This window comes from Trachypithecus francoisi, unplaced genomic scaffold (assembly GCF_009764315.1).
Source record: "Trachypithecus francoisi isolate TF-2019V2 unplaced genomic scaffold, Tfra_2.0 Lachesis_group10, whole genome shotgun sequence".
In the NCBI taxonomy this organism is placed as follows: domain Eukaryota; kingdom Metazoa; phylum Chordata; class Mammalia; order Primates; family Cercopithecidae; genus Trachypithecus; species Trachypithecus francoisi.
In genome coordinates, this window is record NW_022681455.1 from 91264264 (window position 1) to 91325276 (window position 61013).

The 61013-nt window shown below is 45.3% G+C and overlaps 1 long non-coding RNA gene across 1 annotated transcript; it reads left to right on the forward strand.

Moving 5' to 3' along the window:
• Positions 1–35134: 35134 nt before the first annotated feature.
• Positions 35135–52779, forward strand: LOC117088753. Its single transcript, XR_004439299.1, has 3 exons — positions 35135–35272; positions 40164–40220; positions 52540–52779. It is a non-coding gene; the product is annotated as an uncharacterized LOC117088753 (long non-coding RNA).
• Positions 52780–61013: the final 8234 nt, after the last annotated feature.

The following is a 61013-nucleotide window of genomic DNA, read 5'->3' on the forward strand; positions in this document are numbered from 1 at the left end:
ATCACATGTGTTCCAGAGAGTATCAGCTCCTCACCAAAGACGGATGGGTGGGGAATTAGAAATCAAAAATTCAGTGTGAAAATACAGAAATCTAGCTGCAGAGCCAATTTTCTATCACACTTAGCAACTCCATTTGATGTGATAGTTTGCTAATAAAACGTGAGCATTACAGTAACATAATATTTTAAGTATCCATTAACTAATACATAAATATAATGGAACCTTATGGAAATATACTTAAGCTGTCACCAACACCCCTAATGTAATATGCATGATTTCCAGGGCTATTTATAGCTCCTTGTGCTTACTCTCTCACCAGGGACTTCATTGGCTCAATCAAAGGGGGATCTTGTTTTCTTTCCCCTGCCTCTGTCTTGATAACTCAACCCTTGGGCCCCTGTTTCTGTGGTTCTGCGGGATGGGGGTGGGGGGGCGGTGGCCCGCCAACACCCATTTGCTCCACAGTGCCCAGTGGATTCTGCTGTAGGCTAGGGCTGGTGCTGGGCCCTGGGATGGCATAGAGAAAATGCACAGTCTGCAGGCATGGAGCCAGTGACCTAGCAGACACATAACACGTGGGTGACACGAGTTGTCAAGGGGGAACTGCAAGAATTTGTAAGTGGGCAAAGTGGGGAGGCCTCCTGGAGGAAGTGACACTCCAGCTAAGAAATGGAGGATGAGTAGGAGTTGGCTGGGCAAAGCAGGTAAGAGGAGGGAATGGAGGAGCATGGTGAGGGGTCAACACATGCTAAGACACAGGTGTTAAGAGCAGTGAACAGTCTTGGGAACTGAATACTGTTCAGATGCTGATGCAGAGATGATGAGGGGTAGAGAGTGGCAAGACAAGAGGTGGGACCATCACACCTGTAATCCTGCACTTCGGGAGGCTGAGGCAGATCACTTGAAGTCAGGAGTTTGAAACCAGCCTAACCAACATGGTGAAACCCTGTCTCTACTAAAAACACAAAAATTAGCTGAGGGTGGTGGCAGACGCCTGTAATCCCAGCTACTTGGGAGACTGAGGCAGGAGAATTGCTTGAACCTGGGAGGCTGAGGTTGCAGTGAGCCGAGATTGCACCACTGCACTCCAGCCTGGGTGACAGAGTGAGACTCTGTCTCAAAAAACAGAAGAAGAAAAAGAAAAGATGTGGAAGAAGAAACAGAAAAGAAAAAAAAAGTCTTCCTTGACACTGAAGTAGGGGCACGCTGTAAAGGTGATCCAGGCCACGCCTTCAGGAGAGCTTCAGTGAGCACCATCCCTGCTCCTGCAGACACCGTCCCCAGCAACCCCTGATGCTGTTTGTAGCAGACTTGGACTTTGGAGCTAATATCTAGCAAATCATCACTTGCAAAGCAATAGCAGGAATCGATGCTGGGCATCACACTCCACCTGAAGTCGAGTAATGCCTCTTCCATCTATTCTATGAATTGGGGTCTTATAGCCCTCTTAGTTTGGGTTTCTCCAAAAGCAAAGCCCAAGACAAGGAATTGAGAGCAAGTGGTTAATTTAGGAAGTGCAGGAACAAGGCTGCGAGTCAGTAACGTATGCAGTGTGCATTATTTACCTCCTGTGTTATACAGGAGCTTAGTGCCCTGAGAACTCCAGAAAACAAGGCAGAGCATCATCTTAGAGTTATCCCACCAAGACTCCAGGGAGCTGGGGAAATGTACACCACATCCCATCAGTCATTGACAGAGGGTGACTGCCACAGGGTAGCAAGGCCCCAGACCCTCCAGGCTGCCATGCACACAGCCAGAGCAGCCTTCCCAATGTTCGGAAAAGCTTTCAAGTGGAATGATCTAGGTACTCGCAGTTGGGAGTTGATCAAGGCAAGAAGAAAGGGGAAGGCCCACAGGGTATGGTCGGAACACCAACGCAATCACCTGCAGCAGCTAAAGATCAATCTTTTCAAGTGACTACGCACTCTCATTGGATTCTTGAAGGGCAATTGGAAGGAAGCAAGGGAGAAATAATTGCTAACACCCATTAGACAGGTGAGACAATTATGGGTTCAAGAAGAACCTGACTTCCTTTTGCCTGGAGTGTCTTCGTTTTTTCCTTTTGGCTTAGGTGCTACTTCTTAGGTTCACAGATCACCTCCTCCACACGACCTTTTCCTTTGTGGACAGGAAATACACCTTAGACTAGAATCCTGCATTATTATCAGCTGCCAAGATTTGTGGAGATGCTTGTTACTGCAGCATAATCAGGCATATCCTGACTGATGCAGATATATGAAAAGTAGGCTGATTTAGAAATAAAAACAATTAAGTAAACAATAGCAGAGGACATACAGATATAGCAAAGATTAGGACAGTAGTCTGCAAATCACTGACATTCGAAGATTAGATAGTGCCTTTGTGCTAATAGGTTGGTACATACATAAGGAAGGAGTTATTCAGAACATGAAGGGTCAACTTGGCTGCCTGATTACTATCCACAGGTGAGACACAGAGGAGGACTGAGGCAATCTTTTCAGCCCCTGGGACACACAATCTGGGCTTGTGGGGCCCTGCTGAAGCTGATTAGAGTGAATGTGATCCATCAGGACTTCTGACTGCCCTGTAGCCAGGCTGGGGCCCAGAGCATGAACCACCCAATCGCTGTTGGGGTAAAAGATGCACAGCTCTCCCACTGTGACTCTGGAACCAGCATCATTCAACTCCTGGCATGCAGAATGGTTCCCAGCCTGGACTCTGAGGTCAAATAGAATAGTCCTCCCTCATAATAGCTGTGTGACCTTAGGCAAGTCCTTGAACCTCACTGAGCCTCAGTTTTAACCTCTGTAAAAGGGGATAATAGTAACGCCCATATCCCAGGGTTTGGAGAGGCTTAAATGAGATAAGCATGTTTAGTGTTGAACATGTGTCATTTGACATCTAATCTAAGACTATCAATTGCAGGACATACCATTGTTTTATGTACCACTAAGAAAGAAAAATATCTGTTAAGCTCTGGTGCAATATCTTAACAATAATGTGAGACAGCAAAGGGTCAAACCAGTCTCTTTTTGCTTTGAAATGTGTTTAATGCATTTCTATGTATTTGGCAATTTCTCCTGCCTTCAGTTTATTCTTGGTGAGTGATAGACAATTCTTTAGAGTGTATCTCAGTAACATAAAAAACTTAAGTTGGCTGGGTGTGGTGGCTCGTGCCTGTAATCCAGCACTTTAGGAGGCCAAGGCAGGCGGATCATGAGGTCAGGAGATCGAGACCATCCTGGCTAACATGGTGAAACCCCGTCTCTACTAAAAATACAAAAAATTAGCTGGGTGTAGTGGTGGGCACCTGTAGTCTGAGCTACTTGGGAAGCTGAGGCAGGAGAACGGTGAGAACCTGGGAGGCAGAGCTTGCAGTGAGCCGAGATCATGCCACGGCACTCCAGTCTGGGTGACTGAGCGAGACTCAGTCTCAAACAACAACAACAATAAAAAAAAAAACCACAAAAAAGCAAAACAAAACAAAACAACCCCACAACTTTATCTCCTTGGGATATCTTCCTGTCTTATGTGCCATAATGCACTTTGTTGTAGCTTTGCAAAAAAATAATAATAATAATAACACACTGTGGTCATTTCTTCAACAATGAACGTCTGCCTCCTGAATTCTGCACACATGGCTTGGTGTCCTTAACTGTGCCTTTCTGTGTGCACAGTCACTTGTCATTTCATCGCTGAATCATAGACCGATGGTTGTGAAGACACATAAAATGGGAATTACATTTAGTGTGGGGACGACAACACCGCAGGGAAAGCCAGTGAGGTGACAACAGTGGGAACAGCAATAACCAAGCTTGCCCAAGCAGTGACAGCTGCATCGTGACAGTCACTTGGCTGATAGTTGAAGACATCATCATTTGTAAGGAGGACCCAATTTCAGAATGTTAAAATGGAAACAAACAAACAAAAATCATCTGAGAATGGATAAAATATAGTGGTAAATGCTCACATCACAGCAGCTACTCATCTTATTTTGGGGATTAAAATTAATACTGTTTTTACCACACCTACGTGAGTGCCTATTGCATAATCACTGACTTCACTAACGTGGTCACTAACTTCACCACCTGGGGGCTAGGAAATAGGACCTGCATAAAGGTGGGTGGAGGTAGGACTTGGGGTCACTGGGGAGAAGTTGTTTCCAGCCAGGGAAAAGGCCACCAGCCTCCTTTTTCATTGGCTCCCACAGCCAGAGAAGCAGCAGACTGAACTCCTTTCTAAGCAGTGTGGATGGAGCACCTACTGTATATAAGGCACCATGTATGGGAAGGCGGGCAGGGAGGCCATGGGACTGCACATGATATGGATCCTTTCCTCCAGGGACTCTCGGGCAAAAGGGGGAGACACACACATGAACAACAGTGTCCCCTGCACCGGAGACAGTGGCTAGAGCTAACATAACCAGCAACTCAGGCAAGTGTCTTGGGAGCCCTGGGGGCCCAGGCTGGGGCCCAGAGCATGGACCACCCACTTGCCGTTGGCTTTACCACTGTGATTCTGGGACCAGCATCATTCAGCTCCTGTTGTCTGCATGCAGAGTGGTTCCTAGCCTGGGCGTTGGGGTCAGATAGACTGGGCCTCCCACTTACTAGCTGTGTGGACTTAGGCAAGTCACTTAGCCTATCTGAGCCTCATTTTTAACGTCTGTAAAAGAGCATAATGGTGATGCCCACATCCCTGGGATGTAATTCCACTTGGGAAAGCTTCTTGGAGGAGGGTAAAGGTGTCAAGGGACAGGGACAGCTGAAGTGGACAATGATGAAGGAAAGGTGTTGCTGAACAGTGGCAGCAGGTGGAGCTGGGTGGCAGCAGGTGGAGCTGGGTGGCAGCAGGTAGAGCTGGGTGGCAGCAGGTATAGAGTGGAGACCACTAGCGACCTTCATTAACTTCACCACCTGGGGAAATGCCAACGTAATAGTCTAGACCCAGGCTGTGACGTAGCCTGAGCTCTGGCTCCTTTCCCAGGTGCATATATACATAGGGGCACAATGTGTGTGCTCACAGGCTCCTGCACCTGCTCAATCAGGCAGTCACATATGCACACCATGCCCACATCCATGACATGCAGGAATGTGTGTCCATGTACACAGAGGGGCACTCATGTGCTCACATACATATTTCTGCTGTGTTCTCTTGAGCAATCATGCATGCACGCCATGTGCACATTTATACACATGAATGCACATCCAGATACATCCACATAGACACACGTGCATGTACACACAGAGGCACACCCAGGTGTGCTTACACACCGTTTCCAACAGCTGCTCTTTGGGGCAACCACACACATACTCATATCCACACACATGCATGCACGTACAGGTACATAAACAGGTATGCGTGTCCATAGAGGGGTACACATGGGTACACCCCTACAAGTGCACACACACAGGTACTCTTGGTAAATCTGTTGCAAAAATAGGAACAGTACATCCTCTTCCTGCATCCATGTCTTTGGTAATTTCCCCCAGCCCTGCTGACTCTGGGCTTACCTATGTGACTTGATTTGGGCAGTGGGACAATAGCAACTGTAATGCAATCAGAGATTGAAGTGTTTATACATGAAGACTTGCTCTTGCTGTGCTTAGAACCTTAAAACTGTCATATAAATAAGCCCTGGCTAGCTAGCTGGAGGGTGAGACCATGTGGCCAAGTCAGTTTCTGATGTTGCATCAACTGCCACCACCAGATAGATGAATGATGTCACAGTAGAGACCTCTTACCCTCTCCAGCTGAGCCACCAGCTGCCACAGACACACGAACAGAGTTTACCTAAGCTGGTCTGGCCTGGAAGAACCTCCCAGCCAACCTACAGAATTATGAGAAACTATAAATGTTTGTTGCTAAGCTTCAGGATGACTCATTACACAGCACAAGCTAACTGATACAGTCACTCACAGGAACATACAGCTGCACACCATGCACACGCTCAAGCATTTACTGTACTTATTTGTATACACAAGCACAGAAAGAAAGGTAAACTCAAACACACTCCAGTGATCACACATGGGCACACACACGTATGTGTAAACAACACACACACAAGTACATCCACAATATATCCCAGAGACATGCTTAGATGCAACACATGCATGCGTATAGCTAAACACTCATGTTTGCTCACTTAGACTAATACTGTCCCAGGACTCTGACCACTCTCTATGGACAAGTAAGCAGCCATTAACCAAACCTTCTATCCACTTCCTGGAATCCATTTGGCAGAGGGAAGGCAGTGGTTCTGAGAACAAGTGCCATCCAGCCCAGCCAGGACCCACAGACACACTGAGGCCCACTGTTGAGCAAGGACTCAGAGCGTTCTTGGGTCTTCGGGTGGCAAGGCCTCCTGACAGATTGACTGCAAACCTTAGAATCCTTCTTAGTGTCCATCTGAGCCCTCTGATTTGTTTTCCTCTCATTTCTGGATGCTAAGCCTTGGGCATGGGGCGCATGGTAGTACCAGAAGTACTAGAAGTATTAGAAGGTCATTTCCTCCACTCCACACTGCTCCCTCCTGCAACTCAGAGTCCTGGCATCCTGGAGTCCAGAGGGCCAGGCAGGCTCTGCTCCCTTGAGGAATGGGTGTTGGCCAAGTCCCCATCATGGCGGCAGGAGCACCAGGGGCCTGGGTGGGTAGGAGGTGACCCAGGCCTCTTGCTTCTCCTAGTGACCTTGCTTCTGTGTGTCTCCTGATCAACACTCACCTGGTTAGAAACAGGGATCAAAGGGAAGCTGGTGCTCACAGCTAAAGACTGAGAACCTCTCCTCCTTGGGAATGCCCGTGTGCCCTGCTCCTTTGAATTTGCTATTATACTTCCTTGCACTGTTTGTAATTCAACTTTCCACGTGTTTTCTGTCTCTTCTATCTGTCTGGGGCCATCCATTTGTCCCTCTCTTGCCTTCTGCCATCCTCCTAGTCTGGACTACACCAAATGCTTGCCTGGGTGACCACAATTACCTCCTAATTGTGGACTTGCACCAGTCACAGCCCCTCAGATCCATTCTCCATGCTGTTGATGGGCTGTTTCTAAAATGCAGAACTGACCCACAGGTCAAAGGCCCATGAGTGGCTCAAAGATGAAGTCAAGCTGGTGAACGACCCATGAGGCCCCAGGTGATTTGGGCCCCAAGCATCTCCCCATCCTGCTCTCTTGCCACCTGCCTCTCACACCCTCTCTTAATCAGCATTGCTTGATGACATGAGTCGCATCAATGTACTGCATCCTCATTCACCTCCAGGCCTCTGTGCCTTCTGTCCTTGTGGCCTGGAATGCCTCCAATTCCCCACACAGCACTCCAATCATCCTTCTGCATGGCTAGCTGTCATGACTCAGCTTAGTAGCCACTGTCTCTGCAAACCTTCCCTGAATTCCAAGGTGCATCCACAGCCTCTACGTAGGGCCAATTACCTGTTCAGTTATTTGCACCCCACCCATGTACATACCCATGCATGCCTTATAACGGGAGCTCCTTCAGGGAAGGGCCTGTACCTTGATCACCATTTTGTTCCAATCACATCTCTAGCACATAGTGGGCCAGAAGTAAATGTTTGCAGAATGAATAATTACATGAATGAAGCAAGCTCAGTGGGGAGAAGTGGGGACTGTGTCTGTGCTTAACCCAGCATGGTGTTGATGTTTGCAGATAACATTGCAGTCTTGTCCCTCTAATAGAGGGATAGTGCAAGTGAGGAGGGAGCTTCGGGGCTCCAGGGTCCTCATCCTCCGAGCTGCATCTCCTTCTTGGCCAAGATCTTTTCATGCTATGGGCAAATCTACTCACTTTGCTGAGATGAGAGTTTTCCTGGGGCCTGCCTGGTTCATCCTCCAAACTTACCCTTGGGTCAGTCACACTTCAGGGAACACCTGCGTCTCTCTCATTATTCACATTTTGCTTGTTCGAGGCAGCAGGTGCTGAGTGATTGGCTGGTGTTGATCATGGGCACGTTGTGGCTTCCTGTTAGATAATCCATGGAGTGCGGGTGGAGGGTCCCAGCAAGACCCAGATACAGGCTGCACGGGTGTTGAGAGGCCCCAGGCTGAAGCAGCTAAGACTCTAGCATATGGATTTCAGGACAGAAATGAGTAGGATCTTCTGAAAGGATATGCTCTATTATCTATTTATCCTAGTCAACTAATATTTGTTGCACTTGGTTATGTTTGAATAAGGAAGTGTCCAGTGTCCAAGGGGATGTAGGATGACTGAGATGACCCACAGCCCCTACCCATAGCATTTCCCTGGCTAGCTAGTAAGGTATATTTAAATCTTACACCAATATGCAAATATCCACAAGATAAAAAAGGGTGTGAAAAGTGTCAGGCAGACAGTATCAAGTTCTGAGTTGAGATTATTGTTTTGTAGCCAGAAAGACAGGAAGGAAATCCCTGAAAGGGAAGGGTTTGAGCAATGTGGAATTTGGCTAAATGGAGACTGAGGTTAGGAGCATCTCAGAGGCAATAGTTAGAGGAGATGATACTGCAAACTATCACTCATCAGGAACAGCAATGTGAGAGCTGCTGTGCCAGCACCTTCCCTGGCATCTGTGAGCCCCACAGCAAGCCCGCTAGGTGAGTATGTCTACTTCCATTTTACAGATGAGGAGACTCTGATAGTTCAGAAAGTAAGGGACCTGGCTGGGGCAGCTTGTCTTGGAGCTAGGCTGCAAAGCCAGGGCTTTCGGGCTCCAAAGCTTGATGTTCTAGTAACTTTCTTCTGTGTGATGAACCACCTTAAAATTAGCGGCTTGAACAATAATAATTATTTATTATTATCTCATGGTCTCAGGCCTTTCTCTCTCTCTCTCCATCTGGTCTTTGCGGCATGGTGGTTTTGGTGTCACTGGACCTCTCTTATGGCAGCTCTGGGTCTCAAAGGTGTATGTCCCAAGAGAGAATGTCAGGCGAAAGTGGTATTGCCTTTTATGGCCTAGCCTTGAAAGTGATCTAATGGAATCAGTCACAAAAGTAATCCCCTCTCCGCAGGCTCAAAGGGAGGATCCTTAAGCCTTCATATCTTAAGTGGGAGTGGCAAGGTTCTAGAAGGAGTATACAAGACAGGAAATACTGTTGTTACTATTTTTCATTTGCCACATCTGGGTTCCATTGTACTCAGAGGCCAAGACCTAGAAGCAGGGAAATAAAATTGGTATCTGATCTCGGAAATGAAGCCAAAGTTCAGCTTAGCAGAAGCAGCAAGTTTTCCCCTAAGGAAGTGAAGGAAAGTTCCATGGTGGCTACTTCAAGGATCCAGGCAATGGCCACAAGGTCCCGAACTAGGGAGAAGAGAAAAGAAGGAAGCAATATAGCAAGGAGATACTGAGTTAGTGCCAGGCAGGAGTGTGGGGACGACTCAAGGCACAGCGAAGCTCAAGTCTAAGATTTGAGCCTGGGTAATTCTGGGTCATAGTGGTGCCAAGAACCAGGATGGAGACATCAGAGGAAGGGCTGATTTGGGAGCATGGTGACGGTTACTCTGGTGCCTTGCTGAATGAGAGGTACAGGAAGTCCCATTGGGAAGCTGCCTGGAGGTGAGTAGAACTGCAGGTCTAGACCTTGGACAGTGACAGTGGACTGGGCTGAAAATGCTGACTTCAGGGATTGGAAGCCACTAGAGGTATTGAGGCCACCAAGATGGAGACAGCAACGCACCAAGGAAAACACCAGAACCCTGGCAGTACCGGCATTTGAAGGGTTATCTTGAGAGAGTGGAACAAGAGAAACCAATTCAAAGGAAAGACCATAGAAGACCTTTCTGACTCCAGGACTCAAGGAAAACCCTAAGTGGGAGGATGGGGATAAAGAGTCACTCAGCCCAAGACTCATCTCCTCCGAGTCTATGAAGGGCCTTGCAGACCTTTCCTCAGTTCCAGTTGACGGTCACTTCTGCTGATACAAATTCTATCCCTGGTTGCACTGGAAATCCCCATGGAGACAGGGACCTGTGACATCAGTGGTGGTCTTGACATGTATAGTGCAGGGTATGCCAAGAATGTTGGTTGAGTGAATGTATAAAATAGGTGAAAACATATAAACATGTCTGAAAGCAGGTGGAAAATGGAGCTGCCCTGAGGGCTGAGGGCCTGGAACCTCTGGTTGGCTGCCTTTCTCTTGTTCTTTCCATCAAACTCTGGAAAGAAAGTTCCAAAGCCACTCATCTTCCCCAACGTTTTCATGATACAGCAGAGGCCTAGAGAGAGACGTGGCTTTCCAAGGGTGATGCAAAGGGTCAATGTCAGAAATGGGTCTGGACCTGGGAGTGAGTGCCCAGGAGTTCTGCTCCATGCCCACCAGTGCCCAGAGTTCTCACTAAGGAACAGGAGAAGAAGGAAGGAGGAACATGGGCCTAGAGGGCCTTCCTCATGTAGACTCACTTGCCCCTGGAAAGTGGCTCTGGCCATGGCGGCTGGATGCCTGGGGAAGACATGCTACGGAAGGCCGGCACAAGCCTGGAGGCCCGCCGAGCGCCAGGCTGGCCGAGTCCCCTCCCTTGGCAGCGGCGGCGCCTCTGGGACCTTGCGGTGGGCTGAGCTCCTTGCAGACCCGGGGTCCAAGGGAGGAGGGGAAGGCAAGGAGACATTGCTGTGGTTTTGCGGCCAAGGAGGAAACGTACTTAGGATATTTAGGGGATGGACAGGGAACCGGCTCCACTTCCCTGCAGCCTCTGCCTGCCAGCGCTCACCCACTGGAACATGCCATTTGAGAAATGTCTTCATTTTCTCTCAGTCATTGGCCAGGTTCCCGCCACACTCGTTGGGAGCGGGAAGAGGGGGGCAGGAGAGGGAAGGTAGGGGTCATAGACCGGAGCAAAGGATTGGAAAACTGGCTCCCAAGAGCTCTCTGCACAAAGAAAACACCATGGGTCCTGCCAAATCTGCCCGCTGCATGGTCTGACACCCACACGTGGCCCCTGAGCTCCCTCCCGCCATCCCACAGGAAGTCCCATTTCTCCCTGGCCCATGGCCCGATGGGGGCACACCTCGAACCGAGGCCCAACCTGCAGAGCGGGCTCCATCCACCCAGCCATTTTAGGGAGGGTGGCAACATTCTGCACAAGAGCCGAGTTCAGCTGGGCACCTCCCCTGCCAACAGTAAGCCTCTCAAGTCGCTCTTTATTTTCATAGACCACGGCTTAAAGGCCCCAGCCACTGTGAGTCCTGGTTTCCCTGCTTATTTGTAATTTTTAAACAACTTGATTTATTGCTTGGAAGCCTCTGAATGTATTCATAGACACAGAATTACAGAAATATCAGAGCTAGGGAAGAAAATGCCACAGCTGCCTTTGTCCAACTGCTTAATTTTACAGATGGAGAAACTGAGGCTCAAGGGGGCATTCACTGGGAGATTTAGACATCTAGAAATAAAATGCAGATTAATATAAAAAACTTTTGCTATTGGTGGGAGATGGTTGGCTGTGGGCGACAGAAATAGGCTTTAGAAACAAGTGGACTTTTGTTCAATTCCTGGCTTTGTCACTTTAGCTGCATTTTTTTGGAAAAGCTGTTTAACCTCTCTGCACCTCAGCCTTCTCATCTGTAAAATGGAAAACAGTATGTCCATCCCTGTATGAGGATAATGGATACAAAATGCCACCCACAGCACCTGGTGAGTAGCCACTCGACCAATATACCTCTTGTCTTTAGAATTCAGGTAGATATCTATACATATTCCCCTGTTATTGATTTTTAATAAATTAAAGAACTGGACATTTCAAAAGAGAAAGGCCAACTCCATGTATCTTTGTCATCAGGAATATGACTCAGCTTTATGGAAACTGTTGGGGCCAGCTCTGGGTGGGGACAGTACCTTCCTCCAGAGACAGCCACAGACCAGCAGCAAGGAAGGTTTATGTCAGCATGCCCGCCTTGCTACCATACCCGAGACGTCACCCGATCAGGGCGGATTCAGTGCTGGACCGCTCTGCCCAGGCATCGGAAAGTAGAGACCTGGCTCTGAGTGTGGAACAGGAGATTTACCTTAAAGATACCCCAGTTTGGGCCCGATAGAGATCAGCTGGCATTTCGTGGGGCTGAAAGAGTGGCAACTGAATACTCTGCCCTGCCTGACCCGGCCCCTGTACCAACGCCATAGATCGATTTCTATTTTTTCCTTTCTTCTGTAAACAGTGGCGCAGGGCAGGTCTGCCCGGATGGCTGGCCCACAGGCCCGCCCCAGAATCCCTGATTGTCTATGGCAGATAGTGCGGGCTTGAATTCGCACCCATCCCAATGTTCATTCACATCGAGCTTTTTTGGCACTTCAGTAATGAAGAAAGGGAGAGGAGAAAGGAGAAGGGGTGGAGGAGGCGGGGGAAGAGCCATCGATACGACACATCCCGGCTCGGATTCTGGGCAAACAGCTGCTTTGTGTTTAGAATTTGGGGCTTGACTGGGTTTCAAGGCAAACCACAGCACTGAAGCCAGTCTTTCTTCTTTCTGCCAACAGGCGCCCACAAACGCCTAAATTTAGAAGCTGGCAATTGCACTCATTTAGGATTTTAGGAGAAACTCAGGTAATACAAACTATCTCAGATCAGAAAGATGTGTGTACTCACTTCGTTGATGGCATTTACTCATTTCATTGGGGGTGATGGGAGGGGTCTTTTTTGCTCCATCTTTTTCTCAGAAACACAAATGCAATTTCCATCCCGGAAGTGAAGTTGATAGACTCTGTTCTGAGACATCCCTTCTCTGGGGATTACCTGGGCATGCCCATAGGTGACCCCACAGAATGGCCAGTAGACCTGCTTATCCCACAGAGAGGGCTTCATGGGCCCAATCCCACAGAGATGATTAACATCAGATTTTACAGGAAGTAGTGAGGTTGAAAAGAGAGAGATGAAGAAAGAACTGCGGAGAAGAGAGAAGGAAAAAAGAAAAGGACCCTCCCAGGTCAATTGAGCCCATGGCTGTGGTTATCAGTCTGCTGTGAGGCTGCAGGCATGTCTCTCCCCTGGACATTAGCGCCCTTACATCTCCCCTCGGGGGACTAAGCTTCTTGACAGACACGTGCAGGGGGACAGAAGGAAGGAGCTCATTGCCTATGCCCTCTCCACATTCTTCTCTTCCACGGACACTCAGAAAAGGGAAATTGTCAGGTAGGGGGAAAAGGATGGCTAATTGCTGTGTGAACTTGGGCAAGTTTCTTAACTTTTCTGGTCTCCATTTCTTTATACCTAAAATGCGGATAAGGCCGGCAGCAGTATCTATCTCATGCCTGTGATCCCAGCACTTTGGGAGGCCAAGACAGAAAGATTGCTTGAGCCCAGGAGTTCGAGACCAGCTTGGGCAACAGAGTGAGATCTCGTCTCTTAAAAACAAACAAGCAAACAAAAAGAAACAAAAGAAAAAAATCATGTAAAGTTTGTATAATAATACCCTTCTATACTCCAGAATGAAAACCAAATAAAATAATGCATAAAAAGCACCCTAGGAGGGACTTGTTGGCTGAGTGGTTGTATTATTCATGCTGTTGGTCTTTACCCATGGGCTTGATTTGTTTTTGTCCTCACTGATACCTGGCAATACAGCAGAGGGCGTGTGGAGTTGGAGGCAAGTACCAGTCACCTGACAGGAAACATTCAATCTTCACTTGAAGACAGGGTCCTGGAGTTCTGTCAGAGGCAGGAGCTGGGGACACAAATTTGGAAGCGGGCCACACGGAGGTGATAGTGGACATGGCTAGAACAGATGATCTGGCATGGTGGGAGAGTGTGAGGGCAGACGAATAGAGGACCGATGCTGAGCTTGAGCAAACACTCATGGTTAAATATCAAATATCAAAAAGAACCCCAGCAGGACAACTAGAGATGAATGGTCCAAGGGGGAGGAATAGAAGGTGTCCTGTTATGTCAAACAAACAAGGCACAAAAGCAATTCAAGAAGAGGGTGGTTAGCAGATCCGAGGCTGCAGAAGGCATGAGGAACGAAGCCTGGAACTGCCTCCTCGGTTCTGGGCTTATGGCCCTTTCTGACCCTTGGTAACCTCAGGAGCTCTGACTTTAGAAAGCCCTGCTTCCATCCTATCAAACAAATTAAAATGCACCCACAGTCCACATTAAACATAATTTTTATATAAGTAGACCCAAATTGACTTGGCTTGCAGTTGAGTAGTTGACGTATTGTATTGTTTTGTAGACATTTAAACATATATTAATTTTTAATTTAGTGGTTTTCTTTTCATATTTTAGAGTCAAAATATTTTTTTTTCAGTTCTCAGATATTTTCACAGGCCCTTGGGAAGCATGTTATAAAGCTTAGATATTATGCCTGTAATGCCAAATGTTTTTAGGAGTTGAGCCTGGGATGGAGGTGGCAGGGATGGGGGAAGGGTGGCGTGGGTCAGGGTTCTGACAAGCACCATCCTAGAATCTGGGCATATCTTCTACCATCAGGTGTCCCTATCCTGTTGGCTTACACAAGACTCACAGCCATAAACCTGGCCATGGGCAGTTGTGAAAATCACATCACAGCATGGAATAACCATCGCCATGTGGGCATCAGCTAGTTGGAATGGACACCCATGAGCTGCAGCAGGATCCTGAAGGATCCCTTCAGCACCAGGGGTCGATTCCTCAGTTTCTGGATGTGGAGTCATCTTGGGAGTCCCAGAGAAGGGATCAGGACTGGCAGAAAGGCATGGGGCACTCACGAGGGCAGGCAGCAGTTGTGACCCAACCAGTGCATAAATAATTCAGTGTTTTAAAGACCTGTGAAAACCCAGCTCCTGGGGACCCTGGGTTCCTGCTCAGGATCTTGGCTCCCCTGTCCTGGTGGGAAGGCTGCTTCTGCTGAAAGTGCAAATGTTCAGAACGGTTAACTCCACTGCGTGGGTACCAAGAACCCTCCAGGGCTATGAGGGTTCCATTCACTGAGGACAAACCACTCTGTTCAGGAAGAGAAGAGGCTTACAAGGTGCAAAGAGAAACCAGTGCTCAGGTGGGCTGCAGGCTGACTAATGAGATGCAGCAGAGCCGAGAAGGACATGGGCTCATGGCCAACCCACCAGCCCACCCCTGGGATCTTCCCCGCAGTTGATTCCTTCCTCTGCCCATCCCAAGGGTCTTCCACCCCTCCCCCAGACCCAGCCTCCCCCAGCCCCATTGGAGCAGGCCAAGTCGCAAAGTCTAAGTACTTTTTAAGCACTGCAATTTAGTGCAATTATTTGAAAGTAAACAATCTGCTCTGTCAGTTAAACATTATTTAGCTTGCATTTCTTCTGATGCATCACACAATCAGCTCTGCAACTCACTGAGCAGGGCCCGGGGACTGGCTGCTGGCTTTTTAAACAGTCAGTTACCAGCAGTTCTGCAGCTAGAGCTTTGAGAAGCTTTCCTATGAATGCCCTCCATTCTAAGGTGATAGGGAGTTAAGGAGCCCTAAGGAGTTAGCAGCCACATCCCAGGACAGTTTCCCCACCTGTCCTGTCGGGCACTGCACTTTCTCTCTCGGCTTCATTTCTTCTTCACCCTCTACCTTATCAGACCTGGAGGGTGCTGTCAGGTCCTGGAGGAAGAGAATCCTTCTGGGATATGTCCTCTGCCTCCGAGGTTAGCATTTTGTTTTATTTTATTATGTTATCGGTAGAATGAGTCCCAGCACGCAGTGCCTGAAAGCCTTTCTTTCAGTTTTACATCCATATATATTTCATGGAAATTTAATCCATGTGTTTCCCATTCATTTACACTTAACTCTTCGAAATATTATTTCTAAGAGCTGTTTGATGTCCAGAGAGCCGTGTCAGCCATTTCTGAGAGGGCCCTCTACTCCAGCATTAGACCCATCATTCCCTCAAACTGAAACATGCCTGGGCCCCCGTGAGGAAGCCAACATCTGCAGGGCACAGTTTCTAGTCTAGAACATGGAGCTGTAGGAGGCAGAGGGGCTCAGACCTAGGCAATCTGAGGACACGGCAGTGCCCCAAGGAAGAGGCTGGCAAGCAGGAGACTGAGCTTCCATCCGCTCAGGACCAATGCTTCACACTCAGCCCTGCTCTATAGCCAGCCGCAGAGAAACTCCTGTGGTTTCAACATTGCCTGGAGATTTTCCTTGTCTCAGACTCAACTGTCTAGATGTTACCTGGTTTTCAAGACCCAGTCTTTCTCCAAATCATTGTTTGGCCAATTGACACGGCTTCACAAAGCAGCCTGTTTTGCTGACAGATGCTCTAAGGATAATCAATAACCATTTGCATGTGTAAAGGGTATCACAGTTCATAAAGTGATTTTACATCCATCTTTATGGCCTTTCTTTCAATGACTCTCCAAAATGGGCAGAACAGAGACCAGCCCTCCCCTACTTTGCAGTTGGGGAAACTGAGGCCCAAAGGAATGGAACCCAGAATTGAATTCAAGTGTTCTGTAACAAGTTAGGCAATCTCCCTCTGCAACAAATCTATCTTTCTATGGGGTAGCATCATAATCTTGAAAGACACAATCCCAAACGCCATAATACCAGTGGTGAAATCCCAAAAGATCAAAATCTCTGAAGTCTAAAATCCCGAAAATCACAATCCTGAATGTTGAAATCCTGAATGTCAAATTCTGGGGAAGGGATGGGCACTTTTTTGTTGTTGTACACAGGATAGCTGCATCATGTCAGTTGCATTACATTAGGTGGAACTATCACCTAGTTATTGTCTTTATTTGGAAATTAAGTACAGTTCAAGAAGATGTAAATGGAGGCCAAGTTGACAAGAGGTGGGCTTGTGGACTTAATTTTACGTATCCACTTGACTAGATTAAGGAATATCTGGTAAAGGTATTATTTTGGATGTGTCTCTGAGAGTGTTTCCAGAGATGACTGTGTGAATCTGAGTGGACGAGGTGGGAAGATCTGCCCTCAATGTCTCAGTGTTTCAAAGATAGAATAAGTGAAACCACAGGTGAAAAATGCATGAAATCTCCCTTGCCAAATTGTTCAGTCATGTACGACTTCTGCCTTTTCACACACATCTCCATGTTTGCTTTCAAAAAGCACCCTTCATCAGAGAATAAAAACAATTTGACAATATGTACACCCACTAGGTACACACGAAAAAATTTTTTAAAAAACAAAGAACAACAACAAAAAACAATTCAATAAGCTCAACAACCTCCTGAACCAAAAACACTTGCTGACACAGAGGTTCTTCCAGTGTTTTAAAGGATGAACTATTCTCGCTTAGGGATTTGACCGTCGAAGAAGATAGACTTCTTATATTTACCATTAAGGCCAACATAAAGAAACTAGTGCACGCTTCACTTTGGCTAATGGATTACACTTTCCCAACTATTTTTTTAAATCAACAATGATCCAATTTATACCCCTGTTGGATCAGGAAATTCTAAAATTAAAAATTCTAATAAAGTTGCTCATTTATTTATTAATGACTTGCAAAAGTGGAGCACTTTATAAATGCTTATCTGAAGATTTGGTAGACTTTGCAGAAGCAAATGGATTTCAGTTAAGTCCCCAAACCATGACAGATTTGGAACTAGGTGCGAGCAAGTCTCCCAAAAGCGAATTTCAAGGTATCACCAATAGTTTGTTTTTCCCATTCAGTCCAATGCATTTGGCAGAAAATTCAGATGGCCACTGGATAGGGCAACCAGGAAAACTTCAGTTTAAAAATGGGTCATTTGTCTGCGTTGGCATTCCTTCCAGCTGATGAAATTCCAGGAGATTTTAAGGAATTAAAGTCACATTTGCCTGAAGGAGGCAGCACAGTTACTCATGGCTTCAAAAATAATTAAGTGCATGGTAGGATAAGAAGAAACTTACAAAACTGTGCTGCTGTTAGATCACCAGTATTGTTTCCACCAAATCTGTGGTCTGTGTATAAGTGCATGTTGAATAAATCTCCACATACCCCAAACAACATAGAAGCATGGCTGAACATGGGAAAATTTAATAGGGAGTGCACATGTTGGTGTATATTAAATCATATAAGAATTTCAAAAAGAGCAGTGCCATGTACAAAATCAATTGGAACATATTCCCTGAGAGAAGCCATGTCCTAAAAGAACATAAACAGCTATGCATCATGATGCAAGCCTTCAAAATATAGTTCGTGATCATGAGGCTCGCCAACTTTTGTGGACTACCTCCATGCAATTGCCCGTAATCTATCCCTGTAATTCACTTTTTCATATGTCAAGTTTTCTTTTTAGTTTTTGATAGTGTTTTTTTCTCATTATTTTAAATTGTCAGCTTTATTTGTTACAATTTACTATGCTATGTACTTCATCTGCTCATCATTTCCAATACTGAAGGTATAAATTATGTAACGACTTTTAGAGGTTCTCATTTTGTTTCATGCTTTTTTTTTTTGGCAAATCTGAATTCATGAAAGTGCATTATCACAATGTTGACTTTGTGTGTAAGCATTGGGGGTGTAGGCAAAAACGCTGAAACTTCCTCAGTAAATAAAGAGATGTCTGATTTGTACATGTGCATTTGTGGAGAGATAAATTTCTTGGGATCTCAATTTTTGGGCAACTGCTTATGTGCCCATTGCAAATTTTGACTAATCTTATTAAAAGATTTAGGTTGTGCTTCATAGTATTTCAGATGACCACAGTTACAAAGCGGGTGCACACAATTACCAACCATAGAAATATGCCTTTATACATTTTGGTTTTTGACCTATTTCTTTGTGAATATGGTTTGTCTCTTCATAGCTCTTAACCCAAGTGACTGTCATTAGTATACCTGACTGTTTTTGCTTGCAAAAATATTTTATTGCCTATTTTATTGCATAAAGTGGCCCACGAACTGTTCTGTCATGTTTTTGTATGTTTTGAAATAAATTTCTTTTCGAAAAGGTAAATTAATGTCTTTAATTAATTTTTAAAAAACTTTTTTCAGAATTATATTTTTAGGATTTGAATTTCGAGATTTCAACATTTTGGATCATGGGATCTAGGATTTTGGATCATTGGGATTGTGGCCCAAGCCTGCTGAGTTAACACATTCCCAATTCTTACCTTCTTCATTCACTCTTTACTTTCAATAACTGGCCCCACAATAGCTCTGTGAAGTAAATGTTAAGAGAAGTAGTGAGGCTGGGTGAGGTAGCTCTGCGCCTACAATCCCAGCACTTTGGGAGGCTGAGGCGGGCGGATCACGAGGTCAAGAGATCAAGACCATCCTGGCTAACACGGTGAAACCCCATCTCTACTAAAAATACAAAAAATTAGCCGGGCGTGGTGGCGGGTGCCTGTAGTCCCAGCTATTTGGGAGGCTGAGGCAGAAGAATGGCATGAACCTGGGAGGCCGAGCTTGCAGTGAGCCAAGATCGTGCCACTGCACTCAGCCTGGGTGACAGAGCGAGACTCAGTCTCAAAAAAAAAAAAAAAAGAGAAGTAGTAGTATTCCCATTTAACAGATGGAAACAGCAAGGCTTAAGAGGCTGTATTCTTGCTGAAGCATGCACAACTTGAATCTTAAGCTCTTGCTCTTATAAAATACTGCAAAAGTTGGAGATAAATAAAGAGAGTAAGAGTCCAAAGGTCTTAAGATCCTCTAGAGGAATAATTTATTATTTGCACAAACATTCGTTAAATACCTAATTTAAGCTGGGTACCATGATAGATGCCAGGAATAAAATAGGGACCACAGGAGATATGGGGCCTTCTTTAGTGGGAGGACAGACGTGACCAAAGAAAACGACATCCCTGAGGCCTGAGAAACAGTCATCATCATAACTGGGGGAGAGTAGACAGAGACAGGAGATCAGAGAAGAAATGCATAGTCGCTCATCTCCATGCATGATATGGTTTGGCTGTGTCCCCACGCAAATCTCATCTTGAATTGTAGTTTCCATAATACCCATGTGTTATGGGAGGGGCCCAGTAGGAGGTAATTGAATCATGGGGGCAGTTACCTCCATGCTGTTCTTGTGATGGTGAGTGACTTCTCACAAGAGCTGATGGTTTTATAAGGGGCTTTCTCCAACTTTGTTCATTCTTCTCCGTGTTGCCACCCTGTGAAGAAGTACGTATTTGCTTCCCCTTCTGTCAGGACTGCAAGTTTCCTGAGGCCTCCCCAGCCTTGCAGAATCAATTAAACCTCTTTCTTTATAAATTACCCAGTTTCAGGTATGTCTTTATTAGCAGTGTGATAACGGACTAATGCAATGCACAATCAAAATGAGAAGTATTTCCTTTTTCATATTGAAACCATTTCTGCAATTTTGTCCATTTTAAGATGTTTTCTTTTCTTCTTAGTGCAGTTCCCTAGGATAATTCTGGACACGCTCTTCTGTAAGCCAGGACGCTCTACCTGTCTCAGTTCAGTACTTATGGAATAACTACTATAGGCCAAGCATTGTTCTGGATCAATATAGTTTGAACCATAAATGTAATTTAAAATTTCCTAATAGCCACATAAGACATACTAAAAAGAAACAGCTGAAATTAAAGTGAATACTATATTTTACTTACCCCAGTATATCCAAATTGTTATTACTATGACAATACTATCATTATAATATGAATACAACAATTATTAATGAAATATTTTATATTCTTTTCTCGTATGGAATTTTTGAAATCCTCTGTGTATCGTGCACTTACAGAACACCTCAGTTTAGACTGGACACGTTTTGAGTGCTTAATGGCTACATGTGGCCAGTGGCAACCATCTTGGACAGTTAGCTGTGCATTTTATAGCATTGTTTTGGTCAATGACAAATGTTTTGGTTATATGACAGTGGTCCCATAAGATTATACTACCATTTTTTTTTCACTACAGCTTTTCTGTTTGAATATATTTAGATATACAAATACTTAACACTGGGTTACAATTGCCTACAGTATTCAGTACAGTCACAAGCTGTACAGGTTTGTAGCCTAGGAATAATGGACTATACTACACAGCCTAGATGTGTAGTGGGCTGTTACATCTAGGTTTACATAAGTGCACTCTTTGGTATTTCAGCAACAGCAAAATCACCTAATGACACATTTTTTAGAATGTATCCACATTATTAAGCAATGCAGGTCTGTATGTCACTTTCACTAGCAACTCATTGGCTAGCACTGGTCCCACTCACTCACGCAGGGGCCAGGAAGTGTTAAGGATCTTACATGGAGCCCAGGAAGAGAGAAAACCAGAAATATTTGGTGAGTGGCCCAAATGGACTAACTATACAAAGCTCCCAAAAGACCCTCTCAGGGAGGCTGTGCACAGTGGTTCACGCTTGCAATCCTGGCACTTTGGGAGGCCAAGGTGAGAAGATTGCTTGAGGTCAGGAGCTCAGGACCACCCTGAGCAACATAGTGAAACTCCATCTCTACAAAAAATAACATAGCCAGGTGTGGTGGTGTGTGCCTATAGTCTCAGCTCCTTGGGAGGTTGGATCTCTTGAGCCCAGGAGTTAGAGTCCACAGTGAGCTATGATCAGGCCACTGTACTCCAGCCTGGGTGACAGTGAGACCTGTCTTCAGAAAAAAAAAAAAAAGACCTTCTCAAGGAGTCCCTTCTCCCTCCCCCATTTCAGAGGCCTGACCCAGGCTTCTCAGGCTATCTGAGGCCTTCTATCACTGAGAACTTCCTGTTCAGCCTGGCTTCCTCCTTATTCCAGAGTCCACACGTGCAGCAAAAGAGGAGATGTGACCAACCTTGATGGTGTTGTGTTTCCAGGAAGTTCTATGTGGGTTTCCGTGTGTGTGGTGAGGGGGCGTGCTGGGCTTTATTTTTCCCAGGGTTTCCTCTCCCTTGAATGCTGGATTAGTCTTTGCCTATCAGAAACTGATAAGGCCATGGAAAATGTGAGGCTATGGCTGGAGACCGGAAGAGAGGCCTGGAGGGAGCTGGGAATTTTCCCATCGTCCCAGGAAAAACCTGTCTTGTATCTCCGAGCCCCACCTTTACCCCCAGATTTCAGGGACTCATGCAAGTTTTCCACAAACTGATTTTGTTGCAAAGAAATTGATGAATGAGCTCAAACAGAAAAAGTTGTCATGGAAAACAGCCGCTGAGATACCGGTCACTAACCAATCCCTGGCTCCGGGTCAGAACAGACAGTGGGGGCCCTGAATGGTGGAGAGAGAGGCTTTCCTTTTTCTCTGTATAAACTTCATCAGTGTTCACTTCCTGTCCAGGCTATGGCTCAGCCCTAGGAGGACCTCTCTTTGGCCTGGACCCCTCAGGGGCAGGACCTGGATCTCAACAATAGAAACCCATTAGTGAATAGTTATCATTAATTTCTGGAGATATCCTAAGAAATGGAAAAAGCAAGAACAATTTTAAAAATAGAGTTTGTGGTGAATTTGAAACACATCTGAAGATGACTTTATGAAAGGGACCTTAAAGATGGGATAAAGAAGTGGCCTCGGGTCAACTCTTCCAATAGAAGAGTTAGGAGGCTTTTCCCACCCTGCTCTGGTTTGAGGATGGAAGGCTGCCATGTGTCCCTAAGTCAGTCACCTGACCATAAATTGTCCCTACCTTGGAGCCACACCATCCAGGCTCAGAAAATATTTGCTTTGGCCCCCCGCAGAGCCCAGCTACTTCTGGAGAGTAGAAGAAACACGCCAGGGGCATGTTTATAAAGCTATCTGATGTGAGCCACTGCTGGCTCACAGGAGATAGGGTATGAGCTCAAAAAAGGCATCTGCTCTGGGTGGACTTAGAGCCTCCATATCAGCTTGGAGCAGGTTCCTTTTTGTTGTTTATTTGAGACAGAGACACCCAGGCTGGCGTACAATAGTGCAGTCATTACTCACTGCAGCCTTGAACTTCTGGGCTTAAGCAATCCTCCAACCTCAGCCTCCCGAGTAGCTGGCGTGTGCAGCATGCCCAGTTCATTTTTAAAATTTTTATTATGAAGAGTGGGTCTTGCTATGTTGCCCAGGTTAGTCTTGAATTTCTGGCCTCAAGTGATCCTCCCACCTTGGCCTCCCAAAGCTGTGGGATAACAGGTGTGAGCCACTGTGTCCAGCCTGAAGCAGCTTCTTCGGCAGGGTTTCATCCACACTCCCTATCTTGACTGGGCATATTTAGGCAAGTGATCTCCTTCTTAAGTCTGAGCTTAAGCTTTATCCCTTTCTTCAAAATAGAGACCTCGCTCCTCCCACCTGCACTGCCATTGTGAGGCTGCTGCTCTCTGTGCCCCTCCCCCAGGCCCCTTTGCCTGGCCCACTCCTGCTCTCCCTTCACTTCCAGAGGGTGCCTCTCGAGGAGCCTCAGCCCAGGTGCTCTTTGCTCTGCCTGCTCCTGGACTGTCTCCACCTCCATGCTTGCCCCTTTGTATTGTTATTATCTTTCCCATGAGACAGTAAGTTCTAGGCGGGTGGGAATCCTATCTGCTTAATAGGATCCCTGCTAAAACCCTGGCCCCTAAAACAGTGCCTGGCACATAGTAGGAACTCAATCAAATGGCTGAATTAATGAATGATCAAACTAAGGAATGAAGTCTAAACCCATTTGTATTTTTTTCTTAAGGAGCTTGCTGTTCCATAGTTATTAATACAAATGTAAGGATGGCTGGATGAGGAGGCTCACTCCTGCAAACCCCACAGTTTGGGAGGCTGAGGCAGGAGGATTGTTTGAGTCCAGGAGTTGGAGACCAGCCTGAGCAACATAGTGAGTTTTATGGTCTCTACAAAAATTTAAAAATACAAAAATTAACTGGGCATGGTGGTGCACACCTGTTGTCCCAGCTACTTGGGAGGCTGCTGCTGGAAGATCACTTGAGCCCAGGAGTTTGAGGCTACAGTGAGCTATGGTTGCACCCATGTACTCCAGCCTAGAAGACAGAGCAAGATCTCATCTCTAAAAAAACAAAAACCAAAAGCAAATCAAATGGAGGAATGGTTTCTCTTCCCCAGTTGAAATCTCCCAAAGGGCTGGAGGACACAGGGCAGGCCTCCCCTGTCAGACGCCCCAAGGTGAGCATTTCTTCTTCTCCCTCTTCTTTGCAGATAGCTATGTATGGAGGCCTTCCCACTGTGCACACTGATTAAATATGACCTGCCATTAGCCAGGATTTGAGCACTTGCCCCTGCACTCCCTGCCCATAAGACAGCCCAGAGCTGGCTCTGGAAGTGAGTGTCCTGGATTCCAATCTTGACTGTGCTATGCCCTTGCTGTATCCTCTTCGGCTGGTTATTTAATGTCACTGGGTCTTGCTTTGCTCATATGTAAAATGGGGATAATAATAGTAGCAATTAATGAGGGTTTCTGAGGATTAAATGAGATCATGAATGTGAAATGATTAGACTGTGTCTGGCACATAATAAGCAATCAATAAATGGCAGCTCTGGTCATGATAATGCTATTATTCCTCATGGTTCCACAATTCCCTCCGGCTGGGATCTGCTTCTGGTCCTGACCTCAGAGGAGATTTAATGTGGTCATTCATTCAAGTCGTTCAGTCATCATCATTCAAACAAACCTCTATTGGACTCATGTGCTATGTCTGACTCTTTCTTGGTCTGAAGGATGCAGAGGGACCAGGAAGAGAGGGAGCCTCTGGTCTGAGGTTGGTGTGCTGAGTTCACCACCAGGGCAGCTGAGGGCCTGTGTCTGTCCTCATGTGACTGACCCTTCTCAGCATCTTGGAGATGCCCCTCTAAGAATCCTTCATGGAAACAGTGACTTCAATATTAATCTATACAATTCATATATTTATTAAATACCAACTGTATACAAGCACTGGAGATGCAGAGTGAGTGAGACAGAGCTCCTGTCCTTGGGACGTTCATATCAATCTGTTGGGAAACAGATTACAAAATTAGAATACCTAGTGTTAGGTAGGAAAAATAATCATAGGTAAAGAGAGTAAAGCAACTTTGGACAGGATGGGCAGGAAAGGTCTCCTGGAGAAGGCCACATCTGAGCAGAGACCTGAATGAACCATGTGATGCTTTAGGGAAAGGCTGTTCCTGGCAGAGGAAAGGCACACACAAAGCCCTGAGGGAGAGGATGCTTGACACATGCTTCAGAGGTCTCTGACTAGGCCTGTGGTTCGTAACAACTTGAGGAACCCTGGCTCAGTCATCCACATTCCAGGGGAAAGAGGATATTTTTGTTCTTGTTCATCTAAAATGTCACATTACTGTGTTGCAGAATACAGATTTCTTAGTTCCTTTGAGATTCACAGGTTTTGGTCCCCAGGGGACCGTTCTGTTTTAAAGGTGACAAATTCCTCACCCGCCCCCCCAGCCCACCATCCTTGGGCTTCATATACTGAACATTAAGTTTGGGGCTGCTCTCATGACCCAAACAGAAAATAGGTTTTCCACTGTGTAAAACAGCAAAACTGGGTCCACATTGGAACTTTCATTTCTACTGACTGGGTGAAACTGATCACTCAATGATTGCTATTGATTGGAAAGCCCCTTTGTCTCCTTGGATCTCAGTCTTTGCATCGGCAAAATGGAGCAAATTCTATCTACTGTATGCCCCAGCCTACCTTATGGAAGACACAGGGTCCTCCTATCCCTCTCCCTCATTTTTGCCCCCGTCCAAACCACCAACCACAGGAGACTGAGATCTTCCTAAGGTGTAAAGCTGATCTTCTCATCTGCTTTCAAGAGACCTTGGGATAAAATCCTAGAAATCAAAGCTCCTGGACATGATTTTTGAATATAGTGACCCCATACACTGGTTTGTCTGAGACAGTCCTGATTGGAGTCTATTATCCTAGACTCTGAGACCTAGAGTCATTATTCACGGAGGCCACAACTGCTGTTAGCATTGGAACATTACATCAGGAAGTGATGAAACACTTCATGACTTGGCCCTGCTCACCTCTTTGACCTTTTCTTTACCTCTTTGCAGTCAAACTGTTCTTCCAGCCCACTGTTTTCCCTCTTCCCTCCAAGACATCTCATGTGCTACTGCTTCTGGTAGACTTTCCTCTTCCCCACCATTCCACCCACTTTCTACCTCTTCTCATGGAGCACAGCTTTTTATCCTTCAGAGCAACCACACAAACAAGTCTGCATAATAATCAGCTAACAGCACAATGACAAGATCGAATCCACAGATATCAATATTAACCTTTAATGTAAATGGGCTAAATGCCCCAATTAAAAGGCACAGAGTGGCAAGTTGGATTAAGAAGCAAGATCCAACAGTATGCTGTCTTCAAGAGACCCATCCCACATGCAATGGCACAGCCTTCAGAGTTACAACCCAACCCCCATCTTTTTCTTCACCTAAATCACAGCTTTTCATCCTTTAGAATGACCATCAGGTCAGCCCCTCTGATCCCCAAATCCACCACCTCCTCTGTGCCCTACACCTCCATGGATGTCCCCTAACTCACTGCTCATCACAATGCTATCTTAAATATTATGTCTCCCCACTATACTGAAAGTTCCACCAGGACAAAACTACCTGATAATGCTATTTCTCCATACTCTACCCTCAAAGTCAAACCCAGTGCCTGACACATGTTAGAATGTATATGTTGAATAAAATAAATGGACCTGCTCATTGAATAAGTCTCATGAGGTGAGAGTGCTTGGGGGAAATTCTCAGGAGCTCTGAAAATGGAAAAGGACTAGAGCATTACAAAGGTGATACAGCAGCCACCGTGTGACAGAGGCTTTTATTCTCTCAAGGAAACACAAACGCTCCTAAGAATAGCATGTGTTCTGCTAGTCTTGGGAAATTTCAGGGGAGTTACCAAGCTGATTTCACATAGAGCTCTGGTAAGGGCAAACAGTCGTAACCTTCTATCCACGCTGCCTCTGGGGCAGGTCCAGGGTCCCACCACCAGTGTCCTGTTCCAGGGAAGGAAGCCACCATTGTCCCCTGGACCAGGTCAACAGAGTCTGGCACTTCTGCAGGCAGCACCTGCCAAAGCCACTGAATGGGCTTCACCCCTCCCAGTAAGCACAAACATAATTCTGCACATCGCCAGAAATCTCTCTAGAGGCAACCAGCCAATTAAATGAACATTGTTAATGTTTCCCAAAGCTCTAGTCTCTCAGTGTCCACACCAGGGGGACATTGCGTGGGGGAGGGGGAGGGGAAAGACTATTGCAGCATTTATTCCCAATGAAGGAATTGATCTGTGAGGGTGATCTGCACTAATTACAATAAAAAGGTGTAAGATAACAATAGTCAATGTTGTCATAAATTCCCAGGGCATCACAGTTGGACGCAAATAAATGTGCACAAGCATGTGAACACACCAACACTAAGCTTATGGCTGGGGAAAGAAAAGGAAGCTGCTTCCCAGCCTTCCTCTTTCTAGACAAAGGCTTTCTCAGTCTGATTTTCTCTGCCTGGAGGTCCCTGGATACTTGCACCCTCAGTAACACTTCACAGAGGCTTCATTCCTAACAAATAATTAGCTAAAATTGAACCAGGGATTTCTTACATGTATGTCATAGGTCTGATATGAATAATGAGGCAGAAGGTTAACGGTGGGTCAGAGACAGTTCCCCATCTTCCAGCTTATTTATTCAGCGAAATGAGAAATTGATCACATTATTGCGTATAGGGGGAGCCTGATTCATTGCAATCAGCTTGGAATTGGCAGTTTTGACTGTAGGCAATTTGGGGACATTACTTATGCCTGAATAGGCCAGGGAAGGTCATTTATAGCTTGTTAACACCTTTCCAACCTCCAGCATGGCCAGATCCTACTCCCCTACCCTATTTGCCCTGGACCCAGACCAAATTAAAAAAATAGAGAAAAAAATCATAGAGAGATGAGATTGACACTATAAAATTAAAGGCACTATGAGAGATACTCCAGAGGAGGCTTAAAATGTATGTGCACCATAATATACTTTATTTTTACATCCATCCATCTGTCCATCTATCCAGCCACCCACCCATCCCTTGTTTATTCATATGTAATTTACTCATAAACCCACTTCCTAAACACTGTTCACTAATGCAGGATCAACCATTGCATCAGGCACTGTGGTTGCAGAGATTAAAGGATGCCCAGACGAGGCCTGTGACAGCCTCTTCAGAAGGAGGCCAGTGGGTTTCATGCCAGACTTTGGAGACACTCCTAGAAACCAGGCAATACTTAGTAAAGGTGGGATGAAGGGAGAGTCCAGAGGACTTGCTGGTGTAATTCGTGCCAGCTAACATTGCTAAGCACTTCCCATGTGCAGGACTTTGTGCTGATAGCAGTGTCACAGGGTTTTAGGCCTGGCTGCAACAGTTGGACTGTAGAGTTAGCCAGGACTGTGGACTCAGACTCTGAGCTTCAGTTTTCTTAACTGTAAAGTGGAGACAATAGTAGAATGTGACTCAGGTGACATATAAAATCAAACACTTGGAAATAGTGTCTGGTGCATTCTAGGTGCTAAATAAATGACAGCTATCATTATTATTATTATCATCACTATAATCAGAATGACTGGAAGACACCTTTGTCTACCCTCTGAGAACTGCTTTTTTTCCCAAATCCTCCAAGTAAAAGAAGGGAGTGAACTGTGGTGTTTTGACTACTTATTGTTGCATAATCAATCAACCCAGACCTTAGTGACTTAAAACAACATCAACTATTTATTATCTCTCCTATTTCTATGGGTTGACTGTGCTCAGCTGAGTGGCTCTTCTGCTGGTCTCACTTGGGGTCTCTCATGCAATTGCTGCCAGACAGACACTAGTCTGGGGCTAGAATCTAACTGTAGGCTTAACTTGGATATGGGGACAGGTGGATACCTCTTCACTATCCCACATAGTCTCAAGACCTTACCTCTGTAATCAGGAGAACATGGGGACTAGCATCCCAATGAGATATAGTAGGCTAGGAGCAACATGCTACAAGAAGTTCCATATCTCTGCTCCAGCAAGTAATGAAGGTTGCCTGAATACATAGGAATGCCTTTATTACATGGTCTTATCCTTAAAATCATTAAACATTGCCCTCATCCCAGGAATATACTGAATGGAAAGATGTAGCCTGGCCTGTTTGCACCATCAATATCCTTTTTAAAAGTTTTGTGCCTGGTTCATGTTTGTCCAATAGATTCCATGTTTTAAATCCTTGGTGTGCTCACTCTCAGGGGATCCCTTGAGCTTCTTTTTTTCCCTCTAGAGGATCATCCTTATTTGCTAAATTCCAGTTGTCTTGAAGCCAGACCCAGCTCTACCATAAGTAACAGACTCACAAACAAATGTTCGGCCTCAGTCAGGCAGCTGGTACAAGAAGTGCGGTGGAAGGGGCAGTGAGGGCCAGGGCTGAGACTGTTGGTGGTCTCTACCTTTTTCCCACCTCTTCTCCTGCCATACACACTCACGTGCACACACGCACAGACACACACACACACACAGAGTCTTCCTTACTCTCTTCCCCACCCTTTTTTTCTGCCCTTAGAATAAACAAAACTCTTTCATTCTGGGGCTTGAAAGATTCCATAATGAATTGAGCCTCTTAACAGTCTATTTTAATAAAACTCAGCTCCCTGGTTGTATGGAGACCATAAAACATGCAGGTTCCAGCAATAATATGTTTAGTAGCCCTGCTTGATAAAGTGGAAATGTTTGCATGTTTCAAATTATGAGCAATTTAAAGTAGGAAGCTAGCAAGCCAGTTCTTGGGTTATGAAGCTTGACATTGTTAAGCCTTAAGAGAACACATACTTCAAAGTCTCCTGGTCTGAAATGTCCTGTGCACTGCTCAGCGAGAACCAGCTGGATAAGCCTACAGCTGGCTGGGAGGCGGAAGCCACAGCCTGATGTTATTTGGCCGATGGAGTGTCAACCCTTCAGCAAATATGCAGAAATTTTGTTTGGGAAGATGTTACTTCAAGGAAAGCCCTGCCTGCCATAAGCCCTGCTCCCTTGAGACTTATGCACTCCTGAGCTGCCCATAAACTTTGATTTTGGAGGTAATGGTTTGGCATCACCAAAGAGTTCAAACAAATGCTGAATATTATAGGAGAGATCTTAGTTTCTGGCAGAGGTGAATCTTATCAGTGGTTTTAACCAGACTTTATCTGAATCCCTCTGCTCTGATCTATTTTATATTAGATTTTGTGTTATTTTCATTTGAACAAAAGATTCTTGCAAAGTTCCCCCTGCTCCAGCCATGCTGGGCTTCTTTCTGCCCCTCAAACCTGCTAAGCTTGTGACCACTTGACAGAATCCTCTTAACTAACACTTGCTGTTCTCTCTGCCTGGAATGTTCTTCTCCCATTTTTTGTTCATTTGTTTGTTTTGTTTTGTTTTCATTTTTTATTTTGTATGGTTGGCTTATTCTCGTCCTTTAGCTTTCAGCTTAAATGTTGCCTCTCTGGAAAGGCCTTTCCTCATCACACTAGGCCTCTCCACTAATTTTCTCATGTCTCGTTGGTTTTCTCTCTTTGGGTATCTACCATGATCTGATAATTGTTTTGCTTATTTGTTTGGTTACTTATTTACTGTCCATTTCCCCCAGTAGCATGTCAGCTCTATGACAGCAGCATCATTGTTTCTCTTGTTCACCACTGGGTGGCACATAGTATGTTCTCAATAAGTGGTTGTTGGATGGATGGATGGGTGGATGGATGGATGGACGGACGGATGGATGGATGGATGGATGGATGGTTAGATGGATGAATGGGTGGGTGGATGGATTGATGGGTGGACAGATGGATGGGTAGATGGGTGGGTAAAAGGGGTGGTGAATGGATGGGTGAATGAGTGGGTGGGTAGATGCATGGATGGATGGATGGATGGATGAATAGATGGATGGATTGATGGCTGGATGAATGGATAACCTATAAGAATTCTTTAAACTTTAAGACTTTGGGATTATGAGTCCTTAGGGGATATGACTTCAGGAGAAGGTGAACCAGATTTGAAAGTTAAGTGCACTGTTTTGACCTCAGTGGTGGCTCTTGCAACAATAGGAAGGCAGGTGAATTCATGGTTCACTTTTGGGAAGAGGAATTTCCAGCAATGAAAATGACCCCACTTTCTCCTCTTTCAACATCATACTCCTTCAGTTTATTTTCCCATGGTCCAAGATGGGAGATACAATTTCTATACCTTAAAAAAATCTCATAATTGCACCCACCCTAGATTCTCCATCCCTGAGTAGCACCCCCAGTCACACAGGAACAAAGACCAGCCTGTTCTTGGCTAGACAGCCGAGCCAAGCCCAGTCACTGTGTGGTATGCGACCCTGACCGGCTGGCTGAATTCTTCAGCTGATAAGAAGGCTGCATCTCATTGCTGGAAGGGAGCATGCAGATTAGGTGAGGAGACCTCCCTGTGGCTCACTCTGTCACTGCCCTCACAGGGAACGGACCCCCAAGTTCCACAGGGTTTCCCCTTACTCTCCCCAAACCCCAGTTATATTCTAATCATCCCTTAGTATCCAGGCTGCCTCTCTTTCTCTGGGTATCATTTGACAGCTGGACTTGACCAGTAAAACTAATGATACCTCCATCAAAGGGCCTTGGGGAGGGAGGCAGGCAGTTCAGAATTTAAAAAGCACAACGTAGAACAGCTTTCTGAATATGGGTGCTCTCTCCCTGGGCCCTGCTCCAATTGCCTTTAGTAAACAACTTCACTAGTTTCCCTGCATTTTGCCCAGACACATCCCCAGATTCAGAATGGAGTTTTCCAGGGCCACTGTGTAGCATGCACAAGTTGTACCCCACTCACTTCCAGGGACGTTGGGCACAGGAGCACAGTGTGAATGGCATCTTCCTGAAGTTGTGCGTTATGGCAGCCCCAGGAAGCCCTGCACAGACATCAGTTTCAGAGACTGGAGGCTTGGAGGCCTGAACAATGACACTTGTACCTGCATGTACCCCCATCATGAAAGATCAGGGTCCTCGTGCATTGGGCTACATTTGGGTTGTTGGCTGTGGAATATTTCTACTGTCAGTTCAACAAAAAGTGTGATGATCACAGTGAAGCTTAACAAAGAAAATGCTATCTGGCAATTAGTAAACCCAAGTCAGCAGGACTGATGTGAAATTTATCATGTTGAGAACAGCACGTTCATTTGCGTGTGACAAATGTTGGCATGTGAATGCCGTGCCCGGGGAAGCTAAGGATGATAGCTGATTTTGTTTTTTCTGCCCCTACAGTTTTAGTTCGGATCCTTTTCTCTGCTCTGGGATACCAGAAGCAAAGGGTGCAGGAAATATACAATTGCATTTTGTGCAGAATAAGTAAGGAAGAGGTCGATGCTGTGAGCTGGGATGTGGGACATGGCTCTTAGGCAGGAAAAAGGGTGAACAGAAGAGCAGTTTTGTTTAGTACCCAGGGGAGGGCCATAGTGGAGCTGCTTTGAAACCTCTCCCCAGAAGACCACAGCCTGGGCTCTGCCTGTATGACCTGGAATGTTGGGGGTGGGAGAGGCCCCTGCTCAGCCAGGTGCTACTTATTATGAATAAAAACTCACCTCCACAGCCCCAGAGTTATAGGCCAGCCGAGGCAACATTTACAGCAGAGGGGTCACTGAAGCCTCCCCAGGCCCCTCAGCTTAGAGGCCAGCTATCATCTGGGTGGGTGGCTCAATCTGACTGGGGGGTCAGGCCCCAGATGCCTGTGGGAAAGTATAAGGGATTGGGGCATTATTAGATCCACAACTTCCCCTCTGATTTCTCTTTTATGAACCTGCCTTTATAAACTCACATGTGTTTGCTTTGGAAGAACATTTTCAGGGGGAGCCCAAAGATGTGACCTTCTCAGCGTGCCCCCTTCTCCACTGTAGGCAGGGTCTTTGAGCCACACCAAGGTGTAATGTGTTCTTGGATATGAATAAAGCATTTACTGGGGTTTAAGTCTTTACCATAGCTCAGGAAACCATTGGGACACAAGTGCCTGACTTTGAGTGAATGATACCAGAATTCTTGGCCCAGCAAAATGGTCCCCTACCTGCACTGTGTTCTTAGCGTCTCTCAGTTCCCTTCCCCCTGGGCTCTCAGGCCTTCCCTACTAACTTCTCCTTGGCTTCCCCTCTTCCAATTGTCAATCTTTAGCCTGGGATTCTGGGAGTAGGAGAGTAGGAAATAGTGGGGAAATTTCATTTATTAAGCACCAACTGGATCCCAGGCACCACGTGAGGCTCTGAGAACGCAATGGAGAATTAAGCATGATCCCACCCTTTGTGAAACCTTTTGTCTAATGGAGATGAGCAAGAAGTGAGCAGCCTGTGATAACTTGAAGGAGAAATGCAATGACTGGATGGGCAGAGCCAAGTAAGAGAGGTTTAAATCATGATGCATTGAGAACACTGAGATAGGGGAGTGCTTCCTGGAGGAGGTGGCTCCTAAATTGAGATAGGAAAGGCAAGTGAGAGTTATTTAGGTGTAGAGGATGAAGATCTGAGGAGGCAGATGTGTGGGCAGGGTTGAAACTGCTTTAGGAAGCTCACTGAAAGGGCAACGAGGGAGCGTGATAATACCTTCCTTCAGGCCTTATGAACAGACTGCAGTGGTCATACACTGAGATGCCCACTGAAAGTTAAGACCTGGGTAACCTCACAAACAAAATAATGGGAGTGACTTGTCTGCGAGGAAGATGCTGGCTGCAGCTGACCAGCTCCAGGGCAAGGTCAGACACGGGTCTAGGAGTTTGATTATGGTGGCTTAAAGATGACCACTAATTCTTTGTCATCCAAAGGCAGTCCATTTCCTCTCTCCTTGAATTTGGGCACAAAAATTGTCTTGGGACTTCCAAGTGCAGACTTTAAGAAAGACAGTTAAACTTTCTTTCCTTGGAACCCAGTGGTTACACTGTGAGATGTCCAAGTCAAAGGAGAGGCCACATGGGGGTAAATCAAGGTGCTCTGCTCAACAGCCCTGAATGGACTCCAAGCCTACAGCCAGTATCAACTGCAACCATGTCAAACAGCCCTCTTGATTTCTGCAGCAGAACTGAGTCCCCAGATGATTCCAGCTCTAATCAGCAACACCTGGAACAGAAGAACCACCCCACAGTGTTCAGTCAACTCACAGAAACTTGGAGAGATGATAAATGATTGCTGTTTTAAGGCACTAAGTTTGGGATGGTGGATCACTGAAATATTAGACAAAGGCACAGTCCTCTGAAGCTGAAGCAAAAATCAGTCACTAGTGCTAACCAAGCTCCCCACATTAGCTCATTCTGCCAACAGTTTTAGGAGCTCAAGATCCACTTTCCTATGTGACATATATCTAATATAAGATATATATGTAGGATATATATATAGAATATATATATATAGGAATACTATTCAGTATTCCTGAATTGTGTGTGTGTGTGTGTGTGTGTGTGTGTATATATATATATATATATAGGAATACTATTCAGCCATAAAAAGGAATGGAATCATGTCTTTTGCAACAGCATAGGCGGAACTGGAGAACATTAGCTGAAGTGCAATAACTCAGAAACAGAAAGTCAAATGCCACATGTTCTCACTTTTAAGTGGGAGCGAAGCAATGGGTACACACAGACACACAGAGTGGAATAACAGACGCTGGAGACTCCAAAAGGTGTGACACTGTGTGAAGGGGGTGAAAGTTGAAAAATTACCCATTGGGTACAACGTTCACTATTCAGGTGATGGGCACACTGAAAGTCCAGACTTCACCACTATGCAATATATGTGTGTAAGAAAACTGCACTTTTACCCCCTAAATTTATAAAAATTAAAAGAAAATTTAACTTTCCTGATAGTCCCCTTTCCCAAATTCCACCTTCAACTAACTAGTAAGCATCAGTGGAATATGTTGTCCAAGGCACTTGAGGGGACAGGGGGTGTACGGAAGACACAAGAAAATACTCCCTGCTCTCAAGAGGTTCACTTAAATATTTGATAAGGTGAATATACCATCCCAACTCAGAATTTGTTCAAGCCAGAAGTTTAGATGTCATCCTCCATCCTTTGATGGCTCTCCCCATTTAACATTAACAACGAATACGTGCTCAGTGTTAATATACCAGCTATCACGAGTTAACTCACTTAGTTCTCAAAACCCTAGTAAAATAGTATTTCTCCTTCCCATTTCACAGGTGAGGAAATTGAGGCACACAGTTATGTCACTTGCACAAGTCACAAAGCTAGTTCGTGACAGAGCTAGAATTGGAATCTTGGCCAGGTAATTCCAGATCTTTCACTCTTAACCATTCTATAGAATCAGCACCCATCTTTGAGTCAGAGTTTGAGATGCAAATTCTTTACTGTATAGCCTTGATCAAATGACTTCATCTCATTGAATTAATATTCTGCATAAAATGAGGTCACCATCTGCTTATCTAAATTGTTACAAATGGGACAGTATATGCACCATTCCAGATACCTAATCACAGCTCAATCGATGCTGGAGTCTCTTTCCTTTTTCTTTCTGCAGAAAACATGCTTTACATAGGATCTCTGAACTTAAAGAATGGGTAAACCATGGCAATAGCTTGCCTGAAATTGAATTTCTGGTATATTAGGCAGTGGCTTCTACGGAAGAAGTTTTGCTTTGTAGCCAGGCTCTATAATCATTGTAAATATGCTGCTCTAAGGCAAGAATTGACAAAGGAATGTGTATGGATGTTTTCCAATAAAACTTTATTTACAAAGCAGGCAGCGGGCCAGATTTAGTCTATGGACTGTTTAGCCCCTGCTCTCAGGTAAGTTGTAGAGGTTCTGCTGAAAGAATCTCTTCCAGTCCTGGCAAAAATCTTGTAAGTTAGGAAATCGCCTAGAGGGTAAAATGAAGGAGCTTGGTGAGAGTTTTTATAAGCAGTGAAAATTCTGCCAAAGTATTCCCATGACTTTTGATATCCAGCATGGTATAACCCTTGCTCTATATCAAGTTTTCAATTCTGATATTGCAATTTTGAAAGTAGTTTGTAGAAACATAAGAATTCATTAAAAAAGTCATTCAATGATCCACTTTGTAGCCTTGTGACTAATCCAGAAAGTAGAGTCTGTGTCTCTTTAGGAACATAACCCTCCCTAGCAAGGTTCCTGCAGAAAACTCACCCTTGGAAATAACACTAGGGGAAAAAAGTGTTCCATGGTAAAGTTTGTTTGGAAAAGTTTACATATCTTATTCTCCCTCTTGGAGATTTCTAATGGATATAAACATATTAAAAAGCTGAGAATTCCTATAGTAACAAAATCCATTATTCTTGGTTAACTCTGACTTTTACAAACTCACTTGACCACAAAAACTTAGGTTAAAATATGGGATCTGGATTCAATAAAATGAGCATAAAAATACTTATCTCCTGGGGCTGGTGTGAAGAGTGCGTCTGATGAAGCGTGTGCTTAGCACAGGGCCTGGGAGAGAACACACAGGAACTAGGTGTTGGCTGTTACTTTAGCAGCACACTTGGGAAATGCTGGCCAAGACAATAATATACAAAGATATTTGTAAACTCAATTCTCATCATAAATTTCAAAAGAGTTAGTTAATGGTATTCCATATCATATGATATAATAAGTGCCATAATCAAATTCTTTAGAAATATTTTGTTCTTGAAAGTGGAACCCCCTGAGAATGGCCCGTGTTAAAACAAGAGGTGCATGATGACCACCTCTTTATGAGACACCAGGATCCTCGGGGAGTTCTTACTGCAGTGTGGGCAGGTGGTGGTCTGGAGGCTGAAGGCTGGCCGGATGGAAACAGTCAGCCGGGAAAGGGGGATGTGGATGCTGGTGGTCTCACTCTCCTCCACAGCAGGACCCTTTCAAACCCCCTCCTACAAAGGCCAGAGACCCCAGATATTGACACATGCCTTTAAGCCCTTGGATACTTCAAAGAAAGAAGATTAAGAGCCAGTCTCAGAACCTGTTCCCCAGAGAGATGCGTTTGTCCAAAAGTTGATATTATCGATGTGAGTGGAAGCCGAGAGGAGCGTATAATTTCTTTAATAAAAGCTGGACTGTGTTTGCTGGGGCTCCTGAGTTTTTCTGCTTCCTCCAGAGCATTCTCAGGGGCTGGGACGGCCTCCTATGATCGGCACGAATGTTTGATCAGCTATGCGTCTTCTCCAGGGCAGCTCAGATGATCCGAAAGGCTTCGGATCTCTGGTCGTCTCCAGAGTTTTCCTTCTTAAATTCTTTGTTTCCTTCAGAATTCATTATAAATGACATAATTACATCTCTTTTTCTTCTCTGATTGAGAATATTTCTCACACATGGTGATTTGCCACTTGGATGCAGGAGGAGACTGAGCGATGTTACATGCACCCAAAACACTGCATCTCCCTTCCAGAGCTGCACTGCCTCTCACCCAAGCACTTCTCTCCCTTCCAGAGCTGCACTGCCACTCACCCAAGCACAGTGTCTCCCTTCCAGAGCTGCACTGCCTCTCACCCAAGCACTCCTCTCCCTTCCAGAGCTACATTGCCTCTCACCTGAGCACTCCTCTCCGTTCCAGAACTGCACTGCCTCTCACCCAAGCACTCTTCTCTGTTCCAGAACTGCACTGCCTCTCACCCGAGCACTCCTCTCCCTTCCAGAGCTGCACTGCCTCTCACCCAAGCACTGTGTCTCCCTTCCAGAGCTGCACTGCCTCTCACCCGAGCACTGTGTCTCCCTTCCAGAGCTGCACTGCCTCTCACCCAAGCACTCCTCTCCCTTCCAGAGCCGCACTGCCTCTCACCCGAGCACTGCGTCTCCCTTCCAGAGCCGCACTGCCTCTCACCCGAGCACTGCGTCTCCCTTCCAGAGCCGCACTGCCTCTCACCCGAGCACTGCGTCTCCCTTCCAGAGCCGCACTGCCTCTCACCCGAGCACTGCGTCTCCCTTCCAGAGCCGCACTGCCTCTCACCTGAGCACTGCGTCTCCCTTCCAGAGCCGCACTGCCTCTCACCGGAGCACTGCGTCTCCCTTCCAGAGCCGCACTGCCTCTCACCCGAGCACTGCGTCTCCCTTCCAGAGCTGCACTGCCTCTCACCCGAGCACTGCGTCTCCCTTCCAGAGCTGCACTGCCTCTCACCTAAGCACTGCATCTCCCTTCCAGAACTGCACTGCCTCTCACCCAAGCACTGCATCTCACTTCCAGAACTGCACTGCCTCTCACCCGAGCACTCCTCTCCCTTCCAGAGCTGCACTGCCTCTCACCCAAGGACTCCACTTGCAACTGTCCCTCACCAACTTTCCCCTAGTTTGGGATATTGACAGATTCCCCACAAAACCATGAGAAAAAGAAGACTGTCTGGCTCAGCAAGAAATTGAATTTCAGAAAATAATGAAGTCCTTTGCAGAGAATGATACTTCCTAAGAGAAGACATACCACCAATTGGGATGTTACCAAGAAAAAAATTGGGTATATATTGCTCCCTATATATTTTATTTATATATGATTGCTATAATTACTTGCTTAGAAACAAACATTCTATTAGACCATGGCATTCCAGTTCCAGTGAAAATAGAAAAGGGGATTTGATAGCAAATTATCATCTGTGACAAGAGAAATTTAAAATTAGAGGCTGGGCATGGTGGCTCAGACCTGTAATCCTAGAACTTTAGGAGGCTGAGGCAGGTGGATCACCCGAGTTCAGGAGTTTGAGACCAGCCTGGCCAACATGATGAAACCCTGTCTCTACTAACAATACAAAAAAAAAAAAAAAAACCCAGCGTGGTGGCGGGTGCCTGTAATCCCACCTACTGGGGAGGCTGAGGCAGGAGAATCGCTTGAACCTGGGAGGCAGAGGTTGTGGTGAGCCAAGATCCGGCCACTGCACTCCAGTCTGGGTGACAAGAGCGAGACTCTGTCTTAAAAAAATAAAATAAAACTAGAGACAGACACAAGAGAATTTGTTCATTCATTCATTCATTCGTTTACTTCACTAACATTGACTGTGTTTCTTTCCATGCCAGGCACCACTGTGTTAGGTATAATCATGGTGGCTGAGCAGTAAGAGCTTATACTTGTGGAGCACATATTACATGTTAAGTATGATCTCATTTAATTCCATCACATAGGAGCCAATCTTGTTATTAATATTATTATTTTACAGAGAAGGAAAATATAGCTTAGTGAAGCTAAATGGCTGCCCAAAACCAGGGTAACTAATAAGCAGCAGATGTTGGGTCTGATACCAAAGCCTCCAAGTTTGGATAAAGGGCTACATTGCCACTTGAAGCAAGCAAAGTTCTTATTCTCATGGAGTTTGCATTCTAGTAGGGGAGACGGTCAATTGAAAATAGAGGCAAATGTATACACATAAATAAGCAAGATCATTTCAAATAGCAGTAAGAGCTCCGGGAAATATAAAATGGAGTGATGTGCAAGGCAGAGACAAGGTGGAGGTGCTGGGAAGATCCCCCACCCCAGTTGGACACTTGTGATGGCTGAACTCACTCTCTTTGAGCCTAGTTGTTTCATTTGAAGGCAGGAACCTGGGCAAGAGGATCCTTCTGTAGCTCATTTCATTCCACAGTTGCATGGGCAGCACGGGCCGCCATTTACAACCCGTGTTCTTCCTCTGTGTTCTAACATATGGAGTTTTTCCAACCCAGACACAGCTAGACCATTAGATACGGGCAGACTCAGATGTTACCTAAATAAAAAGTCACGCTTGTCCTTAAGCAAATAGTCCTGCAGAGGACACCCAGATGTGGCAGTAAACAAATGTCCAAGTATTTCATGAAAAATACTAAAACACTCAACTGGTGGGCAGTGTTACCCTCCAGGTGACATTTGGCAATAACTGGAGACTTTTGGGGTTGTCACAAACTGGGGAAAGGATGTTACTGGCATCTAGTGGGTAGAGGCCAGGGAAACTGCTGAACATCATACCATTCACAGGGCAGCCCCTACAATAAAGAATTATTCAGCCAAAATGTCACTACTGGGAGATGAACATCATACCATTCACAGGGCAGCCCCCTACAACAAAGAATTATCCAGCCAAAATGTCACTACTGGGAAATCGCATGCTACAGTGAGATAGAGAGATAATAGATAGATAGATAGATAGATAGATAGATAGATAGACAGACAGATAGATAGATAGATAATAGACAGATAGATAGACCACCATCCTCGTTTTCTGGTAACTTTCTCTACCTCCAAAATCTGCCCCAAATTGATGGAGACAAGAGGTTTCAACAATTTTTTACTAAAATTTTCCATCAAAAGTCCAACCCAAAAAGTAGGGTCAGGAAAGCTCCCACATTTAAAATGATCTCACACAGCCATCAGAGAAAGAGAGGGACTCCCTTAAAGATGTGGAGAGAGAATGTCTAAATGTCTACTTGCATAAAATCGATAATACAAAACACATCTCCATTAGGTTCTTTCTTAATTGAAACGATGCTTTCTTTCATCCCTGCCAGGAAGAAGAAAAATCATGTTTCCAGCTTGGGCTGCTGTTTCATCTGCTGGACTTGCTTGTGAGCTAAGCCAAGTTTCATTAAAAATTATTGGTCTCATAACTTTTTTTGTTTTTTGCTTTAAAGAGTCCCATATGGAACCAATATCATGATAGGATTGTAGCTGCACAAAGCCATTGGGCATTTTGACCCACTCTCTGCTTCTTGGTAGATTCTAAGTACAGATCTAATTGTTTTTTCCTTCAAGTATTAAGTGAATATCTCTGCAAACAAATCCAAATTTAGAAAGTTAGATTGAGGAAATAGAGAAGCAAATCTAGTCAGCTCACAGAAATCTTTCTTCTCCTCTCTTGCTCTGTCTCCAAGGGAACCTCTACACCTTCTTTTAAGGTGCCAGGCATCTTGAGCTCTTGTCTGATTAAGAAATTCTCTGGTAGAACCAGAGCATCTGCAAAAGCGTAAAATACGATCACAGCCTTTGCACAAGTATTTTAACAACCAAACCTTATGATAGGTTATATTTCATTGACTCGGAAGAAACATTGCATTATCTGGGAAAACAGCACAGATGTTGCCTAATAAACGTTTTGGTTTATGCATTGTATTAACCTCATGAAACATTTATGCAAATCTCACATTAACAAAAGGTAAAAAAGAACCATTCTGTGTTATGAAGCATACAACAGGATGATCTTTGTCATGTTTTTGTTGTTGTTGTTGCCGTTGTTTTTACCTTGGTATTTTATGGGTGTGTTTGTAACTCTTGGGGTTTCTATTTAGGAGGACACAAGGGCATTGCAGATTTTCATCTCTTCTGTTTTCAGTTCTGTTATCATCCCTTCCAGCTGACTTCACATTTTATGATGCTAATGGGGGGTGTGTGGTTTTGAGTTTCTCTCCTGTCAGCTGGTCAGTGGGTCTGAGGGATATATTTAATAGAATCTGACAGCTGATGGAGCTGGCCTCATTGAAAGAGGATTTGATATGTGGAGTGAATGTGGCGACCCTGAATTCGCCATAATAACGGCCATTATTATTCTGCCTCTCACAGCCAATATAACTCTCCCTGTTGTACACACCAGTACATGTGTATAAAAGACATGACTTATGGATGGCTTCTTCCGTATACTGATCTGAGGGCCATTTAGATAGCATGTCAAAACAGATTAACTGTCTTATCCTGCCACAAAATTAAGGGGGGAAAAAAAACTTTCTACACCTCTGCCCAACAAATGCACTCTGTGCCCCTAAACAAAGCCAGCACAGAAGGGGCACAGATCGTCTCTGGGTGGGGGTTAAGAGGATCAGGCACCCAGAAAAGCTGCAGGCTCACCCAGTTAAGGTGCCCCCTCCAGTGAGGACCCGAGGGCACTGCCTGAGATATTGTGAGGGCAGCTGGAGCCACAGGTAGGAACCTACCTCCTGAAAGGCTGGTGCCATGCTTTAGCTGTGTGCATGTGCCTGGGATGTTGGGGTGGGTATTGGCCCACCTCGACCCCTGCTGAACTGGACTCACTGTTGAAATTAACATCTCAACTTGCATCCTGGCAACCTGAAACAGCCACATTCTCTGCCAAACCTGCCCGCCTGCTGGTTACTAAAGTTCGCTAACATTTATCGTGTGCTTGTTCCGTGCTGAACTTTACCTGTAGTGACCCTTTAAATCTTCCCAAGAACTCTAATCTGTAGATATTATTATGATTACTTATGATTATCACTCCCATTTTACATATGAAGAAACTGAGGGAAAGGCAAGCTAAGTAACTGGTCTCAGGTCACAGCTGATGATCGATGGAGCCAGGATGGAATCTCAGGCCATCAGAGCCCATTGCCACAACAGTGACGGTCCTCTTCTGCTTCTGTTTGTCCCCCAGCCAACAAGAAGTATGTGTGACTGTGTGTCTGCATACACATGCATATGCACGTATAAAAATTCTTAGACCCAATTGTCCCCCTAGAAATCATCTGCGCCCCCCACCCCCGTTAGCTGCAGCCAAATCCCCACTCAATCAAGAAAGCTATTGTGCTTTTTTCCTCTGTAAACCGGGCACCTCCCATCCCGTGGGCTGGCACAAAGACAAGGGGAGAACCTGTGTGCACCTAGCACAGCACCAGGCCTGGGAGGTTGGCCAGGAAGCACTCATCTCTCCTGTCCTTCATTTCCAACCTCAGAAACCCACCCCTGTTCCCTGCCTCCTGTCTACAAGCTGACCTCCCTGTCTTCAGCCATGCAACACTGCTGTCTGAGGTTACCATTTCAGGCAATGATATCAGAAGCAGTTGATCCCACATTTCTGAAAAGAATCCTTTTATTTATCTACTGTCATCTTCCAGTAAAAAAAATAAATAAAAGTAAAATGGCTGCAGCGAAGCCAGCAGATGTGTCCGGGGTACCTGAGGAAAGCAGGCCAGATGCTAGGAGATATCCTCATGGCTGTCAGTGTTTAAATTACATAGAGCTGGTACTTTTTAGGTCAGAAGCATAAAACCTACTATTGATCTTGAGCAATGCGTCCAATTTTGAATGTCTGTTAAAGCCCCAGGCACTTCAATGCCACATAATCAATATTTCTTTTCGTTCTTTCTTTCTTTTTTTGTTGTAGAAAATGTATGGGTTTGTTTACCCTTCCTGCAGGCATCCAACCTGGCCTTTTATTCCTGCTCAAGTAGGACATGCAGCCTGCTGGGGACCCGCGGCTCAAATCCTCAGTCTGCAGGACTGCCATCCCTGGGACTCATGAATAATGGAAGTGCAGTACCCACTCCTTACAGCCCAGACGACTTTCCAGGAGTAGGCTGTACCCCCAAAGTAACCAAGGAACAAGGGGCAAGGAGACAGAGAGAGACGGGGAAATGTGAGACCATGTTTAGCTGAGTGTAGACCCTGAGATAAGATAGTACTTGCAATCTTGAAATTTAGAGTAGAAAGGGGCCTTGGAGATTATCTGGGGGAAACATTCCCTTTCAATTTGCAGATGGAAAAACTGGCCAAGGCTCCTTATGCCTGAGTTGTTGAAATGGTCCAGGGAACATGAACTGGGCCATATGGAATATGGATTAAGCTTTGAACTCTGTTAAGAAAAGGGTTTCAGGTTGACCAGATGACCGCAGCAGTCTTCCTATTCTGACACTGAGGACAACCTAGTAAGCAGGCCAACCGGGTAGGCTGGTGTGATTCGAAGCTACGAGGCCTTTGCGTCCCTGCCTAAAGGACTGGTGGCTATGTCTGTGGTGGTGGTCTTGAAGAAGTGTCTTCTTCTATGGGCTGCTACATAGATTTGGCCTTGAAGGATGAAGAGCACAGAGAAGAGAAACTGGTGAGGGGTAAGGGGTGGGGACAGAGGTAAGAAGACAAAATGACAAGTGTTGCAAAGACGGAAGTGAGAAGCAGCATGGTGCGTTGATGGACTTGCAAATGGTTCACATGAGCAGCAGAGCACAGGGTGTGGAGGCAGCAAGAGAGACGGTATCACAAGAGCCTGGCCATGCCCTGCACTGAGGAGTTTCCAACTCTTGGCTTTGAAGCCTTTTGAATCAGGCAGTGATACAATCAGTGCTGCACTGGAGAAAGTTCATGTTGGCTGGAGGGCAAAGACTGGATCGGAGGAAGCAAGACTGGGGTCAGGGAGCCAGAGAGCAGATTACTCCAGAGGCCAGGCAGACCCTGATGATGGCCAAACCAGGAGCGGAGGGTGGGTTTCTCATATTCACAAGGAGGCTCTGCAGGATCGGAGGAGGGTCTGGATAGATAAAGGGATGGGAAGATCACAGTTGTAGGCAGGGTCACTTAAAAATTCTAGCACTACATGTGAATTCTCAGGGTTTACTGTGTGACTTTTGACAAGTCACTTAACCTCTCTGAGCTTCAGTTTCCTTACCTATAATGTGAGAATAACATGGGGATTTCATGATTAAATGAGGTAATACGTGAAAGTGTTTTCCGCAGTGCCCACCATGTAGTAAACCTTCAGTAGGTGACAGCTGACTTCTATGATATTATTGACCTTGTGGAGAGTGTCCAATGAGACACGATGTGTTTTGAAGTAGCATCATCTTTTTTTTTTTTTTTTTTTTGACAGAGAGTCCCTCTGTCACCCAGGTGATTTTTCTGCCTCAGCCTCCTGAGTAGCTGGGACTACAAGAGCACACCACCATGACTGGCTAATTTTTGTATTTTTAGTAGAAGTAGGATCATTTTTAACCCAGTCTTGAAATAGATAGCTTGAGTCATAAGCTGTTTCCAGGAAGCACGCTGGAGTTACTTATCTAGTGCAGAAAGACAACAACGTAAACATATACCTATCTATCTCCCAGATTCCCCAGAAAATGACCAACTGTATATAAAAATAAAAATAAAAATAAGAAAAAACTTATTCATACTGGGTATTAGCAAAGGGTGGTATTTATAGGCCGGGAGGTCTGAGGAACATCTGTTAGATACACGGCAGATGGGCCAGATTGAAGAATTCATGATTTCTAGAATGGGAAGGAGTGGTCTGTTTGATAGAAATTTCAAAACTGTCTTTGCAGATCCTCACCAACAGCCCTGCTGCAGTGAGAACTGGAGGTGAGAGTAGGCTAAAGCCTCTAGAACTGGTCAGTGCCACAGATAAGTGGCCATGGTGTCAGGGGCACAGTGAAGGGGAAACCCAGACCAGCAATTCCTTGGAACTAAATCCTGAAACCAACTTACAGCCAGGCCTGGGTCAGGGTACAGCCCTAGCAGACTACTGGCAGCCGAGCTTTAGTAGACATGAATTCTCATCTTACCAGCATCCCAGCTCCTCTTACTCTAGTAATGACTCTGATTTTGAACTTGGAGTCAACCCTTCTCTTCATTCTGAGTCCACATGGTCTGGAAGGATCTCCAGGATGAGGTTCTTGACCCAGGTCTGGTCAATCCAGCACAAAATGGACCTTGACACAGTGATTGATTCAGGAATGGTCTCAGCACTCAGGGTGGTCCAATCTCAAAAGTTTAGTGGGAGTCCACAATAAGATATGACTTCACAACATAAGCACATGGCTGTCACCAGATAGAGAGATCTGAACAAGACTGGCAAGGAAGTGGAGAAATTGAACGCTTAGACACTGCTGGTGTGAGTGTAAAATAGTGTAGTTGCTTTGGAAAACAGCCAGTTCCTCAAAAGGTGAACTATATCACCCAGCAATTCCACTCCTCAGTACATATCCTAGAGAAATGAAACCAAATGTTCACATAATGCACACAAATGTTTCCAGTAGCACTGTAATAGACAAAAGGTGGAAACAAACCAAGTATCTTTCAACCAATGAATGCATAAACAAAATGTGACGCATCCATACAATGGAGTATTATTCAGCCATGAAAAGAAATAAGATTCAGGCACATGCTGCAACACAGGTGAACCTCTCAAACATCACACAAAGCAAAAGAAGCCCAATGCAAAAGACCACCTATTGTATGAAATGTCTAGAACAGGCAAATCCATAGAGACAGAGAGTGGATTCGTGGTTACCTAGGGCTGGGGGAAAGAGGGATGGGGAGTGACTACTAATGGGAACGGGGTTTCTTTTTGAGGTGATGAAAATTTTTTAAAAGTGATTGTGTTGATGGTTGTATAATTCTGTGAATATACTAAAACCATTGAATTTTACTTTAAGTGGGTGAATTGTATGGTATGTAAATTACATCTCGATAAAGCTGTTATTAATTTTAAAAAATGTTTAGTGGAAACCAAGGGAAAGATCCAAGCTCTATGCTGTTGGAATTGAGCTGGTGGGGAGGAGGAGGGGTAAGGCTGGGGCTGTTGTAGCCGCTTTATCACCCAGAAGTTTTAGGGGCCACTACAGTGAACCCTAGAATCAATCTAACATAGCAGGAAGCACAAGGAGGTGACAGAAACTGGATTCTCAAGGATGTTGTTTTTACTTTAAATTAAGCTCTACTTGAAACCAGAACTACGCCTCGGTTTCCCTTCCTCAATTAACTCCCTCTAAGTTGGACTTTGCGCTCACGATAGAAAGACTCCCAATGCAAATACCAAACACAGAAAAGGAACCTTGAGCAGGGAGTCCAAACTTCCTGCCACCACTCCCTTCCAGGCTGATCTCCTTACCCTGGCCTCTTCTAGCTCCCTCTTCTTCCTTCAGCTTCTAGATCTTCAAATCAGCCAAACTCAACTCCATCCAGTTTAATCCATTCCATTCTCCCATCATCCTGGCCTGAATTGTTCACACAGGGACCCACACAATCTCTGACAGAACTCCTAGCAATGGGTTAACGGATAGAACCAAACAAAGAAAAATCACAGGCATATGAGAAGACAGAACTGTTCCAAACAAGGAGGACCACAAGTGCCTCCTGACTGAAATGAGTTACTGCAAGACGCAAGAGAAAAGTTTCCAAGTCTGTTAATTCAAGTTGTCAGAAGGAATCAAGAAGAAACTGTGGCTTCCATTTTCAGAGAGCGATTCAAGTTTATCTGTTTACTTCCCTTGCCTCTCCAAACCTTATTATGGCCAAACTAAAAAACAAAAAAATGAAAAGAAAGAAAGAAAATCTCTATCAGCACGAGAAACTAAGCCATGGATAACCTAGAAACTTGAGTACTTTCTTTATTATTATTATTATTATATTTTGAGACTAGAGTCTCGCTCTGTCGCCCAGGCTGGAGTGCAGTGGCCGGATCTCAGCTCACTGCAAGCTCCGCCTCCCGGGTTTACGCCATTCTCCCGCCTCAGCCTCCCGAGTAGCTGGGACTACAGGCGCCCGCCACCTTGCCCGGCTAGTTTTTGTGTATTATTTTAGTAGAGACGAGGTTTCACCATGTTAGCCAGGATGGTCTCGATCTTCTGACCTCGTGATCCGCCCATCTCGGCCTCCCAAAGTGCTGGGATTACAGGATTGAACCACCGCGCCCGGCCGAGTACTTTTCTTTAAAGGATGTGGTGGAGAAGGAAAGCAGTTGAAGGAAGGCTACTGTCTAATGCAGGCACGGGAAGGGCCCCTGCAGAAGTGGAGGGGATTCCCTAAGAGTTGCAAAAGCCCCTCAATCTTGGGTTCATGTTATTTACTATGGTGGACCACAGGGTCATTGGTATGGAGCAGATTAAAGGACTTGAGGAATTGTTCCACTATCCCTTATAGGAAACAGCCAAGAGCACCACTCACACCAGGCTTTACGTGGTGTAAATTGTGTAGGAAGGGAAAAACAGCTATTGCTAAGGAGACTCAATGAAAGCAAGGATTTGCTGCCGGGATTTAGGGTTGGTAGTACAGTCATGGCAGAGAAGTACATGCTCGGAACAATAATAAACCTTCCTGCCATATTGATGCAGGACAGCCAAGCCCCCGGTTTGAGGCTTAGCCCAGGAGGTTCTTGGCCTCCGCCAGGAAAGAATTCAAGGGCAAGACAGTGGTGTTAAACAGCCACTTCTATTGAAGCAGCAATGTACAGCAGAAGACAGACCAGGCCTGCCCTATAAGCTGTGTGCCCGGAGTAGCAGCCTAGAAGTGCCACTGTACTCGTAGTTATACCCAATTTTAATTACATGCAAAATAAGGGGTGGTCCATGCAGAAATGTCTAGAATGAGGGAGGTAACTTCTGGGTTGTCGAATGTTGCCATAGAAAGGGCGGGGGGTAACTTCTGGGTGTTGCCATGGCACTGGAAAACGGACATGGCACACTGATGGGTGCGTCTTATGGGGAAGGGCTTCTGCCCCTCACCTGTTTTAGCTGGTCCTCAATTAGGTCTGGTGTCCAAGCCCCACCTCCAGAGTCGAGTTCTGCCTCCTGCCTCAGTAGGAGAGTAAATGGAGCCCTCACTGGGAAGGCTAGGTGAGGATGAGCAGGAGAGGGTCCCTAGCAGTGGAGTGAGCAAATCTCAGCCCTGCAGATGACTGTGGGTGCTGCTGCCCCAGTGCCTGCACAGGGTGAAAAGAAACTGCCAGGAAATGGTGCATCTTCCTGCTGCACCTTCCCACTTACCCACTTTCTGTTCATCATAGTCAACTGAACCTCCAAACCAGAAAAATACCTACAGAATAGACCAACAAATCCTTTTCCCTTCTGTGAGTAACATATTTAAATCAGTTTCTAACAGAATCATTCTCAAGTTGTAACAGTAGATCAACGGTTTTCCCTCTGCAAATACGTACAATAAAAGAAAATGTGATAGAGGTAGGAAAAGTTTCTGTGATTTAAAAAACAGAGCTTATTTTGAGAAATCAAAACAAATACCCTCTCATGATGTAAAACTATACCAACAAACAAGGGTGAAAGTGATCTCTAATTTTGGTATTTCCCATAAGATTAGAGATATTGTTTCTTTTAATGGAAATCCCTGAAATCCAGAAAGACAGTTTCCCAGTGAAAAGCATAATCATGGAAATTTTCTAGTGTTGTTAGGGCAATGCAGAGCAGATTGAATAGAACAGAAAACAGAATCTGTGAATTTAGAAGTGAGCTCAAAGAATCCTCCCAGAATCAGTGAAAAGAAGACAAGAAATGGAGGAAATAAGAAAAGAGAGAAAGAAAAAGGAGAGAGGAAGCTACAAAGGAAGCTACAGATCAACTCTCTATGTAAGATTTTTAAATGGTGGCAACAGAGCAAATGAAAGAGAAAAAATAACTCAAGATGTGACAGAAAATTCCCCTGAGTTGAAGCAAGACTTGTGTCTGTAGAATCGAGAGGCAAACTGCCCCGGCAGTCTGTTCACCTGCTTTTGCAAATAAAGTTTTATTGGAACATAGCCATGCCTGCTCATTTATACATTGTTTCTGGCGGCTTTCCTACTACAACAGCAGAATTGCATGCTGGCCACTACAGACCCTATGACCTACTTAGAAAGCTGTATGGCCTTCTAAGAAAAGATCTGCTATCCCCTCTAAAAGTTCTTTGATGCATACATGGCTAAAATGTTTGCATTTCAAGGATAACAAAATTTAAAATCCTATAATCATTTAGTCCTCTGGGGTGGGGGGTAGAAGTACCCAAATTACCTCCAAAAGAAGAAAGAAAGAAATTGCACTAGGTCACACTTCTTAGCAAATTCTAAGATAAAATGTTATCAAAATCCACAAACTTTCAGAGGATTGAGATTGAGAACTAAGACCATATGCAGCCAAGGTGCCGTTCTTACATATTTGTAATCTTTTTTGTGCTTCCACTCCTGGCGTGGTGTCTGCAATCCCAGTCACAGCCCTCCAAAAGTGTGCAGATAATCTTATGCGGACAGATTCATAAACAACATAAGTTGTGACTATTACTTCTTGAAAACAAAAATCATCAAAGAAACGCTCCAGGTGGCTGAAAAATGAAGCAAAATAAATAATTCAGATATGAGGAAAAGCAACATAAAAGAAACATTGCTTAACAGAGAACCAAAAATTTCAAGTTAATTTCTTAATAATTGCAGTTAACGTGATTATAAAACAATGCAAGTGTCAAAAAATAATTCTGGAAAGAGATGAAACCCAATGTAAAAATGTATTAATTATAATATTCTTATTCTAAAAGCCAGATGGGGCTGGAAAAGGAATTGGTGATGCCAGTACTGGTAATTATAGCTTCCATTTTTAGAAGTTACTATGTATTAAGCACAAAAATAATGCTGATATAAATATTGTTTTTCATAAATCTTTGTACACATCTATAACATTAATTCCTTAACATAAATTCTTAGGTGAATGCTGGGTCTGAGCATTTAAAAACCTTTCAACACAGTGAAATTTGAACTCTCAATAGAAATGTATAAGTGTTCATTTCTCTGTACTCTTGCCAGTGACAATTATTACCATTTTGCTAGTTATAATAGTGAAAATAATGTATGAAAAATATGGAAGTTTAAAAATTTTTGTACAAACTAGAGCAAGTTAAGGTTATTTGATATAGTACGATAACTTTCACTCACTTGTGTTCTGATATACTTCTCAAATAGAAGAGACCACCACTTTATTATCATTTTTCATGAAGGTACTAGATGGCATGTTTTTGTGGCATATAAATGTCAATTTTCTTTTTTTTTTTTTTTTAAGATGGAGTCTTACTCTGTTGCCCAGGCTGGAGTGCAGTGGTATGATCTCGGCTCACTGCAACTTCCACCTCCCGGGGTTCAAGCGATTCTCCTGCCTCAGCCTCCTGAGTAGATGGGATTACAGGCATGTGCCATCACGCCGGGCTTTTGTATTTTTCGTAGAGACGATTTCGCCATGTTGGCCAGGCTGGTCTCAAACTCCTGACCTCAGGTGATCTGCCCACCTCAGTCTCCCAAAGTGCTAGGATCACAGGCATGAGCCACCGTGGCTGGCCATAAATGACAATTTTAGAGAAAATATAATAGTTTTTATTTGGAGGCAACGTTGATGAGAATTGAGGGCCATTATATAATTTATAGCAAGTCCCCAAAATGAAATTCTCTGCAGCCACTGAAAGTCATATTCACAAAAACTATTAGAGGTGTAAGAAGCTTCTGGAAATATAATACTGAGTGAAAAATAGTTTATATGATACAATCCCAATTCTGAGTTTAAAAAACATATACCATGTACAAATAAGGAGATGAGCCAGACCTTAACAAGGATGGTCTTCAAGAGATGACAATCCAGAAGATGGGGTTTCCTCTTTATTCTTTTCTGTATTTTCTAAGTTTTCTACTTAAACATTTTAATACATAGAGAAAAACAGATATCTTGTAAGTAAGCTAGAAGTTTTTATCTGTTTTCCTGGCAACTAGGGCAGTATCTGGCTCCCAGTAGACACTTTCGTCAATATCCACTGAATGAGTAAGTGAATGAGTAAAAGGCCTGGGATCCTGCCCTTATCTGCTTGCTGCCCACTGTCAGCTGCTCAGCTGCTTTGACTCTCACCCATCTCCCTGTCTGGATCTCTGTAGCATGTCCACAGTGGGGGCCTCTCCAGGTTACCTGCTTCATCTGCTAGGCCTGGGCCCCAGATCTCCATCACTGAGGCCCACCAAGCTGGTCTTGACTTTGCCAGTTCTTCTTCCTTCCGAGCTAGAAAACTGTATTGGAAAAACTTCTTGGCCAAGGACACGACACCTTGGGAAACTGATCCAGGCAGCCAGCAAGGCTGATGTCATCCGGATAACACCAGCATCACACTGAGCTCCCCTTCCCAGTTGATTGGTTTCCTTGCAGGGAATGTTAATTTGTAAAAATCATAAATAGATTTGTAGTCTGAATTGGCCCTTAAAAACAGAGCTATAAACACCAATGTGATGTAATGGCTGGTTCTATTCTGATTTGTCAGTGACAATGTTTTACCAGTACTCAAAATGTCTCAAATATCACCCCTGCTTACATGGGAGTTTGAGTGAGGAAGAGACTGTTGGACTGTTTGCTCTGGTTGAATGAGACTTAGCAGGTTGGTATAACACATTTTGTCCTATCAAAAATAGCTGAGATTACATAAGCACAACCTCTCCCCAGAGCAAATATGCATTTGAGAGGCAGTGAAACATACATAATTATAGATGTAAAACACTAAAAATAGGCTCTGTGCCACACACAGGCAGCTGAGAGCGTGGGACTCGAGTGCAATGCTGCCACGTATGGCAATATTAATAGGAGTTGTGGCACCATCCCAGGTGGCCCAGTGAGGCGATGCAGAGCTATTACAGACAGGAAAAGACAGAGAGATTTAAAATGTTTGTGTGCAAAGAAGTTTACTGCTTATTTGAGCCTGTCAAAACCTGTTCCAACTGACTGTGGTCTTCTCCCAGGGGACAGGAAATAAGAAGTCATCAGACAACCATGATTGTTACATTGTTATCTCTTATTGTATTCTTATTATAACTATCGGTATGAATAATAATAGCAGCTTGTGCTTAAAAGCATGTGCTGTATTTTTCGAGGGATTTTCACCTCTACGGTTATTCAATTCAACCAGTCTATACTGAGGGCTGTTTCAAGTAGCCTTTGCTATATAACACAACCTCCCCACAAAACTGGACGACTTCAATCAACTAGAATTGCTTTACAATTTTGTAAGCTGGCTGTGTGATTTTCTGCTTGTCTCAGCCGGAAGGTCCCAAGATGACCTCAGGCACATGTCTAGCAGCTGTGCTGGGACACTTGACTGGATACCCTGGTGCTCCTCCCTGGGGCCTCTTGTCTTCCAGAAGGCTAGACCAGTTTCCTGATCTGAGGTCTCTGGGCAGTGCTTCAGGACGGCCCGGTGAAAGCTGCATTGTCCCTTAAGGTCACCTCCACTGCATTCTTCTGATCAACGCCACTCACAAGGTCAACCCATATTCAGTGATGGGAAAACAAACTCCACCTCTTGATAGGAAGAGCTACAAAATTTTGTAGGTGTGTTTAAGACAGCAGGGCTGAGCTAGATATTCACTTACGTCATCTCTTTTAATTCTCACAGGAATCCTGAATGGAAAGGATTACTATGCACACTTTTTAGATACAGAAACTGAGATTCAGAGAGGTTAAACAACTTTCCTAAAGGCACACAGCGAGAGTCTATCTGATCTGAAGATTGTTTGACATCAAAGCTCATTTCTTTCCCTAAATGTCAGCATTCTCTCCTGACTTATTAATTTGATTTCTGTCTTCCCCTCATGGAAGTTAATTAAAGGAATGCGAGAACCTTTTAGAAAATCTCCAGGGCAGTTTCTGTGTTGATCATTGTTTCACAATCTCTTTTCCACCCAATCCTCACCAGACCTTTAGATCTGTTTCTATTAGACCACATCCCAGAGCCACACAGATCAGGGGAGAGAGAGCTCGCTACTAAGGCAAGTCCTCTGTCAAATGCAACAGGCACAAGGAAACCAGGCACTTGTCTGTGGTTTACTATGTGCCAGGAACTGTGCTGATTGCTTAACAATAATCAACTTAGCTAATCCTCATGGTAATGACACAAGATAGGCATGGTTGTTTTTTGTTTTGTTTTGTTTTGTTTTGTTTTTTAATCTCTTTTGCAGATGGGGAAACTGAAACAGGTTAGTAAGTTGTAGAACTGGGATCTGAAACCTGGGCCATCGGACTCCAGAGCTGATGGTCTTGCCTCCCTCACTTGCCAGCCTCTCCAATCATAAAGGAGCTTCAAGCAGAGAATGGGAGAAGTTGTAGCCAGTGTGACCCTGACTCTCATTCCAAGGCCCTCTTCATCACCAGCACCTTCTCCTTTCCTCAACCTACCTCGCATCTGAACAATGAGTCCCAGTTTTCCAGTACCAGAGATTGAGGTGCAGGGAAGTTAGATGTGTCTCTGCAAGTTTCCTGGGATGCTGATGGCAGGTGGCAGGGCAAGACCCAGGTCTCCTGCCTCCTGGACCTGGGCTGTGCCTAAGAGGAAAAGAAGGAAGTTATTAAACCCCAGGGATACTCCCTGAGCCTGAGTAGCCCTGTGCCAGTGTGGATGTGGCAGCATTCTTTTGAGGCAAGTAGGGGTAGACGCTTCTAAATATAAGAGAACTTCTGGTCTCCCTTAAGTTGGCCAGAGAGCCCAGACCACTTTCCCTCCTGAGTGGACACAGGACTTGAAATGCAAACCTGCCTTCTGCACTGGGATCAGCAGTAACACTGGCGAGTCTTCCGCGGACTGGGTGGTGGGCTGCATTCCCTACGTTCCCCACACTCAGACAAGCCCTCTCTCCCACACTACCAAAACCACACACTGCTGAGCTTTGCTTTGAAACACAACATCCAACAAGTCATGAATCATGAAGATCTGGACTCGTCGGCCAACAAATTAGAGAGTGATTTGCTTCTGGTTTCCCGTCAACAGTGAGATGCTCAAACACCTGTCTGCATCAGTTTCTAGGGGCATCCACTGCCCATCAGCAGAGAGGCCAAGAAGCTGATGTGCAGGGAAGTGGTGGGAAAGGAAGCCTTTCCAGAAGTGACTGACTGTCGCATTGGGTGCAGTCCACTGCCACTAGAATTCACCTTGCAGGTAAAGCATCATGGAAACATGATGTATTTTGATGGCACATTACAGGTTATAAAACTCTTTGACATCACTCATTCTTGCAAAAGGTATCTTATTTCATTTATTTAGTTTTAAACCTAGCATTTATTATGCCAGGCACCACAGTAAGTGAGTATGTTATATAGGTTTTATATTTTATTTGTATGTTTTTATGTGCATATATATATATACATAGCATAAAAGTTACCATTTTCACTCTTTTAAGTGTACAGTTAGGTGGCATTAAGTGCATTAGTACTGTTGTGCAACCATCACCATCATCCATCCAAAGAACTTTTTTCCCCTTGAAAACTGAAGCTCCTTACCTTTTAAACAACAGCTTTCCATTCCCCTTCCTCCTAGCCCCTGGCAACTCCCATCCTCCTTTCTGTCTCTATGAATTTGACTTCTCTAGAGACCTCATATAAGTGGAATACTGCAATACCTGTCCTTTCATGACTGGTGTATTTAATTTAGTGTAATGTCTTCAAAATTTATCCATGTTATAATACACGTCAGAATTTCCTTCTTTCTGAATACTGAAGAATATTCTGTTGTGCTTATATTCCACATTTTGTTCACTCATGGACATTAGGGCTGTTTCCACCTTTTGGCTGTTACAAATAATGCTGATATGAAGCCCAATTCATAACTTCATGTGGTTTTTGTCAGTTACTCTTGAAAACAAATCTACAAGGTAGGTCCTCATACCTTCTCGTTTTCAGATGATGAAACCTGATGTAGACAGAAGGTAACACAACTGTCAAAGGTCACCTCTAATAAACAGTAGAGCCACTTCATTCATTCATTTTCATTCATTTGTTCATTTATTCATTCACATTCAGCAATATTTTGGGGTTCTTTGGGGTAACTACCATGTTCTGGCACTGTTGTTGATGCCAGAAGTCTAGAAGTGATCTGAGCTTACACCTTCTAATTCCATAGTCCCCTCTCTTCACCCTCACACCCTGCTGCCCCTCTATATGTAAATATCTGACATTCCGGAAGTAGATATAATAATTTATAAAATATATAGAGACATATACATGAAATATTTACAAAAGGTGAATTTATATTTTGTAGAAATAAATATAAAATTAAGATCTAGTGAAAGAAGCAGAATTTTAAGTATAAAGGGCTAATATGCAATTCAGTGTGGTGTGTGTAGGGGATGGTGCAGCATTGTTCATCTCAGTGCAATGAGGAAGGCAAGACTTGGAGAGGCAAAATGATGGGTCCAGGGCCACGCAGCAGAGTTGAGTCCTTGCCCAGGTATTCTGAGGTAGCTCTTGTGCTTTCCCCCTGGAACAAACAAACTCTTGTAAAATATGAAAGGAAAGAAAAACATATTCTGATGAGCAAATGCCATCCCCTCAGGTAAAGATGAGACTTTGAGTTTCAGATCCTGCTTCCTAGAGGACTAAGGCAGTGACTATGAGCCTGGCCTCTGTGACAGGCACATCCACTGAGTCTAAGAGTTTGACATGCACCTGCTGTTTGATCCTCACAAAAACTGCCTTGTGTTCCACACCATCTTACAGAAGGAGAAACTGAGACTGGGAGTAGTTAATTCATTGTCTCACTGGCACAGAGCTAGCAAGTTGCAGAACTGGGATGTGACTCCCAATTCCTTACTTAACTCCTACAAGTCTTCCACGGCCAAGGAATGACTCCGGCATCAGAAATAGATGAAGTCTCCGGTGGTCTTCCAGCTCTGTGGGGGTCCTCAGGCAGGGCTGCTGAGCCGCCCCCACCACCAATTCCTTACCTGCTCCTGCCCCTGCCACTGTGTGACTTCCTGGAGAGCCCTCTCCTACCGTTGACTGCGGTGGCCCTTGACTCCTTTATGCAGCCCCGGTCAGTTTCTAGAGGGAGATTTTCATTCTTTTATTCACTTATATATTCAGCAATATTTGGGGGGGTCCTACCATGTTCTGGCAGTGTTGTTGATGCTGCACATACAGAAGTGAACAAAATAGACACTATCCCTGCCCCGAGAGTTCCAGTTGGAGGAGAAAGACATAAACACAATAAAAATACACTTTTAGATGGGAATAAAAATAAGAGCCATGAAGGAAAGTAAAGCAAGGTAAAGAGATTGAAGCAGCTGGCATAAGAGTGGCTACTGTAGGCAGGTGATCAGGGAGGGCTGCACAGAGGAGGTGATATAAAAGCAGAGAGAGCCAAGTGAAGGATGGCTGGGGGGCGTGGGGTGGAGCAGAAAGAAGTTTAAGTATAAAATCCCTGAGAGGAGAAGAACTTGAAACGTTTGAAGATTGGCAAAGAGGAAGGTCAGTGTGTCAGGAGTAGGCCAAGCAGTGAAGAAGCGGGGAGCCAGGTTAGAAGGACTGGCAGAGGACACTGACCTGAGAGCTGACCAAGGTGAGGACTTTGGGGGGTCAGGGGCTTGGCAAATATGATTGTCTCAGTATGGCCATTCATACTGTTGCCCTTTCCAGGCCATTTCTCCCCTTGGGGGCAGTGAGGAGCCTGCCAGCCCTGCTGCTTTGGAAAGCCCAGAGGACCAAGGAACTGAGGCTGCAGGGGAAAGGTGGGGAGGGGAGAGGCAAGCAGCAGGAACACCGGGAAATGGGCTGCTCTGAAGGCGCTGGGGCCTTGGTTCTGCTCTGCACAGAGCTGGGCTGTCCTGGCTGACATTTGTTGTGACCTCTTCTGGTGTGACTTCCCTCCATCTCTCTCAGAACGAGCCTGGACAGTGGGTGTGAATAAGCCCAGTAGTCCTCGATAAGGAAGCCCCGTGTCCACGTGGGTAGGTCGGTGGGGAGGGGGAAGAACGCAGCTCAAACTTCAGGTAAGATGGGCCTGGCTCTGCCCCTTAGCTGTGTTACCTGAGATAAGTGTTTCAGCCTCTCTGAGCCTCTGTTTCTTAATCTACAAAAAGGGTACCATGATATCCACCTGCTGGGTTGTCATAAGGTTTAAGCAGGAAAATACGCATGAAGAGCTTTCACTGGGACTCGGGCCTGACAAATACTCAGTATTAGAGTTGCTCTTGTCCTGAAGGCACAGAGTTAGGATGGGAAGAGCTGGGATTCACACCCAGGTTGCCAGACTCTAAATATTTTGCCATTTCTGGCCCCTACACTCATGACAACAATCGCATCAGGAAGGCAAGGCCTGTGCTCTTCCTCTTACTCTGATTTGACAGCTGAGGAGAGAAGGTCTCCATGTTTCCTGCCTTGAGAGCTGACCTGGCAGCCACATGGACCTGGCAGCTATCTCAAGAAACTGGGTGAACAAGAGCCCTTCTCCACCCAGCCTGGCCTTAGCATGGGCAGGGATAGGCGGTGAGGAGGGAGGTAGGAAGAAGGAAGGAAAGAAGAAAGGAAGGAAGGAGTAAGGAAAGAAGAAAGGAGGGAGAAAGGGAAGGAAAAGAAGAAGAAAGAAGGGAAGGAGGGAGGAAGGGAAAAAGGAGGAAAGGCAGAAAAGAAAGAAGGAGTGAAGGAGGGAAGGAAGGAGAGAGGGAGGGGAGGAAGGAGCGAAGGAGGGAGGGATGGGGGAGAAAGGAGGGAATAAGAAGGGTAGGAGGGAGAGGAGGGGAACAGAGAAGGAAGGAGGGAGGGAAGAAGGGGAGGAGGGAGGGAGGAAGGAGGGAAGGAGGGGAGAGAGAAGGGAAGAAGGAAAGGAAGGAGAGAAGAAATGAAGATAAGAAGGAAGGAAGGAAAGGAAGGAAGAAAGAAACAAAATAAAGGAATAAAGTTTCCTCCTCCACCCCAGGGCCTGTGGGAATGGCAGACTGGATTGGCCTAAATGGCCACACACTTTGTTCCATCCTGCAGATTCTTTTTACAGTGAGGCCTTGCCACTCCTCCATCAAACGAAATCTCTGTGCCTCCCCTTTGTGCCTGAGTGGGTCTTTGTGATTGCCTCAACCAATAGAGCAGGGCAGTGGTGACTTTAAGTGACTTCCTAGGTCTCACAAGGTGATACAGCTCCCACCTGGCTCTCTTGAAATAATTATTCTTGAAACCCACTGACCGTGCTGTGAGGAGGCACAGAACACATGCAGAGCCTCATGGGTTCTAGCCAACAGCCAACTTCAACCACCAGATGTGAGAGTTAAGAGGCCTTCAAGGTGACTCCAGCCACTGCCTGCCTATAATTAAATGAGGGTCCCAGACAAGAACCACCTAATTAATTGCACCAGTCAACCTCAGAGCCATGAAAGATAATAATAATAAATGGTCATTTTTGTTTTACTCCAATAAACTGAAGGTACAGTGTTATGCAACACAGACAACTGGAGCTCTGGGTAAAGGGACTAGGCTGGCAGTGGTCATGGCTGTCTCCCTCTGTGCCCTCAGAGCTCCTGCACAAGGGGGCCTGGCACACGGGGCCCAGCCTGTCCCCGGCAGCTCCTGCAGAGCCTAGTGCCTGCCACAGAGGTACTGCTTCAATAATGTTTGCAGAATAATTGCATTGACTGATTTGATTTCAAAAAATAGACAAACCAATATTGTGCTGATTTTTGGTAAGTGTTGAAGAATAGAATATCTGGGAAGTACGAGATGGGAAGGGCCGCAGCAGAGGGTTCCCCTTCTAGGACAGGCTATGCTGACAGGTGCCGACTCTGCTCTCTAAGCAGGGATCCTTGGTCCCTGTGCATAGAACCTCTCAGACAGAAAAGAGCTAGAAGGGTCTTGAGGATCCAGAGAAGGACCATTAGATGGTTTCTGGATGTGGGGGAGCCTCAGTCCTGAGATAGGCTGCTTCATTCATTTGTTCGTCCACTAATTCATTTATCAAATATTTATTGAGCACATACTATATGTTCCAGGCACTCTTTCAGGCACTAGGGAAACACAGTAAACAAAACAGACCAATGTCCCTTCTCCCACTCACCTTCTCACTTTCTAGTGGTAGAGACAGGCAAGAAACCAAATGAGCCATACCCACTTCTTGCAAACCATCAGGACCAGGACTTTCTCTGTTGCACAAGCCCATTGTAAAGAGAGACAGGCCCATTTTCCTTTCCCCAGGGACAGAGGCTGGAGTCCCTGGATGGGCCCAGCCTGGTGCACTGTGGACTGGGAAGGTACACCAGACCGCAAGTGAAGAGACCTGGCTTGGAGTCCTCAATCTGGTGAGGGCCGAGTCACTTTGCTACCCTGTTCCTCGATTTACTCACCTATCTCAAAGGAGCCGAGAAACCAGTCCTACTTACCTCCCAAGAATGCTGTGAGGTTACCTGGGACCCAGCTGTAAAAATATTTCACAGATTCTAAAGAGTTCTTCAGATGTAAGAAACTAGAATTCCCAGCCAGGTGTGGTGGCTCATGCCTGTAATTCCAGCACTTTGGGTGGCTGAAGCAGGCGGATTATCTGAGGTCAGAAATTCGAGACCAGCCTGGCCAACATGGCAACACTCCGTCTCTACTAAAAATACAAAAATTAGCTGGGTGTGGTGGTGGGCGCCTGTAGTCCCAGCTACTCAGGAGGCTGAAGTAGTAGAATCATTTGAATCGGGGAGGCGGAGCTTGCAGTGAGCTGAGATTGCCCCACTGCCCTCCAGCCTGGGAGACAGAGCGAGACTCCATCTCAAAAAAGAAAAAAAAAAAAAAAGAAAAGAAACTATAATTCTCTTGATGACCTCTGTCCAGGAAGACTGAACCCTTTTCAGCCCAGCTTTCTAGTCCTGACAGCAAACCATGGCAGTCAATGGGGCGAGGCCCACCTTCCAAGGAAGCCACTGCTAACAGGGATGCGGAGACACCAGAGGTCTCATCTGGAGCCATCAGGCCTGGTCCACGCCTGTGCATGGGTCAAAGATGACACTTCACCCCTGAGCTCCACCCACCTTCCCCTGTCTCAACAGCCTCAGCTCCTCCAAACCTTCTCTGGGGAGGAAGTTCAAGAATCTGCCAGTTGGCATCCACCGGGGAGAACAATGGGGCCAGACTGACATTTCATTTCATCAAGGTCTCATTTTCTATTTCAGTCATTAAGTGGAATTTTGCTTTAAAATGATTAATAAGTTTGAATCCATATAGCAAGTTATAGATTAACAATTGTGGGCCCCATAGGCAAGAACAAAAGAAACTCGATTATTGCATTTCATTCATCAAACCTCTAATAAGGATGTCATTACTTATATGCCTTTGCCTCCCAACCCTGAACAATAGGCCACTTCCTAGGACTCTGTGTGACCTAACAACAACCCAAAAAATGAATATGTTCACCTGCAAGGAAAAATATTACCCTGGATTTACAATGGCCCTGTAAGCCATGAAGAGGAAATCTCAAAAAGGTACCTCTGGGCTTACAGCGACCCGGCTGGCCAATCCTTTTTTCACCAGGCCTCAAGAAAAATATCCAAATGATGTTCCTGTGAGTTCTATGCCCTAAATTATTCCAAAAACAACACCCCTGAAATAGATGAACCAGTGGGTCAGGAAGGGATTTTCCTTGGAGGCTAATGTCTTCTGCGACATGCCATGCACGTGAGTGATTTACATGCCGGCCTTGCAGGTATTATGGGCGGCCCTCACAGAGGCATTGGCCCCGGTCGTCCGGGCCCTGCACATTTCTCACCCATCTGAGGCCAGGGCTGCCTTTGGTGGCATTTTCCCGCAGACTGTGGGCTCTTTCACATGGCTGTTGTGTTTTCTTTCCCTCTCCTCCCATAAGTGCACCTTATACGTCTCCAAGGCTCACTCAGCTCCTTCCTCTCTGCTTGAGACATTTTTCCATCTCACTCAGCATTTTCACCCGCTGGGGTTCAGGCAGCCAGCAGCCGCCTGACCTCTGGTGAACTCTTCCCATTGCCCATTCCTTGGACAGCCCCTCGGTTCTCCCACTCACTACTCTTTCCTCCTGGGGTGAGCTCATCGGAGCTGGGAAAAAATGTGGGCAGAGGGGAGTCTGGCATCTGCCAGAAAGGGCTCCAAAGGGTGAGCAGGGCA